Source organism: Oryza brachyantha, chromosome 6 (genome assembly GCF_000231095.2).
Source record: "Oryza brachyantha chromosome 6, ObraRS2, whole genome shotgun sequence".
In the NCBI taxonomy this organism is placed as follows: domain Eukaryota; kingdom Viridiplantae; phylum Streptophyta; class Magnoliopsida; order Poales; family Poaceae; genus Oryza; species Oryza brachyantha.
The window spans coordinates 12,495,993-12,568,081 of record NC_023168.2 but is presented as its reverse complement, the minus strand read 5'-3'; the positions used below and the strand labels follow the sequence as shown (position 1 = coordinate 12,568,081).

General features: G+C 38.1%; 4 protein-coding genes, 1 non-coding gene and 1 pseudogene across 6 annotated transcripts; 4 read left to right on the top strand and 2 right to left on the bottom strand.

Moving 5' to 3' along the window:
- Nucleotides 1-19,157: 19,157 nt before the first annotated feature.
- LOC107304499 (receptor-like protein kinase HERK 1) lies at nucleotides 19,158-23,143 on the top strand. 2 transcript variants are annotated; one of them, XM_015838794.2, is made up of 2 exons: nucleotides 19,158-19,441; nucleotides 20,405-23,143. In XM_015838794.2, the coding sequence occupies exons 1-2, from the start codon at nucleotides 19,406-19,408 to the stop codon at nucleotides 22,931-22,933; spliced, it is 2,565 nt and encodes an 854-aa protein (XP_015694280.1). In that variant the 5' UTR covers nucleotides 19,158-19,405; the 3' UTR covers nucleotides 22,934-23,143. The 2 variants fall into 2 exon arrangements, with proteins under 2 accessions (XP_015694280.1, XP_040380969.1); XM_040525035.1 differs by lacking the exon at nucleotides 19,158-19,441 and adding an exon at nucleotides 19,989-20,060.
- A 1,746-nt stretch (nucleotides 23,144-24,889) lies between these two features.
- LOC102707410 (cyclin-dependent kinase F-1) lies at nucleotides 24,890-28,304 on the bottom strand. The gene is made up of 2 exons (XM_006656878.3): nucleotides 27,753-28,304; nucleotides 24,890-26,024 (listed from the first exon to the last, which is right to left on the bottom strand). The coding sequence occupies exons 1-2, from the start codon at nucleotides 28,239-28,241 to the stop codon at nucleotides 25,086-25,088; spliced, it is 1,428 nt and encodes a 475-aa protein (XP_006656941.3). The 5' UTR covers nucleotides 28,242-28,304; the 3' UTR covers nucleotides 24,890-25,085.
- A 2,837-nt stretch (nucleotides 28,305-31,141) lies between these two features.
- TRNAS-CGA lies at nucleotides 31,142-31,223 on the bottom strand. Its single transcript has one exon. It is a non-coding gene; the product is annotated as a tRNA-Ser (tRNA).
- Nucleotides 31,224-31,528: 305 nt separating this feature from the next.
- LOC102707689 lies at nucleotides 31,529-38,206 on the top strand (annotated as a pseudogene).
- Nucleotides 38,207-44,494: 6,288 nt separating this feature from the next.
- On the top strand, nucleotides 44,495-48,153 carry LOC102709746 (auxin-responsive protein IAA21). Its single transcript, XM_006655989.2, has 5 exons — nucleotides 44,495-44,959; nucleotides 45,760-46,004; nucleotides 46,687-46,828; nucleotides 47,464-47,525; nucleotides 47,788-48,153. The coding sequence occupies exons 1-5, from the start codon at nucleotides 44,655-44,657 to the stop codon at nucleotides 47,823-47,825; spliced, it is 792 nt and encodes a 263-aa protein (XP_006656052.2). The 5' UTR covers nucleotides 44,495-44,654; the 3' UTR covers nucleotides 47,826-48,153.
- A 14,394-nt stretch (nucleotides 48,154-62,547) lies between these two features.
- LOC102710027 (probable xyloglucan endotransglucosylase/hydrolase protein 26) lies at nucleotides 62,548-64,951 on the top strand. Its single transcript, XM_006655990.3, has 4 exons — nucleotides 62,548-62,725; nucleotides 63,763-63,863; nucleotides 63,948-64,141; nucleotides 64,231-64,951. Exons 1-4 carry the CDS (start codon nucleotides 62,548-62,550, stop codon nucleotides 64,670-64,672), a joined length of 915 nt encoding a protein of 304 aa, XP_006656053.2. The 3' UTR covers nucleotides 64,673-64,951.
- Nucleotides 64,952-72,089: the final 7,138 nt, after the last annotated feature.

The window sequence follows — 72,089 nt, the reverse complement described above, 5'->3', positions numbered from 1 at the left end:
TAGTCCACGAACCAAACACACCCTAAGTCTGTCCGGCTGAGGCGAACTGGACGAGTTGATTCTAACACGGGACCATTACTGTATAAGTTTTATATGTGAAAGTTTTTTCAGTTTATACTGTTTAAAAATATTAAAACATAGTGTTGGATGTATCATAACCTAGTACTATGACCGCATTCGGCATGGGTTGTGTTGGGGTAAGTTATCCGTCATGAAAAATATAATAATAGAATAGTACATGATTAATTAATTATTAATTATAAAAAATAAAAAATATATTAATATGGTATTTTAAAACAACTTTTGAAATTTTTGCAAAAAACTGACCATTTAGCAGTTCGAAAAGCATACGCGCGAAAAACAAGGTAATCTGAATAGCTAAGAGGTGCAGCGGAACACGGCCTATGTATCTAAACATCTAACACTATGTTTTAATATTTTAATATAGAATGAGTAATAGTTAAGACTCAATTAATCATTAATATGTATTAATGATTATCGTGTTTCATGTGTGGCTAATAATTCTAGTTTATATGTCCTACCCACAATAAAATTGCTATTCTACCATTTTCAAAAAAATGGTTTCGCTATAATATCCCTTCTAATTTTGGCTTCGCTAAAATACAATTCTCAAACTGCTGCAACACACTTAAATGCTATTTGCCTCGTTTCTTTTTTTAAAAAAATCAATCTGATACTGTTTTTATGATGAAATGTCATTTGCGCCCCTAGCCCATTGACTTTAAAAATAATTGATTTACCTTGCAAATTTAAATATGGAGAAAACTCATAACCCTAACATAAACTTTATAATTGTGAGTGCTTTGTTGAAATGTTAATTAAGTTAACTACTCAAATATTATTGAAGCACTTAGAATTATGCTTGAGTTCCACATATAATTTTATTTCATTTTTATATGTATTTTAGTTTGTAATAAATATATGATTTTACTCACTACCTTATTTGATATTATATGCTTCAAAAATATTTCCCTAATTGACCACACCATTTGATCTGCTAAGCTAGCTTATTGCTACTCTCAGGGATAATTTGGTTAACTCAGTAGAGCATCTAAAGAAAACATTTTCTTTTACATCAAATGGACAAAAATGGTATTTCTACCTGTTGTGCTAGTTTGATAATGGTATGGTACCCAAACCAAAACCAATAGTGATGTCAAAATAGCAATTTTCTCGTTTAAGACGAGCGTTCGACAATGCTCTCTATTGCTAATCTTGTTTATTTTTTTAGTTTAATGATCATATTTATTTATACTACCGTATTAAATATTAATATTAACTAGCATATCATTCCCATGTTGCAACGGAGTTTTATTAAAAATATCATTAGCATATTATTAAAATAGTGTCAATAAAAGTGGTTTTGATATATAAATCTTAGTTATTTTTTCTTCCAAAAAATCGGAGGAGGTTGTAATGGGATAGCTGAAAAATTCATCAGAACTCACCAATACTACTGGTGCTCACCAAGCTTTTTATCGAAGTATAGATAGTAAAATGTTTTTTCTATTAGTATTATAATTGGTCCTATTGCGGTAATACTAGTAGAGTAGTATAACACTACCCATGCCAATATGCCTAGTTGCCTACCAAGAATATACCGTGTGGGCTGTTGGAAAAGCCGGTTCCCCAAACGGAACTTACAGTGGTGGAGTATGTTGGATGGCAGACGCAGGACAGACAGTGGGAGGGAGGTTCGGTTGGGTACCCACCTACTGTCAACCTCACGATGCACATGGGGATCTGATCTGTGCCCGGCCCCCGGGCCGGCTAGTCGCATTCCTTCCCACGCTAAGGGGTGGTTAGACTGAGAAAATTTTTGAAATAGGTATCATATCAAATATTTGACCGAATATTGGAATGGGTTTTCGAATATGAATAGAAAAACAAATTTTATGGCTAGCCTGGAAACCGCGAGACAAATCTTTTAAGCTTAATTAATCTATCATTAGCACATGTTGGTTACTGTAGCACTTATAACTAATCATGCACTAATTAGGCTCAAAAGATTTATCTCAACATTTCTTTCGTAACTGTACAATTAGTTTGTTGGTTCATCTATATTTAATGTTTTATTTAGGTGTCCAAAAATTCAATATGATGTTTTTGGAAAAAAATTTTGGGAACTAAACGAGGCCTAATTCAACCACTTCCTCGATCACTCCCATGTACTAATACAGTATTAATCTCGTATATCTTCGCACCACACTGTCAAGTTAGCGAGCTAAATTATGACCTTACAACATAACACACCGTTGTGCTGTGTAAACCATTACCTTAGCCAGTATTTAGGCCCTATTTAGCTTACGAAAAAGAAAATTTGTGACTGTCACGTTAGATGTTTGATCGGATATTGAAGAGAGGGTTTTCGGACACGAGAATAAAAAAACAAATTCATATCTCGTCTAGAAACCGTGAGACGAATATGTTTGGCATAATTAATCAATCATTAGTACATGTGGTTACTGTACCACTTATGACGAATCATGTATTAATTAGGCTTGAAAAATTCATATCACGATTTCTCACCTACCTGTGTAATTAGTTTTTATCTATGTTTAATGCTCTATTTAAATGTTTAGAGATTTGATGTGATATTTTTAAAACTAAATAGACCTTATTTATCTCATTAAAAAGATTGGCCGACATGCATCCATTAGATGTGACTAAAGCTATGTTCAGTGGTTTTAGTAACCAGATTCTCTCGTTTTTCACGCGCACGCTTTTCAAACTACTTAAAAAAGTATGTTTTATTTAAAAAAATATAGAAAAGTTGCTTTAAAATATCATATTAATTTATTTGTATTTTTAATAATTAATTAAACATATACTAATCTATTACTATATTTTCTGCGCCAAATAACCTACCCAAAATCTTTCAACCGAACGTGGCCTAAAGCCTTTTTCGTAATTATCGACTAGCTAAATGAATCTATTTAAGGATACACACGATTGAAATAAAAATTATAAAGTATAAATATATATAGACACACACCGGCAAATCATAGGGTTAGACATTCATATATATATTTTTTACCGGCAATACATGGAGTAATATATGGATACCATTTCCCTTTGTCATGTGCCATGACTGCCATCACGTCTATTGATGTCACTGGGGCATGCATGTCGTTATGAACTGATTTTAGCGTCAACATCCTCCTATGTCACGTCTGTTCCTCTCAACGACAATATGTCTCCGCACCACGCTGTAATAAGCTAGTCGGTGACCCTCGGCCACTGACAAATTATCTTCATTTTAAAATATATAAATATAAGTATTTTCATGTTGTTTTTTATATATTAAAAAGATGTCAGAAGATTCTCTTTTAGTTAATTCAGTGTTCAATTTTTGAATTTTATAATGATCAGATTTTCTTTCTAATCATTTAATTGGATGTGGAATCAATGAAATGATTGGAATAATAGAAACTGGTACAAATATGGTTATATGATGGTACAAAATTTAAATCCTAATAATATTTATATTTTAGAAGAGGAGAGTTGTTTTCACGCTGTTCTAACCTTTACGCCTCTGCAAATATTACTGCAATAGCTTTGTCAGCCTCAATTGACATCTCACCTTACAAAAGACTCCTAAGCTATTATGTTCCCCAAATATCCTTCAAAGCATATAATTCTCTCATTATCTCCATTCCTACATGAATAGAAGTACGCGCCAACATAACAAAAGTAACATTTTCCTTGGACTGTTTTGGAAGAGCACGTACTTAAGCACAACACTATTTTCAGACCAATCTGCCCTGATCTACTTTAAAAATTTTCACTTTACTCTTTGTTTCTCTTTATACATGACATAGAAAATAAATAATTAGGCTTTTATACTCCTACTCTCTATTAATAAAAAAAATTAAGGCTGAAAACTAAAAAGTGACAAAAGCATCCAAATTAATTCTAAAATTGAATTTTGTTGTGGCCTATAAGCTGAAAGGGTTGTCAATGACAAATATATATATATATATATATATATATAACACTACATTATGCCTGATGTTTTTTTTAAAAAAACTATGCAAACATAAGTAGGAGGCATATAAAAATAGTTCAATTTTTTTAACTACATAGGTTATGGTGTTACCTATGGTTTCTAAAACCTAACCTAAAAGGCTGAAACATGTTTTGTATAAGTACTAGAAGATATACGTAATACGTTATTACGTAAAAATGAGCGGTTTATAATAATCATGGGGTAGAATAAGCTGGCAAACACTTTACGAGTTAAGTTCTATAGCAAAACAGGGCGTGGTTGTCTGCCTGTTACATCGCTGTCTCAAAGCTTGCTGCTGCTTATGATCTCCAACAGCAAGCAGGACCAGACTTTTAACTTTTTCGTCGCTCTTTTATCAGAAGAGTTTAACCACTTTTATAATACTTGTTAGAGAAATATAGCAAATTATTCTATTGTCACCCGTAGCGGTAAAAAAAGGTTAAATTTCCTGCAGGCCTGTGGACGGTGCTCTACAAAGCAGCCGAGAAAAGTGTATAGTACGTAACGCACGACAGTATTCATGCTTACATGTTCAATCCATTTCCATCCTCACCTAATTATGGAACAGTGCCCTTTCTCCCTTTTAACGATTTCCTCCCGGAAGGTAGAACAGAAGGGCACCTTCTGTCCTTACTAAGTTGGGTAGGATCACTGGCAAATTTTACAACGATCAATTAGGGCATAAGCAATTAATGGTGGTTACTCCTGCCTCATGTTAAAATGCCGTACCATGCAAAAAGGCATAGGTGGGGTGATGATAGATTCGTAGGTGTATAATTCTATTCACCATGGTTCAAATATTAGTGTCTATAAATATTACGTATGCAGAAGTGAGTTTTTAATATGAATTTAGTGATGACATGAATATGTTAATATGTTAGTATCTGTATTTTTAGCATGTGCTAAGGTCATTCTCAGTGGTTCATTTCATTTCAGAGTTTTCAAATGTGATACATCAGCGCTCTAGTTTTGTTCTGCGAAATAAAAGGACATCTCTCTTTTATTTCATGGTTTTATAGACTTAAACTATTAAATTTCTGCGTGAGAATATGATCAAATGTGTCATACAAATTGCTGTATGAGAGGAAAATAGAAGGTGGACCCCGCACGGGATCTGGATGAAAGAAAGGTTTGGTCTCAATGGACTTTCATTTAGCTTTCATTTACTTGGAAAGAACGTCACGAGCTTTTCACTGGAATAAAAGGGTTATTTTCTCTTTCCTAATTAAATTTTTATCATATCATCAAAAAATCTGATATGACACCTAATTAATGTGAAATGAAAGAGCCACTAAGAATGACCTAAGAGGACATATGTACGGGTGTGTGATTGCAGTAGTGTGTATCTACCTCTGTTGTGTAATCATAAACAAAAAGTTATGGCATGCAAAACTAGGCCACGAAGGCCGCGTTCTTTCACCTCTCTTCCTAACCTAGATTTTTTCGCGTGCACACTTCCCGAACTGCTAAATAATGTATTTTTTGCAAAAGCTTTCTATAAGAATGTTGTTTTAAAAAATCATATTAATTTATTTTATATATTTTATATAATTAATAATTAATTAATCAAGTACTAATTTATTTCTATGTTTTCCGTGCCGGATAAGAAAACTTACGTCAAACGTGGCCGAAACCACCTCCATATTGCAAGTCACTCTACCATTTTTTTGTCGCATAATTATTGTTGTGTCTACCTTTTAATTTTTTTCAGTTAAAACTTTTTACATTTTGGATCCTCTGAAAAATAACTCCACATATATACATTTAAACTCCACATATATACTTCTCCACTATCCTTGTGAACTTGAAGAAATCGACAAATCCACCCCCAAACTCCGTCTCTCTGTTGGCGCGATGTACCCCATGATAACTGTGCTCCTCCACGACGACAGTCGACCTTAGCCAATGATGCCGTCGATCACCAAGCGCTAGTACCTTATCCTTTTCTAAGCCACCGGGTCTCAACCTAGACCATCGTCTATTCTTAAGCTATCATTTTACCAGGAAGAGCATGCACAACTTTCGTACGTAGGACTTGAAACCGATCGATAAGGGCGTGGCTCCAACCGCGCTAGCAACGAGATACAACCTGGGGGTATAGATGGCCATATGGGCCAGGCCTTACTGAAAGCATGAGCACGGCCCGGCCCAGTACAATTCGTGCCCGTGTCGGCCCGACCCGAGGGGGGTGCCGTGCTTGGGCCGTAACCCCAGCACGTTGGGCCAGCACGAGCACGGCCCGATTTGGCCCACTTCAACGGTCGGATGGGCTGGCGGCAGCTGGCCTGGGAGGGGAGGAGGCCCGTTGGATCAGCCCGTTGGAGAGGGGGAGAGGCCATCCGCCGCCATATAAAAGGGGGGCACCGAATCGGCAGCCCTAACCCTGGCCTCGTCCCCCGTCTCGCCTCTCCTCTCATCTCGCCTCTCCTTGGCTTTGTCTTCCCGTCGCGGCGTCGTCGCCACCGTCTAGCGGCTTTAGCCCTCACATCCTCCCGCTCCCTCGTCATCTCTGGCCGGCTCCGGCAGCTCGACTCCTTTTGTGACCCGTCGGCCGTTGCCGCCGAACCTCGACACGACACCGCCACGCACGGCTTCGTCAGTCGGCACTCAGCTGGAGTGAGCAAAGCCGTCGATTCGGCTCTTGTACCCTCCCCCCAATCTCGGCAACTCCGGTGCTCCGACAGCACAGGTGAGCTCTCCCTCTCCCCTTCTCGCTGCTCTCGGGTCTCAGCCTCCTAACCCTAACCCTAACCTAATTTTCTAATTTCTTCTAGATCGTTGGCCGGTGCTCCTCGGTGTGCCTAGCGAGTGCGATGCGCGCCGTCGAGGAACCGGAGGGCCGACCTCGACATGTCGGACAGTGGTGACCCGATGACCATCAACGATGAGCTAAGGTTGTTGGGGTAACAAGGGGACAACGAGGACGACGTCGAGGTGTTCGATAGCAGTGCTGATGGGGGTGTTGGCGCTGGTGGCGCCACCGGTGCCGATGAAGCAGATGGCGTCGACGAAGCCGCCGTGTCATCAGCCACTGGCCGCAAGCGAACCAGAATGTGTCGATCCGAGGTGTGGAACGACTTCGAAGAGATCAAGCGAATTGAGCAATTTATGGAGGTAAAGTATGCTAAGTGTCATATTTATAAAACTGTTTTGTCTGCTAAATCAACTGGGGGTACTGGTCATCTTAGAAGACATGCTAAAGCTTGCAAACTTAAGGCTGGTCGTAAGAACATGCATCAATCTCTTATGCAATATAACCCTGATGGCACTGTTTGTCATTGGGAGTATGATCCTGATGTTGCTCGTACTGAAATGTGTAGGCTAGTTGCACGTATTGATCTACCCCTTTCTTTTGGTGCATATGTTGCTTTTCAAGACTATATTTGAATTGCACATAATCCTAGATTTATTGTTGTTTCTAGGCAAACAACCACTAGAGATTTTGTTAAGCTTTTCAATACTTGTCGTGCTAAGCTTATGAATGTATTGCAAACTAGTGTCTCCTTTACTACTATAACTTCTGATATTTGGTCTGGGAATGCTAAGAAGGACTATATTAGTGTGGTTGCTCACTTTGTTAACTCTAATTGGTGCTTAGAGAAAAGGCTTCTTGCTCTTAGGCTCATTTATGAGTCTCACACTGGCCAAAACATTGCTGAATGTGCTCTTCTTATTCTAGATGAGTATGGTTTAAAGGATAAGGTGTTCTCTGTTACCATAGATAATGCATCATCTAATACTACTGCTACGAATAAGCTAACACCTAGCATTAATGGTTATATTGGTAACATGTTTATGCATCAGCGATGTGCTTGCCATATTATAAACTTGATTGTCAAGTCTAGTTTGAAAAGGTTGAAGCCTTATCTTGAGGCTTTTAGGACTGCCATCTCTTTCTTGAACTCTTCTAACTTGAGGATTGCTAGATTTAAAAGTATTGCATTGCTATGGGGGTTCGGCCTCGTAAGTTTGGTCTTGACATGGATGTTACATGGAATTCTACCTATCTCATGCTTAAAGCATTTGGTCCCTTATAGGAGCTCATTTGGTGTGTTCATTGACAGTCACTACCCAAGAGCTCCTAATGAGAATTTACTTCTAACTGATTCACATGGGTATGTTGCTGAAAAGATTCTAAAATTTCTTGAGGTTTTTTATGATGCTACTATAGTTATTTCTGGTGTTTATTATGCTACATCTCCACTTATGATTCATCAACTTCTTTCAATAGCACGACATTAGCATGCATATGAGAATGATGATTTACTTAGACATTCTGTTGTTTCTATGAAGACTAAATTTCTTAAGTATTGGAGAAACATACCTACATTGTATGCCTTGTATTTATCCTAGATCCTAGAGGTAAAATGAAAGGTTTTCATAATGTTCTCAGGGTTTTATGTTCACTAACTGGTACTGATTACTCTGCATACTCAACTCAAATTAGAGCTGAACTCAATACTATGTTTGAAAAGTACAATGATAAGTTTGGTTCAGTTAGATTGCAAAGACCCCCTGTTGCACCATCTGGTCCTGGTAAGAGAAGGACCAACTGGGGTATGGTCTTTGAGGAAAATTCTTCAGGTGTTGGTTCTGCAACTCTTGGTGTTGGACTTGTGTCTCCATCACCCTCTGTATCTACAAGTGGTTCTGCTACTGCTTTGCTGCAGGCAGCAAGTGCTGGTTCACATATTGGTGTCACTGAGCTGTCGTCGTACCTTGACAGTGACACAGTCAATCAGTACAACGATGATGATTTTGACATATTGAATTGGTGGCAGGACCACAAGCTTACATATCCGGTTCTTGCTCTCTTAGGTAAAGATATACTAACAGTGCATGCTTCAACAATTTCTTCTGAGTCTACTTTTAGTCTTCCTGGCAGGATTTTGGAGGATCGACAACGATGCTTGACCTCAGACATGGTGGAGATGATCTTTTATATGAAGGATTGGGAGCTAGCTAATGAAAAGCAACAACACACCGTCGAGGACAAGGAACTTGAAGTTTCTTTTAGTGAATTATTTCTGATAATGAGACTGAATGAGCTTGTAATAATGATATGTAATAACTTAAATATTTTAACTATTGTATGGACAATTATAAACTTGAGCTGGACTGCACTCTTTTTTCCTATCTAGGGTTTTCTCACGAGGTGTGAGTTTTTACCTAGATAGGTTTTTAATGAGGCAGCCATTGCACGAACAGCTCTATTTGATATATTTTGTGGTTGTTTGCATGTGACTTGTGACTGTGAATTGTGAGTTTGTGACTGCCTGAATGGTTGAGTGCATGTGCCACTGCTTGATAAGTGATAATTTTGTTATTTGCTTGAGTTGAGACTGTCTGCTTTGGCTGATAGCCTGATAAACTGATAATTTTATTATTTGGTTGACTGCCTATCTGTCTAAGTTGAATTCTGATTATTTTGACTTCTGAAGTATTGACTAGTTTCTGGTTTGAGTCTGAATTCTGGTTTCTATAATTTCTGTGATTGTGTCTGTTAAATCTGGTTTGTGTGACTGAAATACTGAATGGGTGAATGTTGATTGTATTGCTGATTTATGTATGTAACCGGGCCGGTACGGCACGGCGGACCAAACATGCTGGCACAACACGCTTAAACCCTTTATGTGTCGTGTCTAGGCTTGCTGCTAAGCACGGCATGCGACACAGCACGGCACGGTTGACAAGTCATGCCTATCGTGCCCGTGCCGTGCTTTGACGTACTCGTACCATGTCGTGCCGTGCGGCCCATATGGCCATCTATACCTGTGGGGTGAGGCCACTCGTCACGTCCAAGTGTTTTAGTTAGGCATTGGCCTTCGGGAGTTCGGGTACGTAAGCTAAGCTGGCTGGGGAACGGGACGAGGAGGAGGACACGCCGGAGATTTCGCCGATGAGGACGGCAGTGGTTGGGGTTGGGTGACGAAACCGCGTGTTGTTTCCCCCGCTGCGCTCCACTGGTATGGCTAGCGGGTCGGCCGGGGTGCTGCTTTTTTTTATGGGTTCTGGCCGGTTTCCAGCTGGTCCGTGTTGGCACACTCGGCAGTGTATGTATATCCCTGACAAAGCTTGCTCTTAATTGGTCTCTGGATGGTAGCCCCAATAACAACACTGCTGGCTCTGCTACTACTATCTGGCTTTTGAGGTTTTGTTCCTTTCTTTACTCCTCCAGCTGTACGGCTCTCACCATGCATGATCCGGGTTCTCTCTTCTTTGATTTCCTTTAATTTGATGGTGATTCAAGTGATGGGGGACCCCCTGGGAGTGGGAGTGGGAGTAGGTAGGGCTACGCAAATCTTGGTTTACGTACTTCGGTGGTGTTCTTTTTGATTGCTATATAACGATGTAAACGTTGACATTTGCTATTATAATTTTTTTTGAAAAAATATTTTAAAAATATGAGACGATGAACTTCTTTATAGAATACTTTTATAAATAAATATATCATTTAGTAGTCTGAGAAGGGTACGCCAAAAAACTAGGAAAAAGTCTTGAGAAAAATCAGTGAAAATAACGTAACCTACTGCCTTCGTGGTACATGTATTGTAACTTGATTTTGAATGGCTTCCATCAACATCCAACTTAAGTCATCAGTTTCTTCCCAGATACTCCATGTCTCAAGATAAATCCACTCTCAAGAGAAATTTAGTAGTGGTAAGGATAAATGACCAAAGTGCTTCTTATTAACATGAAAATGGTATTAGTGGATGGTTACTTAGATAAGTGATTGGCGGGATAACATTCCTTGATCTGTGAACCGATCAAGTGTAGTTAAACTTATTTTAGAATAGAGAAGGTATATATATGTTTTAAATTATCAACGTATAATGTGTGCGAGGGAAACACCAAAATGTGGTGGACTACACACTTTTTTTTGCAAACAAACAAGAATTTATTTACAGTGATCTAAAAGTCAAAGCTAAAAAAACCACAATAAAAAAAATCAAAATTAACTTTAAATTTAAATTTAAGGTAGAAAAATTAAATTTTGACTTAAAAAAAGTAAATGCCAAAAGGCGAGGGTAGAATGTTCATGGTTCTTACGGCTACACACACGGATATGGACGTGCTTTTGGATTTAAGCAAGGTTGTACTAATAGGACTCTGCTTCTTCAGCATGTGTTAAAAGAAGCGCACTCATGGATACACTAGTGTGGCAGTGGGTGTACATATATTTTTTTCCGTAACTTAAAAAATATATGCTAGAATACAAGTAAAAAGGTTTCACTTGTATACCCTCAATACATTGCTAGGCTAATAATTACTGCTAAATTAATATGTGTTGTTAGGTTCATTGTTAGTCAAAGCGGTAGTCGTACGTATGTTCCAAAAAGATACAACAAGAAACATAATGCCATGCCACTGAATTCCTATAGTACTTAAAAAAAACATCAAGTCTCATATTAATCGTTAAAGTAAAAAAAATAAAAGGTTTAAATGCGTCTACATCTACCGCCAGCTGATCGCCAAACAGCTTGATGCGATAATTGAGAGAGAGATCAGAATCACTAGAGACCAATTAAATGATATTCTTCGAGAAATATTATCAAGAAGAGATGAGCCTCAATTTCTTTGCAACCTTGGGGAAAGGACATGACGGTTTAATAAGGAGACAAGTGCACCAATCACACCTGTGTAGGCAGAGAGAGAGAGAGCCCCAGTGGCCCATCCTCTAGACAACAAGACTCAAGAGCTTTTGGATTGGCTGCACACATTAGAGCAAGTTCAATAGTATAACCAACGGTTGGCTACAATTTATCTATAGCTAATTTAATAGTCAATTCATATAATAGTCATATAGTACACAATTAGTATCCGGCCCCACCTATCATACACACATGTGTCTTGAAGTTCGTGCTGTAGCTGGCTATAAATTTGTAGCTCGCTACTCTTCTCTCTCCTCTTTTATCATCTTAAAATATGCTTATAATTAGCTTATAGTCTGTTATTATACTTGCTCTTATAGATCATGTTCAGTTGTCCTCTTGACAAAGACTTAACCCTAAATAAAGTGAAAGGGCATAAATACAATGCAATGACATGGAAATTTTTCTTCTTCTTCCAACTTATATCTTGATTTAGACTCACCATTAGTACTAGAAGAACCTTGGTTTTACATACAGACATAGTCCCAAATTACATGAACTAATGCCACCAAACTTCTTGGCCACCATGTCACAAGGAATAAAAAGAGGAGCCTTTCAGGGATTAGGTCAAAGCTAACATGCAAATCCTTCCCCTCCATAAAAATTAGACATCAATGATGGACAAATGTGGGGCCATATTACCATGTGCCTTCAGTTTGCTGGTGGAGGATTTTCAGTTTTTCTTCCTTCTGGCATACTTATTGCTCTAACTGTCCTCCACCAAACTATCACAGCCTCAAGAAAAGATTGACACTTATCTCTATAACTCAAACTAGATCTCTAAGTACTATTACTCTTATAGCACTCAGAATAGACCATTTGGGGGGAAAAAATATAATACTTGGATTTTATTTTCTAACAGCTGTAATAGAGTAATGCTAACATGCAATAGTTTTGTGACTATTGCAAGCAAAGTTTCAGTGCAATTTGCGTGGTACATAGAAATAAAGCTTTAGACTGTTAGGCTCAAGAATTTGTCTGATAAAATTTAATTTTGGTAAAACCAAATATCCAAATAATTTCTAAATGTTTGTAGCCAAGTGCAATTGAACAAAGGTGAAGTAGGATTCCAGCTGCTCCATAGCTCTACACCGGACTCCACTCTAAAAGTTAGATTTAGAAGTTGGATCAGTACTGCAAAACAACGTCTAAGATGCTTGATGTCATCAGAGATAGGATTGTTGTGTTCTTCTAAAAAGGTCTTGGGAGCAAGGATTGACCATATATAGCAAAGTTTGGAACAGTACCAGCACAAATATATAACTGTTATAAAAGGGCTCTCTCTACTGTTTTACACTTTATGATCGATACAGCAAAAAAACGCCTCTAAAAACCTACAAAAAGAATATATGTATGCACTCAATAAAAATATCAATTTCTTGACCAGAATAATGTAAAGAAAAAACACTCATACGACAATTTTAAAATGTCGACACAACACCGCATCTGGAGATAGGGAAAATAATTTAAAAGCAGAAATAAAAATGTCTGCGTAATGTATTTGTATTTTTGTGAGCACACGGTGACATGTGGTATTTTCGTCCGGCCGGTTGTCCCTGCGAAATGGGCATCGTAATGCGCGTAATTTGGCCCTAATCAACGGCGCTAATGAGACACATGCATGGTTGAGCTCACTTTTGAATAACCGGGAACAATACTTGCACCGTCTCTAAATATATCACATCGTTAACTTTTTTATACATATTTGACTATTTGACTTATTAAAAATATTACATAATTATCAATTATTTTTATATTATTTTATTTATTTTAAATATACTTTTATGCATATATATATAGCTTTATATATTTAAAAAAGTGAATAAAATAAATAGTCAAACATGTTTAAAAATCAATGCATCAAGGGACGGAGAAAGGGCGTATATACCTCCACTCACATGTAAGTATTTTTTATTATTTAGGAGAAATTAAGATTGAGATGAAAAATATATATTCTGAATAATTAATAGGGAATGAACGAGGGTGGGAGATAGGCAAGAATAGAATGGTAAAAGTTCAAAAAAAGCGATTGCGGGTACGACTTGAATAGCGAAAAAAATGTTTATTATTAGAATTTATATTTTAGAGATAATTATATTTTGTAATATAGGTAGGCCTTTTTTATTATTTAATTACTTGACAGCTCGACCTCACCAATCCAAGATAAACATGAAAACTATACTATTGAAACCCATGTTACACGGTTCCAACTACCCAAAACGGCCATACCGACTATCGCACACAAACAACAACGTTGATTAAAAAAAGTGCACCACAAAAGGACAAATAATGGTGCAAAAGTTTTCTGGTGCATTCTGATCTTGTTAATTATTTCATCGTTGCAACTGAACTCCGATTCATTTATTAGAGTTTATAAGAGGAAATATTTAAACATAAATACACGGGATGTATTAACTACGACCTTAGAAGACTTTATTTTCTCTGTGTAGCTAAAACCACTACACACGATTTATTCATTCTCTGTTTTCACTAATGTATATCAAAGTAAAATAAAATGGATAATAATAAAGTTTCTATGGGACGGGAGCTAGAGAGATGTTCAGTTGCAACAAAATATTATTGAATGAACATAACACACCTCATACATCACTCTCGCATCATCATATACGCCTTTTCAATATTAGCGTGCTGTCACACACGGTCACATGCATACACACATATCAACTACTAAAATGTTGCTTGGTTAATTGCCATAATTTATCAACTTAAGTTAGATAGATTTAACTGAGCTATGCATCTGTTTAGTTTATATCATACATATGACAAGATTCTTTCAGTATTATAAACGTCTTATATGTCATTGACTTATAAAAAAATATGATAAGTTATACGGTTCTAGCTAGCTAAACTACGGTTTCAATTTTGTTGGTCATAAGTATGTTAACTTAGAAAGGTATGGTATTCTAATAATTAGAATATCTCATCCAAACCGCCTATCAGACTATCCTCATTTGCTTGTTAGTATATCAGCTACGATCAAAATCTGAATCTTACAACTTAGATTTAGTGTTAATTATGAGCTTTTTTCATCGTTACTTTCACATTGATTATTAAAATACTCAAACACACATAATAATTTTATTTATAAATTACTTTATGTTGCATTGTTCATTTGTTTTGCTTTATCAGACATGAAACAAACGACAGCACAAATCTACATATTGAACACTAACGGGACGGATGCACTGCAGCGTTAGAGCAACTTGAACAGTTTCTCATCTTAACTTGTCATCTCTGCTTTTTTGGCAAATTGTAAAAAAATGCCTCTAACAGTTTGCCATCCGGATTTTCAAATTTTAGCAATTTGCCATATCCTCTCATTTGCGCGTATATATAGGAGTTCGAATTTCACTTGGCATCTAGAAAGTACGACGCTGGGTTTTTCTCGCGCCTCTGCTTGGAAAAGTCTAACTTTTGTTTTAGGTGGAGTCCCGGTGTCGCGGTCCCGTCGCCCGGAGGCGACGGCCACCCAGTGCCTGAGCCCCATTCCCGGCCGCCGCTGGCCGCTGCGCCCTGCCGCATGCTCGCCTGGCGTCCAGCGTCGTGGCCCCACGCCAGCTCACCCGTCGCCCGGCGCCGCACGCCCGCGGCCGTCGCCCACGCCGTGACGCCCCTTCCATTACACATCAAACGAGTCAGATCGTTCTCGTTTTCCTTGGTCTTGTGATCAAAATAAAAAACGTGTTTAATCTCAGTAGCTACTTGTAGACTCCGGATAAAATATGCTTACGACTTGCTGCCGCTGTTTTGTTTTCGCTGGCCCTGGGCGTGATGCGATGAGAGCGACGGCAATCTGATGCGATCTCCCTTAACTATCAATGGTTTTGAAGACTAATTGTGTTTTTGGCAAGTTCAATATCCTAAACTCTTGGAGATAAAACAAAAATCCATTTGCCATATTTTTTGCAAACTTGCTAAAACCCAGGATTTGGGAAACAAAATTTAGGGAGCTATTGGAGTTACTCTTAGATAGCTATATTTAGCCATTGGTTAGCCTTCTTGGTGAAATTCATTTTGAATGTTGTAGGGTCATTTGTGGCTTTTTAAAAAAAGCTAATCGGTATATTTGTAAAAAAATATGGATAAAATTTTATATATGTGTGATTAATGATCAAAAGCAAAATTGGATAAAATTTTATTTATGTGTTATTAACGATTAAAAACAAATACTGAAAATCTAAACTACGGTGAAAAATCACAAAACCAACTCTAGATTTAAGATTAAAATTAAAATTTGCTTATAAGAAAGGCAGAAGTGAAAAAAATAGACATTAAATTGTTGGGACTGTTGTCATGCTTCTAGGTTTACTCGGAAAAATAGCGTTTAGGTCATTTTCCTTAAATATTTTTTTGTGCATTAAACCAAGGTAAAAGAAGGATTGGAAACTATTAAAAAAATACAGCAATATAATTTGGCCAATTAATGGGCGGGAGAAAATATGAGACGTGTGGAGCACAATATCGGTAGCTAGTAGGGTCGCAACGTGGATAGGAGTGCGTACGTGTAAAATTAAAATGTATAAATAAAACCATGTTGTATATAAATAAATAGTATATCTCTAGGTAAAAATGGAGTACTTTATCAACCTATTATGATGGTCCCTTGGAACCTGGAAGCTCCCAATAAATTAAAATGGCTCGCTCCACTTTTCGAGAGGTACGTAGAAAATGGTGTAGGGTAGCTGCAATAGCAGGTATAAACTAGCTATAAGTATATTTTAAAGAGATAAGAGCATTTCTAACAGCTCATTCATCTCATCCTCCATCCTAGAAATAGAGGATGAAGAGTAAAAGTTGAGCTCCAGCAGAGCATCTATCTCATCATCTATTTTTGGATATCATCCATATTAGGAGAGAGAAACTCTATATTTGGATGTTCTCTCCAATCCTCCAAATAGATATAGAGGATGTCATATATAGATGATCTACTGGAGTACAATGGGATATAAAGGATGAAAGCGTTTTAAATGATCATCCAAATGAAGATATGGATTATCAAATTTAGATGAGCTGTTAGGTATGCTCTAAGAGGGAAGAGAGAAGAGAGGTGGACTACTAATTTGTAGCCAGTTATACGTGGACTCTAAGACAAAGTGTGTATATGACATATGAAACCATGTACTAATGTTTTGTGGATAACTATCGTATTATCATATGAATTGACTATTAGATTGATTATAGATGAATTGGAGCTAGTAATTGGCTATAATATTGAACTTGCTCTAATTTGTCGTGAGATGCGCTCAGATAATCCGCGATTCGAATTGAGCTTATTGGTCGACAATATAAGCACATCTATCACTTAATATAGTACAAGTTACAAAATAGTTATAGTCATATCGTTGCTTTGATTAACTTGTAGTGTGTGTATAGATATATATAAAATGTGATGAGTGTTTTGACGGATTGAAAATAAATTAAATTTGGAGTGATATGCTAGTTAATTTATGTCTTATATTATAAAGAGAGAGAAAAATAGTTATGTTTTATATTTTGGAGCGCATGAAGTACCGTTAAAAAACCATGTGATATTGTGATAAAGTAGCATTTTTAGTTTTTTTTTTACAGCGGTTATATCGAGTTTGGTAAAGTTTTACGATTTAAGGGCAACCATTTAAACTCAGCTAAGAGAGGTGGAGGGTGTTTTTTCCCATCCATTTTGATAATTAAGGGTGAAGAATAATCGATTTTGTAATTCAGAGTAAAGAATATATTTTGGGACTGTTTAAGGGCTTAAAATACATCCTCTTTTTTTCATTTACGTTTATACTTATATGTTAAAATTTAAATTTAAAACATAAATTTTGAGTTAATTTTAGGTTTAGTGGTGTTTAATGGTACGGTTTAAGGTTGAAAATTTAAATTTTAGTTTATAAGCATAAGTAGAAGTAAAAAAATAGAGTGAGTAACTCCATTTAATTATTTTGTCGTTTCAGACAAATGATTGGGCCTATTCCCTTCCTACCTTGATTGTCGGAAATGACATATAATTACATATGGAGGGAGTAATAAGATTATTTTTTCAAGAAAACACGTTAAATTAAGTAGAAAATGATCGTGAATGGTCGAGAGGAGCAAGTAGGCTGCTTATATAATAGATAAGTAACTAGGTGTATATGGAGAGTTCGAGAGAAATGCATTGAGAGGAAAAAGAATCTTGTTTTTTTGGCGCATTTTTCTGAACGGTTAAACGGTTATTTTTTAAAAAAAATTGCAGAAAATTTGCTTCGTAAAACCATATTAATATATTTTACAAGTTTAAAATAATCATGACTCAATTAACCATATGCTAATTACTCACTTGGTTTTATGTATTTTCTTGTTTTCATTTCTCTTAAACTCACCCTAAGTTGGTGTACTCAAATTTTGAACTGCATGAGTTGTTATGTTTTGGAATCGGGAGAATATAATCACCTAGTCTTTTTATCGAACATCATATAAAGAATAAGTGATTAGTCCCTCCGTTTAGGGATAATAACGATTGCAAATGGCACCATTATTTTATTTTTCTTTATGAAACAATCAAGAAACACTCGGAAAATTCCGAATTTATGAATTATTTATTTAGTTGTAACTTCAACACCGTGTTGATGGTTTTTTCTAAATAAACTAAAATTCAAAAACAGAAATGAACAAGAAAAAAATTATCAAGATTAGTTTTTTAAAACAGTATCGGTACAGCAAGGAAATTTCCACACCATCTACATCCTTATCTGCATTTCGTACTCTAAGAAATTCACCTACATAAATTCAAAGGGATGCCAGTAAACATATACGTCGATCAATGAATAAATACAAATAAAATATGAAAGTGATATTTTCTTTATCAACCACTGAACCTAGAGTTGTTTTTATGGGCTAATTCTTGTAACATGATCTTAGACTAGTTTGATTGTCTAATTTTGTTTGTACGGATTCTGGCGGTACTATGAACAGTCGAGGATAAAGCCACGTGCCATTTAGGATGAGTTTTTACCGATAAAAGATAAAATATTATCTGATTTTTATAGCTATTTAATAGTATAAACGATGAAATAACTAATTTAAATTAAAAAATCTACTTAAAAATAAATTGGTCTGTTAGGCTAACCCCAACCAAACGGCTTGTATAGTTGTATCCGATAGCCAAGGAAAAATAGAGACTAGACATAAAGTTAGGGAAGTGAATGAGCCAAGGCCAATTGATTCTTTCACAACACTATTTAATTTTGTAAAAAAATTTAGTTCAAAACTATACATACCTTGATTTTCAATCCGTTTTAAACCGGACCTTTAAATATACCCATTACCACCCCTACATCCTACAGCGTGTGGCACCGTCCCTGACCTGCACCGCTGCAGTGCACCTTCTCCCTCTCCTTCTCCATCGTGTTTAGCTGTTATTATTCCTCTCTCTCTCTCTATCTCAAGGTGGTAGCCAACCTCTCTCCCTCCTCCTTAACTCCTCGTCTCTCGCTCTCCCTCTGCCCCGTTTGCTTGCTTCCCAAAGCTAGAGCTTTGAGCCTAGAGCTCGTCCAAGAAGAAGAAGAGGAAAAAAAAGCTAGTACCTTTTCTTCCTTCCCGTCGGTTCTTAGTGCCGTCTAGCTGCTGTCTGAGATCCCTGCGGCGTGGGCGGCCGCCTAGACGTTGCTCTTCTCCGACGCCGGCGCGGCGGGCGGCGGGGAGGGAGGATTCGACAGGTGTTGGCGGGATCTCGGTGGGAATGCCCGCCGCGCGGCGCTCCGGTGGACGGACGGAGGTGCCTCTCTCTCTCTTGGCCTCCGGTCTCCTCCTCAGCTTCTTCTCCAGATTTTTTTTTTGAGGTCTTCTTGATTTGTTTGTGCCTCTGCTATTTTTCCCCCGTTTTTTTACATTCTGGATGATAAACTCGATTTTTTCCCTTATTTTTTTTGGTTGCATTCTGAATTTCTGATTCTGGCGATGACTCTAGAAATTGTTTCAGCCAAACCAAACCAAACCAATTTGTGGGATACAACAATGCAAGCTTTATAGAGTAGCTGAATTTTTTTTGTAGTTATCTTTTCTTTCAGGAATATTATTACTATAAGAAATAAATAAATTGAAAAAAATAATCTGTAGCACACTGGCCAGCTTTCTTGCCACCTCCTAGCCATGTGCGTGTGGTGGTGGTCCATGCTCTCACCGTTTCCATTCCACCGTCGACTTCGCCTCCAAATCCGGCGCCGCCGTCCACAAAGCTCCCTCCTTTGGCCGGCTGAGGAGGCTGTCCTCGTCCACACTGCCTCATTGGCGTTGGGGTTAGGAGATCGATCGATCGATCTGCGTCTGCGTGTGTGTAGCCGACAGAGTAAGGACAGAAGCTTTCTTGGATTGCTAGCTCTTTTGCTGCTGTGAGGGTGAGCTCTCAAATCAGAATCTTCCTATCTGTGATTGGGATTGGGATCGGTGGACTCTGCAGTCCATGTCAAGATCTCGATGCTGCAGCCATGTTGAGTGCTCAGGATTAGTTCTTTCTTGATGCCAGTTCGTCCATCCGAATCTTTCGGTTTCAATGCTCTTGATTGATTTGCCTGACTTCCTAAACATTTCCAGATCCCGCTTGTTCTTTTTTTTTTCTGTCTAGATTGATTTTAAACTTTCTTGCCATCTCTTACCTTAGTTGGAATACATTGGATTGTTGCTTGCAATTGTACATGTATGACATCTAAAACAATAGTGGTGGTGTTGTTCTATCGTTCAGGTCAACATGATGGGAGCTCTTTCGGGAAGGAGGCGGCTGCAGGCAGCAACCATGGTGGCTTTGTGTTTCTGGTCATCCATTTGCGTTTGCAGAGCGCAATTCAAGCCTGCGGACAGCTACCTGGTGGACTGTGGATCCTCCAAGAGCACCACTCTCGGGTTGAGGACCTTTGCTGCTGATGGGGCTGCCCCGGTGAAGGTGGACACACCCCTGGAAATCCTTGCCGGCACGTCGGCGAATGGGGTTGCCTCATTCGACAACTCGGCGCTTTACCAGACCGCCCGCATCTTCACGAGCCCATCATCATACACTTTCCCTATCCAGAAGCAGGGCCGGCATTTTGTTCGTCTCTACTTCTTCCCCTTTGTCTACCAGAGCTATGATCTTTCCACGGCCAAGTTCACTGTGTCAACCCAAGATGTGCTCTTGCTTAGTGACTTCCAGCAGCCTGACAAGACTGCACCATTGTTCAAGGAATACTCTTTGAACATTACCCAAGACAAGCTCATCATTTCCTTCAAGCCATCGAATGGATTGGCATTCATCAATGCGATTGAAGTGGTTTCTGTCCCAGATAATCTCATAGTTGATAGTGCGCCGATGGTCAACCCTATGCAGCAGTACAGTGGTTTGTCTACGCAACCATTGGAAACGGTGTACCGTGTCAACATGGGTGGACCGAAGGTCACTGCGGACAATGATACCCTCTCGAGGACCTGGGTGAGTGATAAAAAGTACTTATTGAACCCATCTGTGACAAGAGAGGTTAATGGGGGGAAAATCAATTATATGGGAGGTGGAGCAACAAAGCTGACTGCTCCTGATATTGTTTATAGTACAGCTACAGAATTGGCAGCTTCAAATACAACCAACGCACTTTTCAATATGACATGGCAGTTTGATGTGGATTCAGGTTTCAGCTATTTGATAAGATTTCACTTCTGTGATATAGTCAGCAAGGCACTTAACCAACTCTACTTTAATGCATATGTTGGGGGCTTCTATGCACAGCATGATATTGATCTCTCAATGCAATCGATGAATCAATTGGCTACAGCTATCTATTTGGATGTGGTTCTTTCATCTAATGATGCAACTAACAAGCTAAGCATCAGCATTGGTCCATCCACTTTGAACAATGCGTTACCTGATGGGATTCTGAATGGTCTTGAGGTCATGAAGATGAGCACTGGCTCAGGTTCTGCTTTTACTGTTGGATCATCTGGTTCAAACAAGAATTTAGGTGTGATTATTGGGTCAGTCCTTGCAGGTGTTGGTATTCTCATAATTGTCCTTGTTATAGTACTGTTTTGCCGGAGGAAAAAGACTCTGGAGAAGCAGCACTCAAAGACTTGGATGCCTTTCTCTATCAATGGACTCACTTCTCTTAGTACAGGAAGTAGAACTTCTTATGGTACTACTCTCACATCAGGTCTGAATGGAAGCTATGGATACCGATTTGCCTTCAGTGTGCTCCAAGAAGCAACAAACAATTTTGATGAGAACTGGGTCATTGGAGTTGGAGGCTTTGGGAAGGTCTACAAAGGTGTGCTGAGGGATGATACCAAGGTTGCGGTGAAGCGAGGGAACCCGAAGTCTCAGCAAGGTCTGAACGAGTTCCGCACGGAAATTGAGCTCCTTTCACGGCTACGCCACCGCCATCTGGTGTCCCTGATTGGGTATTGTGATGAAAGGAATGAGATGATCTTGGTCTATGAATATATGGAAAAAGGGACTCTGAAAAGCCACCTGTATGGTTCAGATAACCCTTCACTCAACTGGAAGCAACGGTTGGAGATTTGCATTGGAGCAGCAAGAGGACTCCATTACCTTCATACTGGTTCTGCAAAGGCCATTATCCACCGTGATGTCAAATCTGCAAACATCTTGCTCGATGAGAATCTCCTGGCAAAGGTTGCTGACTTTGGGCTATCAAAGACCGGGCCTGAGTTGGACCAAACTCATGTCAGCACTGCAGTGAAGGGTAGCTTTGGGTATCTTGATCCTGAATATTTCCGAAGGCAGCAGCTGACTGAGAAGTCCGATGTCTACTCCTTCGGTGTTGTTTTGCTCGAGGTGCTTTGCGCAAGGCCAGTGATTGACCCTACACTTCCAAGGGAGATGGTGAATTTGGCTGAGTGGGGAATGAAATGGCAGAAGAGAGGAGAGCTGCATCAGATTGTTGATCAGCGAGTTTCTGGTTCAATCAGGCCAGATTCTCTAAGGAAGTTTGGTGAAACAGTGGAGAAGTGCCTGGCGGACTATGGTGTGGAGCGGCCATCCATGGGAGATGTCCTGTGGAACTTGGAGTACGTTCTTCAGCTCCAAGATGCAGATTCAACAGTATCAGATGTAAACAGCATGAACAGGATTGTCGAACTCCCGTCGCAAGTTCAGAATGTCGGCGCCCTCGAGAGCATCAGTGTGACAATGGCAGAAGCTGGAGCTTCCAATGAGCCTGATCATGACCTCTCCGACGTTTCGATGAGCAGGGTGTTCTCTCAGCTAATCAAAGCTGAGGGAAGGTGAAGTCGACATCGGGTAATCTGTAGTGTATTTGTAGAAGTGAGGAAGCCCTGAAAAGTCATTTCTTGTTTACTTCAGAGATCATATGTAATTGTTCTTTTTTTTTTCTTTCTCATGCTCCATATTCTACTAAACGATGTTTTCAAATTGCTATGGCCTTAGCCATGGTGAGCCAACACTTTTAGCCGATAGAGCTTTTCTTGTTTGGAATCTGTTCTGCTATAGCAGCCTGTACTGTCCTGGCAAAATGCTGGATGTGTGGAGTAGTTTCTGATCACACCATTCTTGGTTCTGTCTGTGCAAATTTGCGATACTCGTGTGTTTTGGCTGCAATGTTCATGTAGTATATTGCCTAGGAGAGTGATGGACATATTTACAATCGCATTATGATTAATCATTGGTTATTGCTGAACTAGTACACAGTTTCAATCACACACATCTGCTTAATAGGAGTATTTGTCTGTTTTTGGATTACAGGATATTTGGAGGAATACAGTTGTGTATTTTTTTTCCCTCCCTACCTGCCGTTTGGATCGCATAACATGTTACAGGAACTGATACCAATTATGTATCGTATGAACGTCAGTTGTTGATATAGGGTTAGACCAAGGTCCATTCTCATCATTATTTATAATAACTTTAAAAATACCAAAGCCCTTTTGTGCTGCAGAGACTGGCACCCTAGTCTTTTCGTTTATGCTTATATTTATAAGTCAAAATTTAAATTTTTAACCTTAAATTTAGTTAATTTTAGGGTTTTCTTTAGCGAAGTTTATTTTTCAGCCTTAACTTTTAGATCGCTAAGAATAAGTATATAAAAGTTTTATTCATAAATTGTTTCGTTTATAAATATGTTGTTTGATTTTTTTAATGGAAAAGCCAAATAATCACCTGGAACTATTCGCAGTTTGATTGTATCAATTTGATATAAGTGACTGAATTCACTTTGATGGACCCAACCTGCTGTCCGCACACCACGGGTTACTATCTTGTTTGGACCTTGAAATGTGGCCCAAACTATGCCCAATTTTGCGAATTTCTAAGAGAACTAAGGAATTTTGAAGAAAGATTGAAGCCGTAATTTGAATCTGAACTTCTGGGGATATCATTCAAAATTTGATCCAAACCCTCAAAATTTCATATTTGATAAACCATGGGACAAGAAGCGAGGCTACCAATTGCTCGAAATTCAGTAGGTTTCTTTGAATTTCAGAAATATTTACCTAGAAAGAGAAGAAATAAGGAATAATGTTGTAAATTGAGAACGATTCTAGTAAAATTGTAGGAAAGCGTGGAAAATGCAGAATAAAAGCATACTAAATCAGGAAAAAAAATGATGGAAGACTGGAAAATTATGGCAATATGTAGGCAAGTGTGGGAAAAGATGTTGAATATAAACTTTTTGTATAACTTTGGTTCCACATAGAACTACCATACTATACTATTTGTAGTAATGTTTTCTATATGTACTTCTCATTTCAAATATGAAATATTGCAAATCCATTTCAAATCCCTAGCAAAATACTCCTTGTTAATAGGATCCAAGATTTCCAAGTACAAGCACATCATGAATATGAGTACTAAGTCTGTGTTCTTTCGTTAGATAAAGCTTAAAAGATTATCTGATTTTTATAGCTATTTATGATATGAACAGTGTAATTAATTACTATAAAATTTAAAATCTATTTTAGAAATAAGAGATTATCAACTTACATATATATACTTTCCACAAAAATACATTGTTTAACGGTTTAAGAAACTGCTCGCAAAAGATAAAGAATAATCTGCACTGTTTCAATGAAAAAAACGCAGAGGAGCAGTCTAAAATGAAAAACATACACACCAAGAATTGGCATACCCTGATGATAAGATTTGTCATGCACTTGTTCTTGTCGTTGGCATTTATGGATGTGGAAAAGTTAATTGTGGATCTGATGAAGTGATGTCCAGTCACCCTGAATTACAATTAAGTGGTGCAGAATGCAATTTATTCATGTATTACCAGGAAAGCTGGTGCTATTGTACAGAACATAATGAACATATTGTAGTTTCGAATAGTAAAGAGAGTATCAAAGTGCCGTACAATATGCTGCGACAGATATTCGTCTGCCAGCATGGATAGGAAGATACAATTACCACCATCAACTATTCTTGATCACGAGAAGCGTATACTGAAACCCTTGTCAGTCTTGGTGACATCCATGCTGCCAAATTCATCGAAGTCTGAATCTGAATCTCCACCATTGAAATTACCCCATTCTTCTGTGCTGTCATCATCTTCGTCCTTTGATGCTGGTACTTGTAATCCTTCTATAGGTGAAGGTAACGGTTCTTCAGCGAAGTATGGATGATTCAGCAATTCAGCAGCACTGGCTCTCTTAGTTGGGTCGTAGCAAAGCAGTCTCTTTATGATACTAACTTCAGAAGCAGATCTATCAGGCAGGCAAGCTTCAAGGCCCGTTGGCTTCTCAACCTTGTTGAAGAAAATCTTGTTGTAATCTGGCAAATTTGAACAGCCTGGAAAGGTTTCTTCTGTGATATTGCCCAGAACACTGATGATTCTACCAATCTGATCGATATCAGATGTGCCTGGGAACATAGGCTCTGAACTAAACAGCTCAGCCAAAATACATCCTAGTGACCAGAGGTCAATCTCCTGCCCATAGTTTGTTGACCCATATAGGAGCTCCGGAGCTCTAAACCAACGTGTGCCAACACAAGAAGTGAAAGCACCGGACTCTTGTTCCAACATACCGTCTTCAGCGTCATATGAATAGGAGGCTCTAAATGGATCGTCATCAATGTCTGCTGTGCTGCATGTGGCAAGACAGGAAGTATTCCCATCCTGCAAGCTCATTTTGTCAACATCTCCATGCGTGGATTTGGCACGGAGTTGATCCATCTCATGTAAGTAATCAGATGCAGTGAGTCTCTCTGGCTCCTGGCCAGTTTGGATTTCTGCTTCATGAGATGGGTGTTCCTCTTTTGCTCCGTGTAGCACTGCTCGTTGTTGTGAAACCCAAGGCTCCACTCCTGAACTTTGCTCATATGGATGCATACCTTGGTATGTTCCTGTCTCCTGTAGTATTCTGGCCTGCAAACAGAGAACAAAAGAACTATGTCAAAATCTAACCAGCTGAAGCATTTGACATTTTATATGACATTTCACAAGAAAACAAAGAAGTAGAAACTATATCATTGACCAATAATCACATATTTGCTTCATGTGTCCATGCTTCGATGAAACTCTCCCTTGGGAAATATTGATGCTAGTGAAGTAAAAAACATTTCTGTAGTATGTAAAAAAAACTCTCCCTTGGGAATTAAAGCCATTATGGCCCATCTTACTAAAACAAAGACTAAAAGTAACTTGAATAGCAATGTAAAAAATGATTAACAAAACATGATGCCAATTTACAGATTATAAACAATCTAGGTATATAAACAGTTGCATTTCATTTGGGGTTGCTGACTACTTGAGAACACATGTTTGAACAGTATTCACTATGCTCTGGTTTCCTTGTGATTTAGTTATGAATAGGCTGAATTGCTGAACTCTCATGAATCAAGATAGTAGCCACTAGCCAGTAAGGAACGCATCAACATCCCACCATAATATACAACGTGTCAAACAGAGAACAAACATTCATAGTAACACACGTAGTTACATGAAATATATGGGCAATCTGAAATGACCATTTAATAGAAAAAAGCATGCATAATGCAAAAACGGGAAAGATGCTGGTTATGCAATCTTCAATGGCTGGAGCAGCGCATACAAATCATTATAGATTATAAAAGAAAAGGCAGGTAGGTTCCATAGGGAAATGCCAAACTCAACTTATATTGTCCTGTCAAGTCTCATTGATTGAAAATGTCGGTAAAGGGTACAAATCGCCCAACAAATGCATTAGACCACAATCGGTTAGTGAATTGAATCATGTCTAATTGTTAACTTACAAACACATAAAACTCTGGCATAATAATGTTGTAAAAAATGACTTTAGGTTTGGATCCATAAGTTTCTAAAAACACAAAACTGGCATGTTGCAGAAGATTGTTAATTAATTTTTGTTGTCATTGAATCACTGAAACGAAAAGGTTACCAGCTTTTAAGCTAAACTGCAGCATTTGAGTCAATATAGTTCTCATATTGAAGAGAGGGATTCCTTGTCCAGTGAAAAGATTATTTAAAAACCAAAATAGCAATGCTAGTCATTTAACTAGATATCCTTGAACCACATGATGGATCATTTTATTGATCAGAAGATGTGCATATAAAAAGGAAAGGTGATCAAAGTTAATGTAATAATGGCACAACCCAAGCTCTTTAAATATCAGTTATTTTCCTCTACACACAAGCAAGAATATCTTGCTCGTATATATTGAAGTAAAGTTAATCACAGGCTATGGTTCCCTGCATCCTCTAATTTCTATAGCACAAATACAACAAAAAGGGAAAAAAAATTGATGTCCATCCACACAGACCCAGCACAAAGTTCATCTTTGAAACAATGCAGATATGTTGCTAATGAAGTAACAGTTGGAACTAGTCATTGGAAGATAACCTTCCCAGGTGAAGCCCACGGATTAGTGATTGCTGATGTTTAAGCACCACCTCCTATCCCAATATAACCATAGACAACCCAATATTTTTGTACCAACTGAGGTAAGATAACTAGTGATGCAGTGAGATCATACCATAATCAAACGAAACATAAACTACACATCGAAGTGTCAATTCCATACAATTCGCTATGCCTAAAACCATAATACGGTACAGTGCGGCGCGGAATTGAGCCGAGGTGTCGAGAAATTTAACCTGACCAAGGTCCGCGACCTTGAGCACCCCATCCTCGGAGATGAGCAGGTTGCCGGGCTTGAGGTCGCGGTGCACGACGCCCGCGCGGTGGCACGCGGCGACGCCCTCGAGCACCTGCAGCATCCAACGCTTGAGCTGCGCGGCGGGGATGCCGCCGCCGCCCCTCCCGGCGCGGACGACGGCGGCGAGGTCGAGGGGGAGCCACTCGAGGACGAGGACGTCGTCGTCGTGGTCGCCCCCGGGGAAGTGGTCGAGGAGCGCGACGACGTGGCGGGAGGGCGCGGCGGCGAGGAGGGCGTCGGCCTCGCGGCGGGCGCTGAGGGCGTCGTGGACCTCCTTGAGCGCGACGGGGGCGCCGTCGGAGCGGCGGCGGCCGCGGTAGACGTCGGCGTAGGCGCCGGAGCCGGCGCGGCCGAGGACCTCGTAGCGGGAGGTGACGTCGGGGCGGCCGTGGATGCTCCAGCTCCCGCCGCCGCCGCCGATCGCCATGGGAGTGTAATTTGGGGATCTTTTCTTTGGTGATCGATTTCAGGAGAGGTGGCTGTTGGTTTGGTCCAGTCACCCTCGCTCATTAGTCTACGAGCTGGATAATCACGCCACATTTTGAATCTCTCTGTAAAAGTTTTAACCATTCATGTTACTATAAAATTTAAATAAGTTAGATAGAGTTTGATTGCAAACAAAATAACTGCTTAGAATATAAAGGAAATATATTTTTCGTATATGATTGGTGAATAATTGTTGTTTCTTTAACATGACTTACAAGCAGTATGTATTCATTTGTCTTAAGAGCACGTACAAAGATAAACAAAATTTTTGAAATCAGACGTAGGTATTAGGGCACGTACGAAGATAAACAAAAATTTTGAAATCAGATGTGGATATTAGGGCACGGACAAAGATGCTCATTTGTTGACTTCTCAATTATCATGCAAGCAAATTTGATGACATGTAGAAAAGAGATGGAAAAAGAGAGAAAAGTTGTTGTCAATTTATCATACATGTCAATAGTTTAGAGTTGACTCTTAACATTTATTAAAGAAAACTTTGTTAGATGAGGGTGTATAAAAAGAACGAATTTGCTATTGGTCAGGTAACTAAAAATCTCCAATCCATCAGTTGATCTCTGTCTATTGGACTTGCTTTAGGATGCGTGCGTTCTGCTGAACAAATGACGTTGGATGCATGTCTGACCATGGGAGATGAATTGACTGATAAGTCTTAAAAAATCAATCACCTGATGAGTGGCGTATCCTAAAAAGAAACTAGCGTAATAAAAAATATTTTATTGTATTAATAAAGAAACCACACCTGACTCTGTCTTTGTACGTATCATTATAAAATAGACTCTTGTTACTGACATGCTTGAGATAGAGCAAACAATGGGCTCTACTATTTAACATGCCTTAGTGCCAATCTAATTTCTCTCTTATTATATATTGTTCTATTTTTTATTAAAACTTTCCTTTTTATGTGATTGATCTTGTGAGGTAATTTTTTAAAATCTACTTATATACTGGTTCATCCAAATTCCAAACAACTTGGCATATTCTAAACAACCTAGCACTAAATTATCGTATATATATTTTCCAAACTGCTAAGTTGTACAATTTTTTAAAAATATTATCCATGTATTTTTATTTTTTAATGTTTAATTATTAATATATTACTTTAATGAGGCAAATGTTGGCTGTTTCTACCGATGGGAAGAAATCAAGGAATGTGATGCTCCTACAAACTATAAAAGCTCATGGACTGAACATTATTTTAGTTATAGAAAATAAAAATATTAAATATTACTTATTAAATTGATGAAATGGTCACGATCTTTCTATTTCATCTTACAAAAACAGAGATTGCCCATGTAACATCCATAAGAAAAAAAAATTCATCCATCTAAGCCACATTCGCACTTATATTGATGGTAAATTTGTGTGGGATGCCATTTGGCTTGGCATACCCAAAAACAAATGGCTAGACAGTGTGTATACAAATGATTTATCATCAAAATGAAATGTAATCGATAGCTTTTAGAAAATAAAATGTCTCATAATAGTTTCTCAATGAAATGGGACTTCTGGACTGAACCCAATCTATATATCCTATATAGTTGGAACCAAAAGCTAGTGAGCCAATTGTCTAGAAATAATAATAGTTTTTTTTTATCATCTCATGCTTTGATCTCAAACACTCATATGTCATGTGCATTTACAACCTACTTAACTAATGTACTTAATTGCTATAGCACGTAACATGCATTAAGCCCATTATATAAAAATAATAGTCTTTGGATCTCTCTCGTGTTCGTTCATAATCATTTGCAATTCTCCATGTGCTACATAACTTAAAATATTATTCTTTTATACATTATGAGTCTGTTTTAGGAAACTTATGATTCTAATAAGTAGTGAGAAACCAACTTATTACGATCTAGAAAAACTGATTTTTCCAGATTTTGGCTTCTAGGTTATTTTTTGGATTCTACACCTACAGATTCTTTGGAAAAGATTTTGAAAATTTTATAAGAAGTTGTATCTGTTATAAGTTTCCCTAAACCGTGCCTATGAGTACACAAATTTTTAAAATGTTTCATTGAAGTTTTCTTCTATATTTTCTTTAGCAACTAATGGCTCCTACGCAGTGGTGGCAATGAGTCTAATTTTTTTGTCTATATAATTTAAGGATTAGAAAAGTTTTATAGATTTTTGACGCTAAAGTTATAAAGAGAGTAGTATGTTGTAGCAAGACACATTAACATTTTTACCCATTACCGCCTCTACTTCATCACTACTTGACTCAGGATCTTTCCTCAAAAAAAGGAAAAAAAAACCTCAGGATCGGCAAGTAAACCGAACATCTATAAAACCGCATGGATTAATCAATTTAAATATTTATTAGATTAATCAAGCGGTCGCCATATTATTTTTATGTCTGAAAAGGAAAATCAAGATTCAGCCGTTCAGATAATGCTTCTCCGTGTGTCAGTTTGGCAGAGGTCAAGATAGAGGCGGTACTCTCTCTATATATTTTTTTATTTAATACAATCTTTTGTTCTATATTTAACCATTTATTTTATTTAAAAATTTATATAATATTATTTTTAAAAAAATTTAGATATGATTATATTTTTATATTTATACAAATATTTTGAGTAGGATGAATGACAAAAAACAACGGCTAATAACAAAAAAGGATGGAGTATAATTTATTAGACACTGAAATAAAATATTATTAATCTACACCGAACATAAAAAATAAAAAAAAACAATCTATTAAACACTAAAGTAAAATCTCTCGGAATGCTTTCTCATCTAAACCGAACATAAGAAGGTACAGTATATTCAGATAAGTATATTCGGAAATCTGGAAAATTAAAAAAGAAAAAAATGCGTCGACAGCAGGATTCGAACCTGCGCGGGCAGAGCCCAGTAGATTTCGAGTCTACCTCCTTAACCACTCGGACATATCGACCACATCGCGTCTTCTTTTACTCCATTATGATACAAATCTTTGTGATTACCTCTAATCGCCCATAATTCCGCAAACCTCCCCCCTCCTCGCCAATCCAAAAGCCCTAGAGTTGCCCTAAGCCCGCGTCTCCACGGCGGCCGCCCGGTCGGTCGCGGCGGGCGACGGCGACGCCGCCGTCATCGCGGTGTGTGACAAGCTCTGCGGCTGGATTGCCCAGAACAATGTCAAGCTTCACTGGCGCCCCCCCCCCCCCCCCCCCCCCCCCCCCCCCCCCCCCCGAGTGGGACGACGACGACCTCGACAAGGTCGGCGCGGCTTTGGCATGGACGACCGCCGCCTCGCGGAGGCGCGCCCCGACAACTGGGAGGAGCTCCGCGCCGAATACAGCCGCGTCTTCCGTCTGGCGGAGGTCGTGTCCACGGCCGAGGAGCGGGACGGGGGATGCTTCTTCAGCGCCGGTGGCCGAGGAGGCGCCGAGGTGCCGGATCCGGGAGCGGCTGATGTCGAGGTAGCGGGAAGAGGAGGAGGAGGAGCTGCTGGCTGTAGAGGATCCTGAGGACGAGACGGTCTCGAGGGATGAGGTTGTCTTCATCGCTATGGTGAAACCGCTCTTCATACAGTAAGACGCAACGCGTCAGAGTCGCGGAGAGGAAGTGGAGGGAAGAGGTTGCACGGCAGCTTGAGGAGCTCCTCGAGAGGAGGATGGAGGAGCGGAAGATTGAGACGAGGTAGATTGTCGTGGAGGAGATTAGGAAGGAGGAGCACATTGATAAGGTTAGAAATGAAGAGTCTGAAATTGTACATATTGAAACAGATGATGAAGAGAATACGGCAGAAGAGTATCAGTCATGGAAGAATCGAGAGATTGCGAGAATTAAGAGGGATATGGAGGAAATGGAGGCGAGGCCGAGAGAGAGGAGAAGCGCAGCTAATGGGAGAGGAGGAATCCGAAACTGCTCAAAAAGCCAAAGCAGAAGCGGATTCATGCAGAAATATCACCACAAGGGTGGTTTCTTCCAGGAGAAATCTGATGATTGAGTTCGAGCAATTGGTTCAGATGATATATACAATCGTGATTTCTCTGCACCCACTGGAGAAGACAAGATGGACAAAAGCATCTTACCAAAGGTCATGCAAGTTAAGGACTTTGGGTTCAAGGGTAGAATTAAATGGACAGATCTTGTTCTCGAGGACACTACAGATTTGAATGACCTGTATGTACACTTTGCTTGTTAATCATTTACTACTCTTTGGTAGTATTTTTTAATCATGGCATATGGTCAGCCTTCTGATGCTTCTGTTGCTCATTAGGACTTAGAACAGGTGGGGCTAAGTAAAACTGTAAAGATCTGTTGTGCCCATCCTTAGCAGTATGCATACTTTTTTTTTTCTAGCGGAAGTGTTTAAAATGATAAAGGTTGGCCAGGATACATGTACATGCAGCTTCATACTGTTTCTTTTTTTCCTAGTGGAGGTGTTTAAAATGATAACAGGTGGCTAGGGTACATACACTTCTAGTTTGCCACAAAAGCACTTTCCCACTTCAACTTGTAGGATTATCATTGGACATGAAAATATATATAAAATGTATACATTTGTACATGATTACCTTAGGCATTCTCAAGCAATCCTGTTAGCATTTTCAAGTATAATTTTTACTTGTTCATACTTCATTGTCCTGTTTCTTGTCAACAGAAAAAAAATCTTATAGATACCTGCCAATTAAATTTAGCTTTATGTGCAAATAATGCACGTTGAAATCTTCCTCATGTTAATTTTCTAATAACTTTCTGGTGGAGCACAAACGGGCCCTTGCAAGCCAAGTATAATGTTCATGAATGCACTTATCGCCAAATCAAAGTGAAGCAAAGGATAAATGTCCTAAAGGAATGGGATGCAGAAGGAAATGAATCATCTTTTTGGTAGTGGTGGAATTGTTATCATCTGTATCTGTTACTGGCATATCTCAAATTAGTGGTTTAATGATACGCCCATATGATACTTTGCCACAAAAGGATATTCCTTGTATTTCCTCACCAGCTGTGAATAACACTCTGAATAATTCATGCTAATATGTACTTAACCATGGAATGCTATTAGCTGTGTACGTTGGATGTTAAACCTTCTTGTATATGATGCTGATTTTTTACATGAGACTTAAACACAGCCTAACCCAACTTATACGGCATGCTTATTGCTTGCTTTGACCTTTTCTATTGGTGCTTTCTCTCTTTCATTGCAAAATTGCAGTAATATTTGAATTTACATTCCAATATAGTTGTTTGAAGGACTTACTGTACCCTTAAGAGCACACATCTAATGCCTGTCACTTGTGCTACATTTGGTGTTTAATTAGAGAACTGTTCAGAATGATTATCCAGAATCTATTATTTCTTAGACTGCAAAATCTGTATCCATATATGTATGCTTGAGCCTCTAGTCCCTTTTATTGAAATGATATTTGAATTTACATCTCAATAGAGTTGTTTGAAGGACCTACTGTACCCTTAAGAACATGTATATATTGTTTCTTAGAAATTGTCACTCATTGTGCTACATACGGTTTCAGAATGATTGTCCTGAATCTATTTGTTTCTTAGACTGCAGAATCTATATCTATATATGTATGCTTCAACCTCTAGTCATTTAGAACATATAGAATGCTTTTGTGTTGTTCATTTAACATTTTTCAATTAATAGGGCTTCTGACTTACCCTCAGGAATGACCTGGTTGGGAATTGCGCTAAGCAGACAGGTTAAATATCTCCAAGCTTCACTGGAAAATATACCTGTCATGTACGGACGCACATATGCCAGGCGCAGACGCGCCCACGACGTGCGCCGCGCGGCTGAGCGCGCTGAGCAGGCGCTGCATGGGTTAGCCTCTAGTGGCTAAAGATAGAAACTTAGATTAGTAAGTTGTTTTTGTAATTCCTAGAATCAAGGAGAGCCTTCTCCATTTCGGTTGGGCCGTTGGCCATATATGCTGGTAATCGCTTGACAATCAATTAAGCAAGAATGTTATCCCTAATCTCTCTCTCTGTAAGCCTGCGGTTGAGGGGAATAATCTCACCGGAGAAGACGGCTACGAGCTACGTAGCCGTGGTCCGGCCAGTCGGGGGTTCGACGACCTTGACAAACCGTCTCTCCTTCCGCGCTAGTGAGTGAATATTTTATTGCTCTGCACTATTTCCTTCCTTTTGTATTTGATGTTCACTGTTTTCTTTTATATATCTTTGCGATTGTCTCTAGTTGCAATGATCCTGGTTGACTCCCACATCTCATTTGTGTCGTGTGTCAGTGCCATCAAGGTTCATGTCTAAGCTGCATACTTTTTAGCTGCTGACCTTTTGATAAGTAAGCACTAAAGTGCCCAACTCCCTCGATTAAATCAGTAACTTCCTCTGCATTGCTTGTTAAGCTTATAAGATAGTTATTGTTGGTATACAAGTTATCGTGCAAAGTTAAATGCTGGGAAGTAAGTGTGGAAAGGACTATTAGTAAGTGGTTATGTACCTTGCGGTATACAATGCTAGTATCGTGTTAGTTTGATATTGTCTTTGTTTTGGTCTCCTATACATCTATATGCTTTGTATGTAGTCTTACTGGTTTACCATGTTAATGTATCAGCTTTCTCTCTCAGTGGTATCATGGTATCAGAGCCACTCTAAGAGTTGTAGCTGTGATGCTATGTTACCATTGAAGGAAATAACCGATATATTTCATTGTGGACCAACAAGTCAACATGCAAAATATATAGGACATAGGAGTCCTAACAAACACTGTATTAGGCTAATCATACATAGGCAAACAATTGCATACGCGGGTGCTATGAAGCCTAAACCTTAGGCTACTCAAGATCCTCTTAGACCAGGATTTGTCCTGTATTGCTTCTGTTTGGTCTCTTACATACTTGTGTATGGTATATATAGGCTTGCTAGCTAAAAATGAATATGTTGGTTCTCTCAACCCTTTCATGGTATCAGAGCTATATCAGCCTCAAAGCTATGGCTCTGATACTATATAGTATAATGTAGGCTGGTATGTCTATACATAGAGTATACTAGAAAATCGGCGCTCCTATTGGTGCCCTTGTATTATTGCTTGTGCATATTGTAAGTGTTATTTAGAAGTTAAAATTTCATGAATTTATGTAGAATTAGTTCAATTTCTTTAACTTTCTAAAATCATTAATTTTTCTCTCTTTTTTCTTTTGGTACTTTTTAGGGTTCCTTTGTTGTGTAAAATCATAATTGAATTATTAAATAGGTGGTGGTTTTTTCAAAGGTGTTCTAGTTATTGTTTGCAAATATATATAATTTAGGGTATGCTTTGTTCCAAGCTGTTCGTAGTGTTCCTAATTTTCTTTGGCAATGTTGCCAATTTGGTTTGTTGCCAAATTCTTTTAGCAAGATTGCCCAAACTTAAATTTGTAATGATATAAAGGGGTTGCCAGCAGTGCTATGATTTTTGGCTCCAATTCAAATGGATGCTAAATTATTTTGGCATTGCCAATTGTTTAGCATGGTTGAGTTTACTCCCTCCGCCAAAAAAATTTCCTATATTCCAATACACATTTTGTAAGGAGATAAAATGACTAAAATGGCCCTTATTAATAGATTAATAGAAACATATTAATGAGTATGTATGCATGAGATATCGAAGGGATAAAACTTCTCAATATGTGTATCAAGGGTAGGTAAGAATATAAAAATTGGTTTATTTTGGGGCTAAATTTGAATCCTAGTAGTTTGTCTATTTTGGGACGGAGGGAGTTTGTCCTTGCTTGAATAAAATGTATACACTTGATGGCTACTTGAGCACAGCCTAACCTAGTTATATGTGGGCTCCATTAATTTATGCTTCACATTTGCTATTTTATTCAAAGTTATTTCGGTCCCCATTGGTCTTCCTAGATTCCATTTGAGAGGCCATCACTTCCTTGGTAGTGATCAGCAAATATTCTGAATAAAATGGAATCTAGAAAGCCTGCAACACAGCAACAGTGCACCCTGAAGCTCCATTTTATTTCTTTACTTGTGTTTTTCTTCTGTTCTGTTTTTAAATTTCTCCATGGAGACGTGTCTGGAATTTGGCAGATGGTTCGGCCACAATGTTTTGGCGTCATTCCTTTCTTCTTATGAAATTACGGGATTTATTTGGAAAGTAAGATAAGCCATGTGGCCCAATCAACGCTGGCTAAGAGACCCAGTATTAGAATATTAGATAGGTAATACAAATAAAAATAAACCTTTTACATGGTTAATCTTGGATAAACTATTGTAGTTCTGTGCCTGCTCATGATTGATTAGGCATTATACACTAGGTTCATGAAAAAAGCAAGTACTCTGCCTGCTCATGATTGAGTAGACACTGACATTTAGGAGCCAATCAGCCAAACCTACTTCTTATCTCCTTACAATGCAAAGGAATGCTGAAACGCAAAACACACTTCATTGCTTGTCGATGTTGTTGCATTGTGAGAAACAATTTATCCTGCTGATGCTTTTCACAATTCACACAAGTTTTGTTCAGGCTGAGAAATAAATTTATGCTGCTGATTTTTTGCACTATTCATACTATGTGGGGAGAGTGTTTGGGTAGACTTTCAACTCCCAAAAAATTTACAAAGTGACGGGGTCAAAGCTGCTTCGCCTCTACAATTGTTTTCAGCTCAGCTCTAGGCCCTGCTCCATTCCGTATCTTTCTGCATCACTTTTTGTTTGGTTCAGCTCTATCCCCAACTAAAATATTTTTTGTTCTTTTTTAGGGGCGAATGGACATGGTCACTATGAAAGGTAAACATTTTGTGCCAATTAGATGAGCCATATGTGAAATCTGGATTATCAATACTCATGACCTATTAAACTTAACTTTGTGTGGTGTACTGAACATATTTTCCATATATTGATCTGGGGAACGTATGAGTAAATGAGTCCCATTATGAATAATATCCCTTTTTTTTGTTAAGAGACTTGTTGCTAGGAGACTTAATTCCCATTCTTTCATAGATTCATCAACAGTTTTGAGCTATAACTTATAATTTATTATCAGTGTTATCAGTGTTGTCATAATTTATTGGAGATTGTCTTTATTCCAAAATATAATTTTGTCTTGTTGCTACTTTGGTACTACTCCACGCCAAGCCATTTTTCCTGTTTCTCTTTATTTTTGTTCTGTACATGGATGCAGTGTTCATTCTTATTCTAGACTGACAGTAACAAGTTTTGGTTCCATCATGTATGAAGTGACTGTAAATGTCATCAGACTTGCTATACATAGTCTGAACTGTATTAACTCCATCCATGTAGTAAGAACTTTATTATCTTCATTCACTATTAGTTCTTGTAAGGTCATTTCATGTTGAATCCATATTGTTTGATGTTTACATCAGGTATATTTGTAAATTCGTGGATTTTTTATCACCAAAACAACTTTACATGTTCTAAGCACAGTGTATTATTGTCAAAGTTTACACTGCAGTCATGCTACACATGAAATACAATAGTACTATATGATGTAAAATATTGTTGTTTACAGTAGTCAAGAAGATATTTTGTTTGGACATGTCACACTGGTATCTGCATTAGCTGGATATTTCAACGGATGTTCTTTTTTCCCCTAATGGACATATCATATTCCACTCTGTTTTCTGCTGTCAAGAATACTGCACCAGGTTGCTTTTATCACCCTGTTAGTCCGTGTTTGTAAATTGTATTACAACCAACGGTCCAGCTTGTTTCGTACGGGAGGCAATGCTGGCTAGAGCTTGCAATGTTCTGAACACCTGATGATGTATATATGCATTTCCAGCTATTTTCAAATTTGCATATCACGTGTAGGAGTTGTAAATTGTGCTTGTTTGATGAGCATTCCCATTGTGATGCTCTTAGATTCTAATGGTGCTTCAACTCCCATCACTTTATATCGTGCATAAACTCTCCAAGTCAATTGATCGTTTAAATTTCTCCCATATCTAGTTTTTCAGTGTATTCTGTACTACATATGTTTCTAACTTGGCGGGACTATGGGTATCCTTGCCATCTTGCCAAAGGTACTTTTACCTCTATAATCCTATAAGTGAAACATGATGATCATACACCAAAGGGGACCTAGAGAATGAAACGAAATGTATTGCTGCATCAACAAGGCAGAAAAGGAGGATGTGTTGATGAAAAAGTGATCTGTATTTCTTCTCTTGTAAGAGAGGATATTTTGGCAAAAAATAATTATCCGTAGGATGTCCTGGAAATAGAGTTGTAGGGGAGTAGAAAACCTAGTGACAATGATAAACTGGCTTAAAAAAAATCAGAAGTAGATCTGAAACATTTTTTTTTTAGAAAATACTGGGGCTGGATGCAGCAGCAAGCATACTGTAAAGTTTCATACTTCATGTTTGTCTTGCCAAAGAAGATATGTCCAATTGATACTTTTTTTCTGGTTCCGAGGGGATTTCTTATCTGATTAATAGAGATGCATAAAGACAACCGAATGAGTTGCTTCATGCTCCATCACCATTGTACCTTTTGTTTTTTTTCTTTAAGGTATCTCTTTGCTTTTGCTTATGTTTATAAGCCAAAATTTGAATCCCAAAAATATATTTCTAACATAGCACTAAGTAGTTCTATCAATCACATTTCATCGATCTAAATGTCTTTCCTTTTTGCTCCTACATACATTTCTACTTCAATTCCATATTTATTGAGAGCCATCATATTATTTTCTCGTAAACTTAATCGCTACTAAACGCTTATGCCGTGGAATGGAGCGAGTAGTCGCTAACATGCAAAGTGTACAAAACATGTGGCGCCTGATTTGCCGTACATACATGGTCAACGTTAATAGTACACTCGACATGGCAGCCAGTGCCAATCTGTGCTGTGTTAGGATGACAAATGCAGGTAAGCACCATGTATTATATTGCTACTTACATTAATATGCACCGCACCGCACCGCACCGCAAGATTAAGAAGAGAGATAACATGGTTAGGGTTTGATTCATGCCCTCCTCCGTGAGGACATTCTTAAGCCCTAATCATGGCTGTTGTCGGAAGCACTAAGAGCCTTTTTCTCGACAGGTTTGCAATATTTTAACACCCCCCTTGAGGTTCTTAATTTGACCCTAAACTGCAGCTATTGATACTACTACCTTGATCCTCCGTCTCTCTAGTCACGAGATGATGATAATGTTATTTTGGACTTGTGAACTCAATAAACTGCAGCTATTGAAGTCTTTTCTATCTATGCTACAATAAAACACAAGTAGTTGTGGTGAGTTTACCACTATCATTATCTTTATTAAATCACCATCTCTATTAAGTGGACCATTATATCGAATGGTCTAACCGTTCTTTGTGCTCATTTTTCTAAGCATGGTATTTTTGTTTTTTTTAATGAAATATTTTTTTATATTTTTAAACACAGTAACACACACATGTGATTTTGTTTCAACAAATTAAAAAAAAAATCAACAAACTTAACTTTGCTATTGTCAATTACTAATTGCAACACACATATATTTAGCTAGTAGTAAAAAATTAATTAATGCAAGTATGAAATCGTGAAAGTATTTAATATGATAAACTTAACTATACAAACTTTTTATGTGAAAAGACCTACATTTTAAGCAATAATTATTTTGAAATTAAATCCTTTGTAGGGCATTGCTAAATTAACTTAGCATGGATCTAAAACATCATTCTTCTGTGAGTCGAGATATTGTGAGTGAAGATAGCAAGTGTTTTAGACATGTCTATGGTGTCCCATGTGGAACTTCGACAACAATTTCTATTTTGTAGTATTAATAAAGCCTATTAAATTTTAATGTTATCAAAATACTTTTCGCATAACATGTATAGTGTTTATATTATTACATCTAATTTTTAATATATGTGCTTTAACTTTTAGATGTAATGTTTAATCATTTGTTCTATTTAAATATTTAGAGTAAATAAAAAGTGTATGTTGGGTTTAAAGTTCTCTTAGGCCGTGTTCGTTTGGCTACATATATAACTCATATTCTGTCTTTTTCCGCACGCACGTTTTTCGAACTGCTAAACGGTATATTTTTGTGAAAATTTTTTTATTGAAAAGTTGTATTAAAAAATCATATTAATCTATTTTTTAATTTTTTATAATTAATAATTAATTAATCATGTACTAATCCATTAATGTGTTTTCCGTGCGGGTAACTAGCCTTACTACCGAACGCGGTCGCAGTGGTAAAATAAGTTGCAACAAAAAAAATTGATACTTTCAAAAAATAATACGATGAGTGGTCAAAATTTTTATGTCCAAAAAATTAAAGTGTGATACATTTTAAAACAGAAGGAATACAATATTTGATAAGATAATGAGAAATATAATTTTAAAACCTTGTCTATATATATCACGGTGCCCGTCAACTTGGAGCACTTATTTTTCATTAACCCCTGAACTTGATATGCTGAAACATCTTCCGTGTTGTGTATATCGGGTAGCTAGCTAGTTTGGGTAATGTCACAAAGTTTTAATATAGAATTTCTTTTTTGGTCTTTACCGTTATTTGCTACGATTGACCTATAAAAAAAAAGACAAAAAGCACACAAGCACTCCGGGGTTTCCTCCAGAATTTAGAAGTGGTATTGTCTTCTTGGATGTCGGGTTCGATTACATTATATTAATTTCTCATTGAACTTTTGTTTTCCTTTCTTGTCATTCTCCATTGGTTGGCGAAGACGCTGAGTTTGACTAAACAGGACAGGTAAAACGAGAAAATTCATTGGCATATGATTAATTAATTATTATTTATTATAGGCTTAAAATATAGGTTAATCTGATTTTTTAAATAACTTTCATATAAATTTTTTTTACATAAAAACACACCCGAAAACATACGCACCAACGAGAGAAAAAGAGTAGCCTCGTTGACGTTTGCGAACGCGCCCACTGTCAGGGACACGCACGCAGGTGAACGTACGCACGTACGGTCCCTAGCTAGCAGCTAAATTGTAACCTAACGTGCAGCGACACATCCACCCACACGTGCGCGTGGAGCCTAGCCTAGCTCACCTGATCAGCGCGCGAGCTCCAATCAACGAGCTGATCGATCCGCCATGGATGGACCAGCTATTAGCCACGCCCCAAAGCCGGCCGGCCGGGCAGCTCGGCCGTCGCCATCGCCGTCGGCAGCGCAGCGCAGCGGCCTGGCAACCGCCGGACCGCCGGGCTCCAGCGTTCGTCGTCTTTCCGGTGGCGTCTCCACGTCGGTAACGCCCGCGGTTTCTGTAGTACGTACGGCCAGTTGTCCGGCTTAGCTGGCTATCAGATCCTAATCCCGGCCGATAGTTCTCTTCTACTGCCTCCGTCCCACGATAACCCTATTTTTCGTTTTTCGTGTCCAACGTTTGACCATTCATTTTATTTTAAAAAATTATGTAAAAACTTAAAAAAATTAGTCACCTGTAAAGTACTATTCATATTTTATCATCTAGTAATAATAAAAATATTAATCGCAAAAAATTTTAAATAAGACGAATGGTCAAACGTTAGAAACGAAAAAACGAAAAATAAGTTTATTATGGGGCGGAGGTAGTATCTCTTTCAGTGATTTTCCAGTTTGATTCAGCTAGTTGTTCTTTAAACTGGTATTATATTATATTAATTACGGTACTTATTGTTTGGCTTTTTCTTTGAAAAGTCAAACAACATATTTACAAAATATAAATAATATATTATTTACGGTACTTATTGTTTTTAGTGATATAAAAAAAGACTAAAAATAAACTTTGATAAAAAACTCTAAAATCAACTTCTAATTTAAGGTTAAAATTTAAATTTTGATTTATAAACATAAGTAAAAGTGAAAAGATGAAGGTATCTACCCCTTGTCTATATCGAGAAATGTATATAGGTCGATGGATGTGATATTAATTGTATCAATAGGATATTTGCAAGTGCGGTATTGGATGATGACATTGTATATCTACATGTCCCGTAATAGAGCGTTAACAAGATATCAAGGAGGAGAAAACCAATGGCTTGCAATACTCGTAAGATGAAAGCTAGTATCTTTATATTTCACCGGTCTTAAAAAGATTTTATTTTATGTATCATACCACCCGTATCAACAAATACTAACAACATAAATTTATGTTAAAAAGATTAGAACATTATTCACTCTAGTAGTTTTTGATGAATCTATTCCTGCACTTAACCAAACTTTATTTATGTATTTATCCTCAAATTTAGAAACTCCAATACATTGATTACTTTTTTTGTGAGATACATAAAAATGAAAAAAGTAAAATTTTTAAGGAGTAGAATAATCGGTAACGCTGGTGGCAGAGAGGATGCGGTCTAACACTCTATCAAGAGAATAGGATCTACGTATACTTTGTAACCTAGACATGGATCATACTCTTGTTGAAGCAGAGCCTCAAGCCAAAAAAAAGGGAAAAAAAAAGGAGCAACTAGAGATGAGTGATTGGACGTCCAATGCGACACTGTTTTTTCATCGGTTAGTTCCTGAAAATATCAAAATAAAAAAGGCATGCAGCATTATTTATTCGTTCCAAATCGACGTGATAAAAGAGCCAAATTAAAGCAGCTAGTGCATGCTTCAATTTAGGAGAGCACAACGACCAAAAATAAAAAATAAAAAAGCATACACAAAAAAAAATATTGTTCCCAGTCCACAGCGGCACATCACAACAGATTATTCATTTAACACGCAATTTGTACCTTTCAATTAGTTTCTTTTAATTTTGCAGAAAATAATAGGGTTTGATTTTTCTAATGTTTATGGTGCAAAAATGGTCTAATTAAGTTGATAGCATAAAAATCTCCGTGGAAAGGAAAAACGTAAAGATGGCTGAACATATGGATGCATTTAACAACCATATATGTTGACACAGCAATACTATCATGGAACATCGGCAATACCATTTCAGAACCAGAGCCTCCGGCATTTCTGCCCAAAAGTTTTCAATGTGGACGGGACTCCATCCACCTAAAAATATACCCATTATATTCGTACCATCTTACACCAATCAACACTTGTTCCTCTCAATGCTTCCTTCATTAATAAATAATATTTATGTGTTTTTTCATCCTATTTATTCATCTATCTAAAAAACTTAAAAATAACTCTAATTTATAGTAGTACTCCCCCTCTTATATTGTGAGATTTTCTAACCTCGCTTAGATTCATGCAATAATTAATGTATATGGTTAGTATATGTACTCCTATGAAAAAAAATTAGTGGTGGAGATTGGTGATGAATGTGCCACTCACCATACCATCAACTCTCTTCTATTTTTTAAAAAAGAAATGATTATGGGACCTGCGTGTCAACCATTTTCGTTAATTCTCTGCCTTTTTGAGAAAAGGATGATGTGATCATTATGCGATATACCAGTAATAAATATATGCAACAATCAAGAGATGATGATGATGATAATAATAATAATAATAATAATAATAATAATAATAATAATAATTTGTTAATGATAAGTTTCATTAATAAAATCTCGTGCAACGCATGGGTATATACTCTCTGTAGGTTCTATAATTCCTTTTATTTTGGGTAAGAGCGTGGTCAAATTTTCAAAACTTTATAACAGAGTAACTTTTAAAATTTGTAGTTTAAAGTTACGAGGACAACATGTATATGTGAGTTATAAAATGTAATTTAATAAAAAGCAAACATTTATTTATTTATTATATGTATTTTAATAGAAAGTCATGGTCGGAGATTAGAAGAACATGTTGCTGTCTAAAACGATAAAAAATATCAAATAATCCATTAGTATTCAATACAAATTTAGAAACACGGAAGACCTTGGCTCCTATCACCACACTTTTACAAATGAGAAATAATTTACGAGTAAAATTTGTATACATGTGTCTATAGCAACTCAAAAACAAAAGTCGTAAAACAAATCATCAAATCAAGTCGAAATTAAGTTTTAAATTGACGTTTTAGCTTAGAAACAGTTACAATCCTACAACGATGGGAACCCTTACGTGCCGGATCGAAGGGAATACTAATTTGAACATTTTTTCACGTTCCAACCTATGTTAACCCCTCCCCGAAAAGGGTCACCCAGTTCTTACATGGCCCTACCTCCCAAAGGAAAAGACAAAATCACCTAAAAATTTGGGGAAAAAGACAAAACAAAAGCACAAAACTAATCCACACCTAAAACCCTCGCAATTACACACTAACACGAGGACCTCCTCGCAAAAACGCCCCCATTAAATCCCCCATCCCCGCCCGTCGTCTTCTTCCTCCTCCTCCCCACACTCGCATCGCGTCGCATCGCAAGCGCGACCGACCAACCAGCCAGCCAGCCAAGCAAACCAAGCCAAGAAACACCAAGGAGCCTCGAGCCTTCCAAAACAAGCCAAAGATTTATTTCCCGAGCGCGCGGGATGCTGTGAACCTGCCCATGGCACCGCCACAGGAGCGCGACTACATCGGGCTGTCGCCGGCGGCGGCGGCGGCGCTGGCCACGGAGCTGCGCCTGGGCCTTCCCGGAACTGCGGAGGAGGCTGGCAGCGAGGGAGGCGGGGCGGAGGCTCCGCTGACGCTCGAGCTGCTGCCCAAGGGCGGGGCGAAGCGCGGGTTCGCGGACGCCATCGTCGGGGGTCCCGCCGGCCAGCGGCGGGAGGCGGCCGGGGGCAAGGCGGCGGCGGCGGAGGCCGACGAAGAGGAGGAGGAGGAGAAGAAGAAGGCGCAGGCGCCGGCGGCGAAGTAGGTGGACTCGGGACTCGGGTTGCTGTGCGTGTGGGTTCGTCAGTTTGGTGCGTTGGTGGTTTAAGCTCTCAAAATAGGTTTTTTTCCTCTTTTATTGGAATTTTTTTCTTTTATTATCGTTGGTGATTGGAGTTGATCATTACCTTTTTTTTGTGCTGATTCATGCGATTTCTTGTCAGGGTTTTATGAACTTGTGTGAAGGCAATTTTGGAGCTCTTTCGCTGGGTTTTGACTGGGTGATTTCATCATGGACTTTCGAAAATTAGGTGATTTATCCGACAAAAAAATACAGTTGATTTTTGATGGGCTTCATTGAATTTCTTTTGTAGAAACCGTATGATTTCTGCCATGCTTCTTGTAGTTAGTTTATCCTGATTTTCCTGATTATTTGGAGTTTGGGTGTTCATGTTTGCCCAAGCTTGTCAGTAAAAAAAATCTATATTTAACCAAAACACCAATTTTGGGGAGGAAAAAAAAAGATACATGTCTTTGTTTTGAGAAAGCTGGAGAAGCTTTTCCTTTCTTCATCTTGTGGGGGTCACTGTTTCTACTGTCAAAAGTGCGCACTTTTTGCGTGCCTGTTCTGCATTTGCATGATGCCAATTTGCCAATGGGCTAAAAATCACTGCAACAACGCAGAAGCGAATTCTCCACTTCACATGGGTTTTATTCTCCCTGTTCGGCATACCATACCTACCTGCTCGCGGTTCAATTCTTGCTGCGAATTCCGGTCATTCGTGCATAATTTCCAAGTGTACATGGTTATCAGTGTCACAGTGTGTGCAATCATGCAACAGGGCGCAAGTGGTAGGATGGCCACCAATCCGCAGCTACAGGAAGAACACCATGGCGATGACCCAGCCTGCTCTGAAAGGCAAAGATGACGGGGAGGTGAAGCAGCAGCCTCCTGCCTCTGGGTGCCTCTATGTCAAGGTTAGCATGGATGGTGCTCCTTACCTCAGGAAGGTGGACCTCAAGATGTACAAGAACTACAAGGAGCTCTCGCTGGCCCTGGAGAAGATGTTCAGCTGCTTTACCGTCGGTGAGCTCTCAGTTTTGCGCCTTGTTTTTCTTTTTATTGTTGGTGTTGTGAGGTAGTTCTTGCTTGGACTGGTCATTTTTTACCATATCGAGGTAGATCTAGTTTCTTTGGACTTGGAGACCGGACAATTCTTCATGCCATGTATTAATTAAATGTGGATTTGTCACATTTGGCATTCTATACATGCTGTAGTCATGTAGTGTAACTGTTGATTCAATGTATAAAGAACTAGGACCAGATGTGTTTCTTAAATATTAATCGTTTGCTGGATTGCTTCTGATCCAATCATTTGCAACATGACATGTAGTTTCATCCTTGGAACCATTGTTCTGTTATTATCCTCCATGGCAAGTAACGTTGTTAGGCAAGTGAAGCTTTTGGTTTTAGATTGCTGTGCCTTCCTATTCTAGAACTAAAACTATAGTTTACGTGTACGATATTATGTCACACTGTTTGTGCTTAACTACAGCCTGCTACAAACGCCCATGCTTTTGCTTGTAAGTCCAAGAAATATGTAAAAGAAAAGGCACTAACAGAGTTATCGTTTTATTCATTCATTCTAGTTACTGCATAATTTAGATTTTTTTCCTCATAAGATTTTTCTCTGTCAACGCCTTTTGTGTTCATTTCTGTTGGAAATGTTCCTGAACAGGGTTTAGTTTAATAATTTTTGCTCCTGCAGGTCATAATGAATCAAATGCGAAGTCAGGAAAAGACGGATTATCTGATTGCCGCCTGATGGATCTTAAAAATGGGACAGAACTAGTGCTCACTTATGAGGACAAGGATGAAGATTGGATGCTTGTTGGTGATGTTCCATGGAAGTGAGTAATTCAGTTATACGGCAAAATTTGTTTCCTACAGTCTTAAGGAATGATGATGCTTTTAATCTGTATCTGCAAACACCAAATTAGCAAAGTTTTAGTGACTTCTATATTTCTATCTTTATATGCAATTATGTGTTGCTTGGTTGATAGATTTACTTTGGTAGGCTGCAAAGTTTACTACTCCCTTCATCCTAAAATATAGCTAAAGGTAGCTATATATTGGGATGGAGGGAGTATATTGCTTGCTACCTGTATATGGTCTATAGAAAAAGCATGAATCTATGGTCCCGATAGGTCATATCCCATTTACGATGAATACTTTTATTTTCATTAGATCATCATTTTTATATGAAAAATATGGGAGGAGCATGTGGGTTACGGTAACAAATGCCAAATTGCAATCCATGTGTCATATTCACCTATAATGGTAGTGGGTCCTGTATTTCTTCTCCTTACTTGAATAGCCATGATAGTTTAGTTTATTTTTCCTGAAATTTCATGGTCCGCGCTTCATTGCACTTCCTGGCCCACTGATTTTTCAGACATTCCAATGAGTTCTTGACTTGAGACCAGAACATGCTGCCCTTGAAAAGCCACTTGACGGGTAAATATTTTTATTTGTTGTATTGCAGAATGTTCACAGACAGCTGTAGGAGGCTGAGGATTATGAAGGGGTCAGATGCAGTGGGCCTTGGTAAGTACAGATCCCATGTGCTATAATATTGAAGATTGTAATAATAATAATAATCAGAAGTGCCAGTTTGCATGAACTTGGTTTGTTCTGTTCCCTTTACTGTGGGACTGGGATATCTGGTTATCCTATTTTTCTCATAGGTCTGGTAGAGAATCTCTGAATATGGGGAAACACTGTTTCCTGTGTTAACCATGGGCTATATGGCATTTCAGTTTTTGTGCTTATTTCGTATTGGTAATAATATAATTACCCTTGTTTTCAGCTCCAAGAGCCACTGACAAGAGCAAAAGTCGGAACTGAGCCAAAGATGAACCCAACCCAATATGAATATCTAATCCATGCAATCATCACTACTTGTAAGGCCCCATCCTCTGAACTACAAGGGTAATGGTCTAAGTTGTGAGAAGGGGTTTATGTATACCTATGTGTCACCACCCATTTTGTTTCCTTTTTGTCTTTTTTTTTTTGACCAGTTATGTTAGGTTTGAAGCATAAGTTGTGTAAGTTCTTGTAAGTTTGTCTACTTTCACCTTTTGTTGTAGTTTCTGCTGTAAATTGTTGTGCTGTATGATGCAAACTTTTTTTTTTTGGTATTCTGCTTGGTGCTTGCAAGTTGCAATTGTCAGTGTTGAGTCGGTATCTGTTGCTTGTCCTGATGACTAAAAGTTGGCAATGCAAGTTTTATGTCTAGTTTGTAAGAAACTTCATTTCATCTGATGGTCTATGAACTTTGCTCCTCTCTGGTGCTCGAAGGGCCAGGCTACTGTGCTTCAGCACCATCACATTGCATAGATGATCATTCGCAATTTCGCATCAGTAATGATTCATCATCTTTCTGTTTAATGCATCCAATTCCATCAGCTGGTGATAATTCTAGCTGTTAGGAGATCACATCAGGTTGTCATGGTCTTCTCCTTTCTGTCCAAACTCCCAAGGGTAGTGCACTATCTTGGCACTGTACATTTCAAAAACCCTACCACAGGTTAGTAGCTGGTCCAGGTTCCTGAGTTTCCTTTTGGTGTCTGGTCCTTTCCATCCCCTATGCAGCATGCACTGCAAGTCTGCAAGATGGTGCAAACCCTGTTCCTTCCAATAGTGGCCTTCAATCAGTGCTTTGGTTAGTGGGGGCCTTCCCATTCCATCCATCGGTTATCCTTTTCCTGGTGCCATCATACTGTCCATGGAAAGGAGGAGGAAGAGGCTTCCTTGCAATCATTCACCAAGCATCAACTAGAGAAGATGAAATAATATTTATGTTAGAATAAAACCTTGAAATGCTGGATGGTGGCTATGTTGCCGCGAATTTAGGCTTTCTTTTGTTCCATCTTGTTGTTGCAGTTTTTTGTGTGTAAATAAACAAACTGTGGTATGCCCTTAAGTTCATCAAGCTACACGCTGATTCAGATTCTTAGTTGTTTTAGCAGTGGCTTGGTTAGTGGGGCATATGCATGTGGTTATTTGGTGCACTTGAATGGAAGGAATATAGTTTGTTCCATCTCCACAATGTGCTGCTTGATATATGGGCAGGTGTCCTGTCATTCTGGAACAACAGGAGATTCTTATGTGCCTATGCCTCCTGTCTTCTTTGCTTCTGCCTGCCTGTGCTCTTTTGCTCATGCTTCTTGCATGACACCGTTATCCTTTGCTTGATATAGTTACTGGTGAGGGAAGAAATAGTCAGAGGAGAATCTTAGCAATGCATTGCTGACCTAACCATGTTTTATTGCAATGGCTAGGATATTATTAATGCTATCTGTAAATCCTTATTATGCTTATGTGTAGCAGTGGATCCACTGCTTGGCGATGATTTTTAAAAAGTAATATAATTTAATTGTAAAATTGCAAAGATATATGGAGTGTAAGAAAAATGGTAAAATAGGGTCTTGTTAAACTTTTAGTGGTTAATAGGGCCTTAATCGAAAACATGACGAATATAGGGCCCTATCAAACACCTCCAATTCAATAGGGCCTACTCTTACGGCAGCCACGGACCTATCAAATAATTCTAGTTAGACAGGGCCTCCTTCTCCACTCTTATTAAACGTTGGCAGTTCAACAAGGGTTTTATCCACAAGCCCCCGGTAAATAGGGTTGTATAGGTCTTCCATCGAAAAGGTAGATATCAACATGGCTCATGTTGACACGGCACAATTTGATAGGGTATTATTTTTGCAATTCTCGGCATATGGACTTTTCTTTTTACAAATTTCCATTAAAATACTACTGTTTTTTAAAAAAAATCCATGACAACCATCTGGCTAGCCAGCTGTATTGATGAAAACACCATGATCTTTTGGTGTCATAGTAGATAATATTAAAAACAATATATTTTTTTACAAGTTACTATGTTTCTTGGGTTCCATTACTGTTACTATTGTTTTTGGTTAGTGTTGATTGGTGAAACAAGGGTAACTAATTCTGCTGTGAATAAATCTGATTCCTCAACAGCTGCATGTGGATGGATGCATGCTCGGCAAATTGGGTTTTGTGTCGCCTTTTTGGCAGAGGTGATCCTGCTCCTGTTCTGCCTTGTGTAGCAGACCGTCGCTTTTTGTTCGTTGCTCCGTTGCTCTCCACTCGTCCATGTGTTTGGAGTAACCCAAGGCCAGTATCAATGCATAGCTTTATGGTATAGGTATTAAGACGGTAACTAAGTAACCGAGTTAGATAAGTCTTATGAGAATGAAACTCCTCTCTCACATCACGAAACTCTCTTATTTAATGACTCTGCAATGCAGAGTCAACAATATAGCTTATTTAATGTGCATAACACCCCTATGAAATATGCGTTGAGACTTATTTAATGACCCTACCAAGTTAACAATATTGCTGATATGACATCTTATTTATTATGTATGACACCATCATAAAACATGCGTTGAGACTGACCTAAACAAGTTGTCATTGTGTGTTCCCTGATTTCTGTATGAATTATTATATTCTTTTTCTTGAGAAGCATGATGAATTATTGTATGGGTCGTTGCTAATCTTTTTCAGTGTTTGGTTCTTTGAGCGCGGTTGGATTATGAATGAAATAATGTCTTGGAAATATTAGCAATTTTATGTTGGAATTAATCTAGAAATAAATAGCATACCACATGATGATATAAACCATTGAAAACAAATGGCTCTCAACGAAAGAGATGAACCAAACAGACACACGCACCAGTGAGAAAAAAAAAAGGAACGAGCATGTCTATCTCATTTGTATATAGAAGCAAAGTAACTAAAATTTTAATTAAGAAAATGAAGAAGATGTATGGTGCAGCCATAGAGCCAGAACCAACATTGTCGTTGATGCTTCCATTTCTAGATTTAGTATGGTTGCTCCAGTTGTATGTGCTGACATTGCTGTCGTTAGGAGAAACCATGATGACAGGGATGTACTTGAAGTAGTCGTTCGTTCTCATGAATCTATGAGTAATACTATGCGCTTCTTAAAAAACTTGATTTGCCTTCTCTCGATGTAAGATCAGAAAATATTATAATATAAAATGGAGAGAATATAACTGTAAATCAAGGACTCAAGGATGTAGGGGAGAGAATATAATTATAGATCAAGAACTCAGTTATGTAGGGTGAGAGATCCTAGAATGTCATCGTTAGGAGCGCAAAACCTGAAATTTGTTTTCTCAGGTGGTCTCCACGGGTAAAGCTGCATCTGTCTTTATTCTTTTACGCAGATAGTGGGATGAGCGCGGATTAACACGTGTCGGAGGCAGTTAATGCGATTAACTCAAATGGACACATGCAGTTGACCAAATCTATTTTACTGAACAAACTAAATCTGTTTTTATATATTTAATCGCGCAACACTCACCTAGCATCTCAAACATGAAACACTCCTCCAATATCATTAGAGAATATCTGTAAAGTGGTTGCTCCATCCATCCATCGCTCGCTCTTAAACCAAACACTACCAGAAACATATATAGATTACAGCATCCATCAAACTAAACACAAAATTACAGCATTAATTTTATTTTAGTTTAGGATTACTGTAATATATATAGATTACATAAATAATCCAACACAAATAATTAGATTAATATAATAACTTATTATAATTTAGAGTCAAGATTACTATAATCTAACTATTTATGTTTTTTGTAGATTATTGGTGATTCAAGACGTACTGCCCTAGGATACTTTTAAGTAATTAACAACCTTACCATCTTTTTATGTACTTTATATTATAATAATATAATTAAGCTTAATAATCAAGATTACAATAATTCTTATCAGAAACAAACCTAGCCTTACACGATCAAAAGCAGCATTAACAATTTGCGTGCAGCGTGCGTGAGCTGCAGTAATCGCAGCCGCAGACCGGTTTTGTGCTTGACATAGGCCTATTCGGTTTAAACATAAAATTTTACGGGAATTTTAAAGGAATCAACTTGTTCCCCGTAAGATTCTATAGTTAAATATGCAGACATACACGTACGTAATACATCTACCAATCAAAATATACGTATAATTTAGTTCTAGCCACCTCCTTAAACTCTTAAACATAAGTGATTTCAGGGAGGGAGGTAGCATAATCCACCAAATAAATAATAATTATGTGGAAACAAAAAGCGTCGAGTCTTTTATTATCAGAAGCTGCATCAGCAACAGCATATATGATGATGAGCAAATTTTCAGTGGCAATTACAGTGGCAGTAGTGCTTTCCTCCCATGATCTTGCAGGCGCCTCCGCTGCAGCGGTTCTGGCACCACGCGTTGCACTGCCCGTCCAGGTTGGGCGGGCACCCCACCTCCTCCGCCCACGCGTGGAAGTCCCGGCAGCATCTCGGTATTACGGTTGCATCTGCCCAAAACAAATATGCAGGAAATGTGTGTTATTTAGTGCCATAGAATTAACTATATATATAGCTCGAGACAAAAGGCAAAAAAAAAAAACACTCATTATTATTATAATTAAGTCCTGGTGTACATATTGCCGATTTTTGTTATGCACTGTGGACTGAACAATTTGAAATTATGGTCGTGGATTTACGCTGTATCTCTGATATAAGTTCCTCGGAAAATGTGTGGCGAATAGGAGACAACATGTATAAGGCAGGGTTCATGGTTTAATTGGAAGTTCGATCAATCACTACATTTTGACATTTCGAGCCAATTGGATAGGAGATATCGACGACCCCGTATGGTTTCTAGGATTTTTCTTTTTTTTAAATTTCAACTAAAAATTGAGCAAATTCCAAACTAATTAACTGGCCTGAATTTTTTTTTCCTAAAGAGATTGAAGTTAACGTAGTAAGAATTGAAACTTACTCTCATCACTGGGTACCGCCGCCTCGACGAGATTCCCAGATGCTACCAAGAACGCTATATGAGAAGAAATGCAACCGGTGATCAAACATGTATAATAAAAGTCAACGGTATCAAAATATTTAGAGACGGATCGCGGGAGCAGCCTTCATAGTTGGATTGGTTTTACTTATACCTGCGGAGGCTGCAAGCGCGAATAGGACAAGAAGGGCGATCGCTGCAGAGGTGCCAACGCGAGCCATGGTCGTTGTTGATCTTTCTTCTCTCGATCTCTCTGCACGTAAATTCTACTTGGCTTTGCTCTCTGCGCTTAATTATCTTGTTTGTTCTGCAGGTTTGCACGGTACGAACGCAGATTTAAAGCCCTGGTATCTCCTCTATATTTGGAATTCTCAGATACGTATATGCTATGTAATTTCAGGTATGTGGAATATGGAATTCCCAGGTACGCATTCTATGTAAATTTCTGTTCTATGGAATATTTACCTAAGCAGTTGACGTTTTGAGATTATTTGTTACCATGTACTCCTATAAGCTCATGATCCTATTTCCGTGCTTATATATAAGTGTATATGTATGTCTTAACATTTTTGTTCGCATGAAGCGAAGACAAGACTACTGCTTTTAATTTCTTTTCAAGTAAATACCAATTTTCAATTTTCTTAATTTCAAATTTTATTTGAAAATATCAATTTTCAATTCTATGTTTCGGGTCATTTGGCATGTAGTGTAATAAAAGGAATGTAAGCAAAATATTATTAGTTAACATAGTTGGATGGAATAGTTAACGATAGTGGCATATAAGGCAGAAAAATTAAGTGAATAATATAGAGAAAAGTTTAATTTTTTTCATGGCATAGAAGGATGGCATATAAGGAATTCTCTCGTAAATCTATAGCTCACTGCTCTCCTTTCTTAGCTAACTTATAGCCTGCTATTATACTCGCTCTAAGCCTCACATCGCCATCATTTTCCGTGTCCACTTTAGCATTTCATTCCGTGCACATTTGCACTTATTTTACTCATCCTAATTCCCCACACCACTCTTATATATCGACGTATATCGGTGGTACTACATAGTGCTCTAGAATAAAAAGAATGACGATAAAGATAAATTTTATGGTTATGAAAGAAAGTTCCCATGAGTACCTAATTTTATATTAGCAAATATAGTAACTCTGATATAAAAAGACCAATAAAATTAGAAAGCTGCAGAACAAGACGGTGTCCCACAGTTGCTACGTTCATATATCACAGTTCGTACTGTAGTAGCAAAATCTCTGATAAATAGTTAGTTCATACATCTATCTGTGTCAACTCTGATTAGCTAAAAGTGCCAGCTGATTATTTAATACAAAATGTAATTGTCAATCACTGCTTTCAAATATAGAATTAATAAATCTATTTTACACCCCGAAGTATTAGGATAGGACTATTAAACTCAAAAATACAAAACAGGGCATTCTATATCCCCTGATGTATATATAAAAATCGTTTTAAATAACCCCTAGAATAATTTTATATGCGGGGATTTGTTCTACGCACGGTGGCGTTGCTTCGGTTTTGACAATGTGGACTATTGAGGGGACAATGATATGCTGATTAAATGATAAAGTTGGTTAAGTAATTTTCTCATAAGAAGAACGAGTGTTTGAGGATGATGTAATTAGTGCTAATATGTACTTTTAGTATTTTGGTCAGTGAATGAAAATAATCTTTCTGGTCATACCATAGAACCAATATGTAATTTTCGCCTTATGAGCCGTGAATGAAAATAAATCATTAGGGAATGCCATGCAACTAATATCGGTACCATGTCACAGTCTAAATTGCAAAAACACGTACCTACTAATCTACTATAACACACTACGAGTTAGTTGACATGGTTTTCATACTTCATGATAGAGTATCTAGTTTCACACTTCAATATATGGGTTAATTAGACCAACACACATATTTCCAGGTATATGTAGACTTTTTCGTCAAATAAAAGGGCGTAGGGAAAACTAAATAAGGGCATAAGTTTAATATATTTAATATATTTGACCAGCTCTTGCAAAAACCCAATGACACCATCTATCCAAACCGACATCATTGTTGCAACCCTATTGATAATCGAATGTGCATTAGCCTATATCTTCTCTTTCCCAACTAAATCCGGTTTACTTGTAACTTTGGGGGAAGATGATTGGAAGTTGAGAGGGGGGCAATCATTAATGAGATTAGGATGGGAATTTGATTTTTAGTCCCAATCCTTTATTTGGTAAGAGAGTTTAAGTTGGGGCTAAATTTTAAGCAGCAATGAACGACTCAGATTTATTTAAATAGTGTAAAAGGAGGAATTTTTTTCATAACTCCCACCCCTCCCAAGGTATTAAAATACAGGGTGTTTCCTCATCAATCCTCTATATATTGTATCCCTTTAAAACTTTCATATCTTGTATCCACACAACAAAGTTAATAATTGAATCCCTCTCAACTCTGATTGCCTTCTAAAAACTCGCTCCAACCAAAGGCACCCTAATTTTCTATTCCCAACCAAACTATTGAAACATCTCAACGGATGTGCCACTGACTCACTCATAAATAAGCCCATGTATATCATTTGTCCGGTATTTAAACTTAGCATCTAACAAATTATCGGTGGTCGGAATTTTAGAATTTTAACTAAATCTCGTTATAAATGATTTTACTGGAAGGAGTAGTCCATAAATCACTCGTGCGAATTTCATAAGCCAGTTGCATCCATGAAAGAACATTGGACTGGATGGTTCAATCAACTGGACTATCAAGCACAAGTTTACATTTCTAGATATGATCCTTTGAGGGTCTGAGATTAAAAAGATATAATTAATGACCTGTCGGATATTTTGTAATTCGGGTATATGCTTATCGTTCACTTATGCCGATTATAAATTGCAAGGACATGTAGCAATATAGTTTCCGGTAAAAGATGACTAGGAAATAATATTGAGCAGAAGTTCTATATATACTAGCTACGGCTTAAAAAATTAAGGTTTAGAATTTAAAATTTGGATGCAACTTATAAGATGAGGGAAAATGATAGAAGTCGTTCGTATGTCTGGTGGTGCATGTAATCAGAATAATCTCCCACACCATATCTTATATCAAAACCGATTACATGCATCATGCATGCATATATTAATTGCTCATATATAAGTAGGAATAGTCCCCAACTGAGCCTATCTAACTGACGACTCCACTAATTCAAAACTGGAGTGATGATATTAATTGTGCGTAGAACTAACCTAATGAACCTCTCTAAGTATGAAGTAGAACCTAGCTAGTTAATGGAGGCTAGATATGATGAGAAAGAGATGTATGGTAGCTAGCTAGCAGAAGCAGTGGCAGTAGGGGTGGTCGCCGTGGGGCTAGTGGCGAAGCTCCATATATCCAGGGTTCCAGGAACCCCTCCTAAAAATTTTTAACTAAAGTTTATGATTTTTTACCATGTATTCATTCTTCCGATCTAAATTCAGATGCCCGTGACTTCCTTCTCTATTTTGCTCTGGCTTTGCCCTGCGCGGGACTTGCACTCGCCGCCCGCGGCACTGCGACTGGCACCACCCGTTGCATCCGTCGCTCTGCCCCGCCGCGCACCCCGTGTAGTCGCCCCACGCCTCGCAGCAACGGGGCGCCTCCGCCGCTGCACACAACACAAACACGTACAAATTACTCCATATATATCTCATATGCATGCTTGCTTATACGTACCTATTACCGAGTACTTGAATTTGTTGGATTGATTTTGCGTACCTGCTGAGGCAGCAAGCGCGAGTAGGACGAGAAGGGCGATCGATCACTGCACAGGTGCCAACGCGAGCCATGGTCGTCGTCCTTGATCTTTAATTTCTTCTCCACGAAACTTCTCTTCTTCTTGACTAATTTTCTGTTGCTGCTCTCTGCGTTGTTTGTTTTTCTTCGGATTTCCAAGGTACGGACGTAAATTTATAGCCATAGTATTTCCTCGGTATTTGGAATTCCCAGGTACGTATCCTATCTAATTTCTGTTGTATATGGAATATGGAATTCCCAGCTACATATCCTATGTAAAGTTCTGTCGTATGGAAATTTGTACCTAATTAATTAAAGCAGTGCACATTTTGAGATTATGCGTTACATGCCATGTATAGAAATGGTTATGGGTGCATTGTTTCAAAATGAAATATCTGCTCATGCATATGACAGTTGCCGATCGCCGTCCCTATATATGCTTTTGTGTTTTTGTTCGCATGAAGCCAGAAAATCATTGTCTTTCCTTGCTAGTAATCAACCATTTACTTGATATAGACATATGTATAGAATTAAATCCACAATATTTGGATGGAATGAATTCTGCTGTGACAGCAAAATCTCTCTCGTTTTGTATTTAACCATCCATCTTACCGTTCACTTCTATAGCGTCAAGTCTTTAGTCTTTACTTAATTAGTACATATAATTTTATAATTCTGTACGTGTCTGTTTAGCCAACACGCATATAAGGTCACCTACAAAAGTGTTCATTAGCTGTCTCTCGTCATCACCATGAAAGAAAATTAATATGATAACATGGAGAACAGAGAGAGGAACAAAGAGAAACATTGTTGCTCCGTGCGCATGACAACGGTTTAGAGTTATCTCTTATCATTTATTGAAGAAACTTTTGTTATATGGATGTGGATAAAAAGGAAAGGTAGATAAAAAAATTATTTTTAATTGATTAAGAAACCACACCTAAATTTACATTTGTAGTTGCCTTCATCTGTAGAGATCACATATATTAGTTAAGGAGAAAATTGCTATTACGCCATCTTCAATATATGCATTCCCCCTATACCATTCTAGAATTTGCATTCGCTAAAATGCCACTCTCAAACTAATCAGCTTGCTAAATTAATATTTGGTCTCCTTGCTACATATAAAAATGTGTGTATATATATTTGCATCAATATTATGACCCAAATGCCCCTGGTTGAGCACACTACAATAGGTGAGTTTGCTCCCAATTTTTCTAGAATAGAGAATTAAATGAAATTATTTGATTTAAATCTGCAAACCAGTTATCCCTATGGGATACTTTAGAACATGTTTACAGCCTAATAATTTTAAATATGAGAGTTTGATTTAAAATTTAGAACTAGTTATGACTATGAGACACTTTAGAACATGTTTTGAAATAATCAATACAATATTGAGGGGGAACAAAATCAGCAGCTACGCTATGGAATCACTAAAATTAGCAATGGAAGAATTTTAATAGTTCATATGGAGTAAAAATTTGCATCTCACTCACTAATATGGATAGTTCATCCAACAAGGTTACAACATGATGCAAAAAAGAATCAGTGAGTACAGCATGAGATCATTAAGAAAACCAGTGATAGCATTTAAATAGTTCACATGGAGCTATCAGTGTTGGAGCCGGCGTCACAGTGGAGGGTGGACGGTGAGGGCCGTGCTGAGGCTGGGGCGACTTGGGGAAGAAGCAACAGCGGCGGGGACGAATCCGCGGCGTCGAGGCCGAGCCCGCGCCGGCGGTGGCGGGGACAAATCCGCGGCGGCGGGGCTGAGCCCGTGCCGGCGGCGGCGTCGAGATCTGGTTCCCTCGGTCGCGCGAGATCTGGCGGCGGCGCGATGGGCAGGAGGCGGCGGTGGCGTGCTTCGGTGGCCGGGGCAGCGGATGGATTCGCCGGCGCCAGTCTTGGGTGGAGAGAGCCGGCGTCGACCTTGGCTGCAGGCGACGGGGACTGAGAGTGGATGGATTGAGAGTGCTGTGACCTGTGGAGTAGTAGCTAGGGAGGGCCGGGGTTGTTTGGTCTGTATTTTAACAATAATATGTATAATATGTTTATTTCATACTAAATATAGACACAGAATCTATTTTAGAGGTAACTCTCAGTTTGACAGTGGCATTCCAGCGAATGCAAATTCTATAATGGTATATGGGCGAATGCACATATTGAAGATGGCATAATAATTAAGAGAATATCTAACTTTAGCTTTATATATGTCCTAAATGGCAGATTGACCAGCTTTAGATCTAGGATAATTAGGATTAGGATCCTAGGTAGGATTATTATTTTCATCCTAGTAATATCATATCGTAGTACCAGGATCAAACTTATGGATTTTCTATTATTAAATTCAGTTTAATATTGGTCTCCAATGTCATATCATCTATTCATCCCGAGGAGCCCAGTGGAGCTCCATGCTTATGGGTTAACTTATGCTTCGCTTTAAAGCCATTGGTTGTATCAACCATGTTAGCTTCCAACTAATGGTTTTTATTTTATTTAAAGTGATTTTCTTAGTTGTGCTTAGTGTCAACTTAAGTTAATTTGGATTGGGACACTATATTCATTCTCATTCAATTAAGCCAGGACTTTGTCTTACAATGGTAGTAGTTGTGTTTAGAAGATTTTACTAAACAACAAAAACATGACTAATGGTGGAATATGGGTGCAATGGTTTTTCCAAGTGGTACTCATGGTAATTAAGCACTAGTTTACAGGAAACCCTCGGGAGACATATCCGTACTTACCGTAAGCCAGCATAGGCAATGACTGGACTTGACATATAGCTTATTCCTCTCCTAGGCACCCATGTGGGGATGGAAGTGAAGGAGTTGGGTCGGTCTAGGTTTGGATTGATCTTCTATGGGATCTACCATGGCATAAGGGGTAGTCTTACCAACTAGGGTTAGGGTGTGACAAATACAACCTCAATGTAGTGTGGATGCTTAGACGTGGGTTATTTGAAGGTCTTGTCATAGCCTCTTCGCGGGATATCACGATGACATGCTGACGTGTTGGTACGTACGTGGGGTTGTGTCTTGTAGGTAAGCTGTATATCTCTGATCTGAGTAAAATTGTTTAAACAATCGTGCATGTGGTGATGGGCTATCAATCGAGATTCGCTATAATTAGTTTTACTGTTTTAAATATGATAAAACTTGCTAACGTAGTTGAGCTATTATTGTGTGATTTAGCATGGTATTAGTGGGGCACTGGTATCGTCGGTTTAACATAGTATTAGTGTTGGGTTTGGTGCAATGTGATTAGGGTTGACAACGGGTGGGTTGGGGCCGGGTTGGGCCAGAAAGGCCTTGACCCCGACCGGGGTCCCCGTTAGGGAAGGAGAGGCTCCCAGCTGGTGAGCGGGTTCGCATGCATCAGCCTACGGTGACGGGCGGCGAGACAGTGCTAGCGGACGATGGCGGGGAAGAGAGGACTATAGGAGGTGCGGACTGGAGAGGGAAGGGGGCGGCGGTGGCTGGGAGCCGAGGGGTGGGTGGGAGAGGAGAGAGAAGAGAGGGTGGGGAAAGAAAATAGAGTTAGGTTATATATATGGTATAAGTTTATTGGGCCTATTTGTATTTCGGGGCCACGCGAGGATCCCGCGGTGTTTTTTTTTCGTCGTTCCCCGGCCCCACGAGTGTGGGGCCCCGGTGGATCCCTGGCCCCATCGGGGAATCAACCATCTGTAGATATGATTTAGCACTAAATAATGGTTGGTTTAGTATTGTTATTTAATTAGTATTGAACTGTTATTTTTGCTTTTGCTAAAGTAAATGTTTTTAACTATTGTTTTGTGCAAAAGTGACCCTTAGTTCTTTTTTCTTTGTACACTATATGTATCTATTTTTTATTTGTATTTGTTGGTGGCTTGTTGAGTACGGAGGTTGTACTCATCCTTTCTTTTCCTCCCTTTTCTCGCAAGCTAAAGCTGTGTCCGACAAGAAGCCGTTTGAAGATTATCTGAGTTGTTATGCTCCACTGTTGTCTGTGGGTACTTATGTGTTGTTTCTTTGAAAATGTTACATTAGTTTTTCTATATATACTATATTATTTAGACTCTGTTTATTTTATTTGTTTATTTAATATGATAGAGTTTGTACTAAATTATCATAGTGTGTACTTTGGCTAATACTGGATCGAGATTTAATTTACACTATATTGTTTAGACTTTGTTTATTTTATTTTTTATTTAATATGATGGATTTGTACTAAATTGTCATACTGTGTACTTTGGTTAATACTGAATCGAGATTTAATGCATACTATTGTAATGAAATTGGTGTAAATTTCTGAACGTGATGGCCCTAGAGGCAGTCATAGAGATGATTGTGTCATACACTATGTTTACATATTTATCATGTATTGTTCTTTGAGATATATAACTTATTATTTATTAATGAATATGCTAATACTGAATCGAGATTCAATGCATACTATTGTAATGAAATTGGTGTAAATTTCTGAACGTGATGGCCCTAGAGACAGTCATAGAGATGATTGTGTCATACACTATGTTTACATATTTATCATGTATTGTTCTTTGAGATATATAACTTATTATTTATTAATAAATGTGTGATTCGTTTATAAGACTTTTTTTTGTAAGTTACTATTTTTACAATGGTTCCCTAATTAAATATCACATATGAAACAAATGTGATTAGATAATTAGCACATATATTGATCGATGATCATATCTCATAGATTATGGTATGCAGATAACAAATAGATCATGTGGACATATGTTGGAGAATATGATGCTGTAGAGATCCAACGTGAAACACTGTGAGAGCTATATGTGATGTGTCATCAATGTTCTTATTGAGTATTTATGTATAATACTTAGACTTGAGATTATTAGGGTTCTTAACATGTGTAGTGGATTGCTTAGGGCCTACTAAATACTACATCTAGATAGTTATAAAAGTAGTGTTCGGACATACCATGAAAGATGTGTTATGTGTATAATCAAGATAAAATTTGCCTCTCCATTAGAGAGATATCTTTGGCCCTTAGTATTATAGATTGTGGAAGTCTATGGACATGCCAAAGAGGATTGAGGAGTCAATCATAAGTTAATAATCTATTACATGATCGAGTGAATAATTGAACTATTAAACGGATGACACATATCTAGCCCTGAAATTAATCAATATCATGAGACAAAGAGATTAATACAAATACACACTATATGTTTAGCGAATATGATCTTTACGTTTACTTAGTAGGTTAATACATTATGCTATGGATTCCCACCTTTATTGGATCGAAGTAGGTCTGATCAGAAAACTTTCCCATCTGTTTTAATCAGATCTCACATTGCATATGGCTCATGGCTGCAACTGCAAAGCTCCCGTCCTGGGTTCCAATTCTCCATACATGGATGCCCGTTGACCACCTGTTAAAGTAGCTGTCAATCACACAGCAGTAGCAGTAGTCGTAGACCATGCTGCAATATATTCCCTGATTCTGTCTGTCCAAGAAAGAGAAGGAAGAAAAAAAAAACAAGAAACAAAACCGTGTTCATATCGTTCATGCCAAGCACTAACCCTGCCAAGATAGTAGACGACTAACGCAATCAAACAATGCCATCATTGAAACCGTCAAGCTGGCAAAATCTCTGCAGGGTGACCATCCAGATGCTCAAATCAAAAACATTATTCTGTCTCAGGACTACATGCCTACCAAAAACTCGCCAGTTCAACCTGAAATTATGAAGTATAGTATAGGTCTCAACTGGCTGCATATATATAAATTCCTCTGCGAATTCTTGAAAGTCCAATCCATCCAAACACAAGGAAGAAGAAGAAGAAGAAGAAGAAGAAGAAGAAGAAGAAGAAGAAGAAGAAGAAGAAGAAGAAGAAGAAAGAAGCTAGCTATTGAATATAGCCTGCAGCTAGCGAGGAACGTCTCGTTTCAGGCCGGGGGAGATCAATCGGCGAAGACGATGGCGAAGGCTGTCGTCACCGCCGCCGTCGTCGCCGTCGCCGTGGCGGCGGTGCTGGAGCTCGGGCTCGTCGGAGCAAACTTCCAGGACCAGTGTGACATCACGTGGGAGCCGCAGAACGCCAAGATGACGGAGGGAGGAAACCATCTCACGCTCTCCCTTGTCAGCAACTCCTCTGGTATATATTTATCTTCTGATCAATTTACAATGTCTGATTGTTATTTCGTTCTTTCTCTGGATGAAGATAAAGATTTTTCTAACTTATGTGAAATCTATTTCATGATATAAATGTTAAAATGTTACAAAGTTGAAAATCTATTTTAGAAATATAAGATAATAAATTTCTATAGAAACATTTTACAAAACAATGTAATGTTTGATAGTTCGGAAAACGCGTGTGCAAAAGCTAAGAAAAAATCTACGCAGAAATTTTTTTATGTCAGTGAACCTCCTTTGACAGCCATGGTATTGCTTTTGTTCAGTTCATTAGGCATAATTCATTGCATACATATTGTTTTCCAAAAGTGCATGCCAGTCATTTTTATAAAGTTTTTTTAAGGTGCATGCTAGTCATGTTTATAATGTGCACTAGAATATAAAGTTGATTTTGTAGTTCACTAGAATGTTTGTGCGGTTCCAATTTTCTTTGTTTTAGCCTTGGTTTGATTAGCGGGTAGCCATGTTTCAGCCCAAACGGCCGGACTAGTGAGTTAATTGGATAAAGAAATGGCCCAGTTAGAACAAACCGTCCAATTAGACCAATTGATGAGCAGCAAACGAAAATGGTAAAATGGGGATGCGTGTCAGCGCGTGTACTCTTGTTCGACAGATATAGGTCGCTATGATCCGTTAATCTATCTGTACGTATATGATTGCTTTGTAAAGTTTACTGTAGTGTTTTACATATAACTTCTCCTAAATTACGAACAAAATTCTGAATCTCTGACCATATCACCGATGGCATGAACAAAATGCATTCTGATCATCACATCCGTGTTTGTGCGACAGCTAGCTCGATCACGATCACACTAGCTAAAGAATAAGAGAACAGAACCATTTCATGTAATTAATAAAATCAGAAACGGTACAATAACTAAAATGAGGCATATATATATATATATATATATATATATATATATATATATTAATCTACGGAGTAATAATCTAATCGATCGATCGGACGTGCGTGACATGCTGTGTGGGCACGCAATGCAGGTTGTATGCTCCGGACCAAGAAGCAGTTCATCTACGGCAGCGTGTCCACCCGCATCCAGCTGGTGAAGGGCAACTCGGCCGGCACCGTCACCACCTACTACGTACGTCACATCAAACTGTATCTAATTGGATTATCATATCTGATCGATGCATGTATGTATGAAAAATGGATGGATGGATGGCAGACGTCGTCGATCGGCGAGAAGCACGACGAGATCGACTTCGAGTTCCTGGGCAACGAGACCGGGAAGCCCTACACCCTGCACACCAACGTCTTCGCGGACGGCGTCGGCAGCCGCGAGATGCAGTTCAGGCCATGGTTCGACCCCACCGACGGCTTCCACAACTACACCATCTTCTGGAACCCCTGCATGATCGTGTACGTGTAAACATGAATGATTCTTAAGTTTAATTTGCATGGTGTATGGGTGTTCGTTTTGAATACATACATGTCTGTATATTGTGCAGGTGGTTCGTGGACAGCATCCCGATCAGGGTGTTCCGCAACCACTCGGAGGCCGGCGTGGCGTTCCCGACGCAGCGGCCGATGTACGCCTTCTCCAGCATCTGGGCGGCGGAGGACTGGGCCACGCAGGGCGGCCGCGTCAAGACGGACTGGACCAAGGCCCCCTTCGTCGCCGAGTACCGCGACATCGCCCTCAGCGTCTGCGAATGCTCCGGCTCCGGCTCCGCCGCCGGCGCCGGCGCCGACGCCGCGTCGCCGACGTGCGCGCGGGGATGCGCGACGCCCGACCACTGGTACGCGGCGCCGGAGCTGTGCCAGCTGAGCGAGAAGCAGCTGCGGCAGATGAAGGCGGTGCAGCTGGGCTACACCATCTACGACTACTGCGCCGACGCCCGGGCCAAGGGCCGCCCCGTGCCGCCGGAGTGCGCCTTGAAGCAGTACTGATCGATCGGTTTCTTCCTGCGAGCTACCTGTCGTCGTGTTTGATGAGTTGCTTCTTGGAAAGCCATCCATCTCTCTCTCTCTCTTCTTCTTCTTTTGGCTGCTCGTGTTATTTGCTTCATTGATTTGATCATGTATACATTTTGTTGTTATATACACAACTCGCCAAGGGATATCTGCCTTTGCATGGTTTTTCAATATGTATTAATACAGCATCTATGTATGTATATCTACACTATATACGTATATAAGCACCATTTACGATTTAAATTTACAAATATGAACTAGACGCGTATGGGACCTTATTTAAGGTCTCTGTTAGGGCTTATCAATTCGGTTCATAGGACTGCAAAATGTTGCAATCATATGAGTTGTAAAAGTAAGCTGATGATGAGTTGTCGTCGTATTCGAGTTGATGATGAGTTGCTTCATGGAAAGTCATCCATCTATCTCTCTTCTTCTTTTGGCTGCTCGTGTTATTCGCTTCATTGATTTGATCGTGTGTACATTTCTTTTGTTGTTTCTCTGGTGGGGTATACACAGTTAATTCCGTGGTTTAATTTGTATTCACGAAGGAATACCTGCCTTTGCACGTTGTACAATACGTATTGATTCGAAATCTATGTATGTCTACACTATAGACGTATATAAGAACCATTTACTATTTAAATTTACAATATGAACATAGGAACTGTATGTGTACGGGGCTTACGGCATCTCCAAAAGAGAGGCAAAAATCAAATCCTATATCGAGAGTAGTCCCAAAATAATTTCCACCTAAATCTTTCCTAACTCCAACAATCCTCCAATTAATTGTTACTGATTGGAGTGATTGGGAACAGTAAAAAGAGTAAGGCCATTCCCAACCCAATGACTAGGATGGTGTCCATCACATTAATTAAGTTACCATCTAGGATAAAAGATGATGTGACAAGTGAATAAATGAGGAAAGAGAATGAAACCATGTCTTGCATGAGACATGGTTTCTATATAATATTTAAGATACCATGTGAGATAAGTAGTATTAAATTGAAGTATGGAATAGTGGTGTTTACATTGGAAGAGTAGTGTCTAGTACTAGTTTCTTGATGACATGGAGTTTATAGAAACTACATCTAGTGTTATGGGTTGGGAATACCCTAACTCTAGCTTATTTTTTGGTTTAGAAATTGCTATGCATACGACTTAACTATCCCACTTACGTATAACCCAAATGATCAACGGCTGCAATGTCACTCATTTGATCATTTTTACCTAATCAGTGGTTCAGTGTTTCAGTCGTACGCAGATAGTACAATTAGGTCGTACGTATAGTGGGGTTGTTTTGGTTAGTATTAGGAGCCAGAGGTAAAAATTGAGAGCAGGTATTAGGCACGGTTTAAGATTGATTTTACACTAATTTGAGAAAATTGTTTTGGGGGCAGATATTAGATATTGTTGGAGATGCTCGTATTCAAGGGCTCTATTGGTGTTTTTTTCTAACAAACATGGAGTCACCTAGAACTTTATGGTGTTATCGAGTTGTCAACAAAGTGAAAAACTCGAGCTAGATGAAGGTGATTTCAAGATCAACAATTCAATGTATGGTAGCCGAACTGATTTTAAAAATCAAAATCAGCCTCTAGGCTAATTTAGATCGATATGAAGGTAAGCATTCATCTTGTCGATGGCAATTGGTCCAAATAATCATACTGCTACCATAAAGGCGGATGATTTACCGTGTAAATCAACAAAGATCTATAAATTAGGTTACTAGAGAAAAGATAAAGCAGAAGACATGTCTAAAATGTGAGCCGACAGTCGATGCGGCAGTCATGCAGCGCACCGCCACTTCCCGGGCTGCTAACCCTAGATCTAGCCACCCTAGGGCCGACGGATCCATGTGCGGCTTGTGACGTCCCGTCACCACCCGTGGTGTGGCGTTGAGCTCCATGGTGAGGGGATGAAGAGGAGAGGATAAAGGGTGAGGGGATGAAGAGGAGAGGAGAGTGGCAGCCGAGGGAGGGTTATAGTGGGGATATAGGGTTTTTGGTGAGCACAACTATATACTATGGTGATGCGATTAGATCCGACTAACGGCTGGAAATAGTTGTGCTATTAGCTAGGGCCAAAAGGGCCATATTTCTTTCCTTTCCTGCTTAACGTTTTTCTTTTTTTGTTTTGTTGCACTATTGTGAAGTAATATAGAAAAATAATTATCTCATATCCACCAATACATTTTTTATATATAATGGACTACGCATAAGTTGTCTCCTAGAAGTTTCACGAATTTTGGAATAGATTTACTATTTTCTATATGTTAAATGATTTCTACAACGTTATCAAAATTAATTCAAAATTAAACTACGTGTGCATCAAATATGATACAAAAAATACAAAAAAATATATTAAGGCCCATACGTCTCATTCTAACCCATGTACTGCAAATAGATGAGAAGTTAAATTGTCTTCTGGGCACAATTCAAACTTTTATCTCCAAATTACCACCTAATAGTTACAATAATATCTAAATTTTGTCAGAAAATTTTACAAATTTACATGACTTTTGGTCCATAAGCCTATCATAAAAAAACTTACGTGGTTCTAATAAAATGATACCATACATTATTCACAAATGGATACGTCTGTGAAATAATTTCCTAGAACTCAACCCAATCTTTGAGATTTGAATACTTCGTAATATATTTGGACTCATATGCACCTCAAATTTGGACACAATATTATGTTTAACATAATAATAGAGAATATGAACTTATATTAGCAATTGTTATGCTAAAAATATGTTTTCTATCATCCACTTAACCTAGAGAAAACAAGCCATATGAAAATGGTCTAAGGAATAGTAATTAACATACACCCAAATACAATTAAATGAAAGATCATGATTTTAGAAAAAATAGAAAAAGAACCATTAGATTTGGAGTTATTATGAGCGAGAAATACCAACTAGAAATTTTAATTATATGTTAAAAAGAGAAAGATGAATGATGTGTATTCTTTGTGGGATGAAGGTGCGCCTGCTCATCAGCCAAGCCCACCCCTAAAGGAGGAGGTGAACCGGCTGGGCCAAAAGGGAGGAAAGAGAGAAGATGGGCCAAAGGGAAGAAACAAAATTTTAGCCCATAGAAGAAGAAATAAGAAAAAATGAGAGGGGGAGAAGGTGGGCTACCAGGCCGGGCAGTCCTAAAAGTGAACGGGAGAGAATGAATTTGAGCCAAATATGGCCAACGGAGAAGAGGAGGGTTTATTTTAATTTTTTAGCAAAGTACTTGATATATTATTAAAATTGTTCATATTACTATAAATTTTCAAGTAAATATTATTTACATAATGTATGATATGGAGAATTTAAGAAAAAAAATCCTCCTAGCCACTTTCGGATTTAGTTCCATGTCTTTTAGGGTTTAATAATTTTCTTTTGCTTTTTTAATAAAATTATATTATTCTAATTAAAACATGATTTATGAAGGGATGGATTTATTAGGACGTGATAGTTAATTTTAGAATTTTTTTAGCAAACACTAAAAATGGGTTATTGTTGTAAAATTTAACCCTATAATTTGAATATTAAAGTAAAAGTTATTTAGCCTTTCTAAGGCATGGATAATTTAAGAAAACACCCTTTAAACTGCATTTGAATTTTCTTGCATCACTTTTGGGGATTGGAGATTTTCTTTTGATTTTTTAAATCACAATTTTATAAGTAGGGTGATATATTGTGGATGTGACCTTGGATTAGGGATCAACTTAACCTGGTTTTAGTGGGTTTAGTGGGACCCACTCTAGTATGTGGGGGCCAAGCTTGCTGGTAGGTACAACAAAATACTTCTGCTTTTCATTTTCAACGTATCATGAAATGAATTGTTATAAACTTATGACATTCGTTGGTTAGTTTGTAGTGACAAAATAACATTCATCATGTCATTGAGCAAGTTTATGACGATTTATAGTTGGTCTTAGCGACAAACATCTTTTTTTTTGTCAGAGTTAACCCGCCCCACTATGAACGTTATAAATCATGATCGCATAATAACAAATAGCTCAAATGTCATGAGAAATTCGTCACTGAAGACTATATTTTTTTTTTAGCGATCACATATGCTTCCCCCAAATCCCACGATAGCAGGAGATCAGTTAGGAGTTTAGAAAATTCACAATCATAACTATAACGAAATTTGTCAAGAGTGTGGTTTTTTGAGAAATTAATACATTAATTGCTGTGGTTGACTATCAAAGTATCTATGATTATTTTCAACATTTTCGACCACAGACATATGGTTTACCACTATTCTAAAAATGTATTACTACCTCCACTTTTATGACTATATCAACGTTGACTATTTACTATTTCCACTATTTTACTGCTTTAACTTTATTCATCAATAAACTAGTGGTGGAAATGAGCAGATCGGCTCACAAGAACATCAGCTCTGCTTGCTTAGGAAAATGAGCTGAAACATGAGATCGGCTCAGCATGGCTCAGAATCTTTCCAATTGAAGCACCTCTATTGATATAATTTGTACGCAATCACAAAATGAAGAACAAAGCATCCAAATACAAAACTAGAGTAAGTTTATACTTCGTACCTTCGATTCATTACCATTCATATAATAGATCATATTTAACAACTAGGCCAAGTTCTTCTCTCGCTCCTATCAACTCAGATTCTCTTATTTTTTTGCGCGCATGCTTTCCGAAATGCAAAATAGCATGTCTTTTGTGAAAATTTTCTATAGGAAATTTGCTTTAAAAAATTATATTAATCTATTTTTTTATTTTTTATAACTAATAATAATCATTAATTAATCATTTATTAATATATTACTATGTTTTTTGTTTTTCGTACCAGATAAGTAAACTACAACTGAAGGCGGCCTAACAATTTCATTTGACAATAAGAAAATGTACATAAGTACATGACAACTTGGGTTCACGAGCCTGCTTAGGGTCAGCTAGCTTGTTTTTTTTTTTTGAAAAAAAAATGGGCTGTGAAGGAGGCTTGGGTTCACGATTCGTTTGGCTATCGAGCTGATACGACAATATCTCGTAGATGCCGTTATGATGCAAATAGCTCCGCCACCATCAATCCATCGACATGCTGGAGATCAGCCCTCGATCGAAAAGCGATTCATTTCTTTGTAACACTTTTACATCACGATCTTGTGTAGCAACAATATTCTCCTGGACACACAGTGCAACATTGACATCAAGTTTTGGATTCGGTCCCAGGTACGTACTACAAGTATGACGGCCACCACGGTTTGAGGACAGGATGTCACTGGGAAAAGAGAAGCTGTTATATCTGTGCAGGAGTAAAATGTATTGCTGGAGATTTGGAATTGATGTCACCATCCAATTGTTCAGATTCCAATGCATCTTAGGCCCCGTTCGGCGAATGGGGCGTAAGTTAAACTTACGCCGCATACGGAAAACGAAATAATATATTAGTATATGATTAATTAATTATTAGAAATATATAAAATAGATTAATATGATTTTTTAAAACAACTTTCTTATATAAAATTTTTATAAAAAATACACTGTTTAACAGTTCGGGAAGCGTGCGCGCAGAAAACGAGGAGAGCCTAGTTAACTTAAGGGTATGGCCGAACGCGGCCTTAGTAAGATCAGTAAGGTGACGTTCGGCGCACGGTATGTTAACTGACGCAAAAAACAGGGTAATAGATTAGTGCATGATTAATTACGTATTAACTATAAAAATTTAAAAATAGATTAATTTAAATTTTAAAGTAACTTTTTTATAATTTTTTTATAAAAAATACACAGTTTAGCAGTTTGGGATACATGCACGTGGAGGAATCTGGGTTATTTGTTCCGAAGAGCGAACATGGCCTAAGATATCTTGCAACGCTGCTAGCAAATTCATATTTAAATTTAATACTACTCATATCTCTTATGTCTTAGGTGTTTTGTGCTAACCATGTTACATGCATATAAGGCATGGTGTCCTTTTTTTAATTATTTTCTTACTTGTTTCATTTTCTCTTATCGTATATAAAAACTCATTTAATTTTACGATACTATCTTAGTCGTTAAATTAGGGATGCCATCAGTGCTTTAAGCGAGGCAATTGAGTCGTGTATGTCGTGCATGCATCTAGCAAATTAAATACGGCCTTGCTGGTTCCATAATTAATACTATTGTTTTTAGTCAGAATTCTCGCCAGTGCATGCTTTCACCGATCCCCACGCTGCGTGCGGCACACCGATTTTCAGCTGCTACTTGGCTGCATTTGCATGGAGCTAAACTAATCAACCACAGGAAAGTTTAATTATCTGATAAAGAGTAGTCTAGCTAGGTAGGCAGGACAACAGCCGGTTTTTTAGACTTTGCTTATGCTTATAAGCCAAAATTTGAATTTTTAATATTAAATTCAGAGTTGATCTTCAGATAGTTCCATTATGATTTATTTTTCAACTTTAATTTTTAGATTTCTATGAACACGTATATAAATTTTATTTATAAATTATTTTCTATTTATTGTTATTCGGTTTGTCTTTTTTATCATAGAAACTAAAAAGAAGACACCAAGACAAGACAAGATGCACACACATGCAGGCCAGGATCGGATGATTGCAAAACCAGAGAGAGAGAGAGAGAGGATAAGTTGGGAGCATGTGGCTGCCATGCAAATGTCGCCGGATCCAAGAGTCCCCGTGAACGCCGGGTCGCATGCAAATTAACCCCGTGCGCCCTGCTCTCACCTCTCACACACTCTCTCTCTAGACCTCTATCGAATTTGTCACTTAAAACTTTTGGATCTCGCTTAAACTTTTAGGTGCATCATGGATGCATCTTTTCAGATAATGGTGTGAATCATGCATGCATGTCACCCTTTTGACCTCCGCTCTAGCGTTTTAGAGCTTAAATCTTGATTAAATATTACAAGTGTTGCTGTGATTGATTGAGCTAGCTACGATTGATAAGGAGTAGAAAGACGAACGAGACTCAAACATAATTTACACGTAATACATAGATGATATTCATGGTTTAATAAGATATGACTGAAAGTTAAATCATGACGAAAAAAACCCCTCTAAAATTAAATTCTAGCTTTTGTTAATCAATGTATTTTGTTGACTAAAGGTTTCTCCGTATTTTGATAGATAACATCATTGATATTTTAATATATATTTTATCATTCGTCTTATTGAGAATACTTACGTAGTTATCATTGATTTTATTATAATTAGATTTATTCAGATGAATAGTCAACGTGTCCTAAAATACCAATATCATTATCTATTAAAGTAAGGTTAATTAGATCCATGCTATTATAAAGTTGCATGTTTTGAAATATTCCATTACTATTCAACTAATTTTAAAGATAACATTATGGTTTTAGAACTACTTAAGATACGCCACTATAAATAATTTCTGGACCAAATTGCCCTTTGC

Coding starts and splice junctions, on each gene's coding strand:
- LOC107304499 (XM_015838794.2), top strand. CDS start 19,406: ATGCCCGCCGCGCGGCGCTCCGGTGGACGGACGGAG. Junction 19,442..20,404: donor GCTCCGGTGGACGGACGGAG/GTGCCTCTCTCT, acceptor TCTATCGTTCAG/GTCAACATGATGGGAGCTCT.
- LOC102707410 (XM_006656878.3), bottom strand. CDS start 28,241: ATGGCGATCGGCGGCGGCGGCGGGAGCTGGAGCATCCACGGCCGCCCC. Junction 26,025..27,752: donor AGGTCGCGGACCTTGGTCAG/GTTAAATTTCTC, acceptor CTCTGTTTGCAG/GCCAGAATACTACAGGAGAC.
- LOC102709746 (XM_006655989.2), top strand. CDS start 44,655: ATGGCACCGCCACAGGAGCGCGACTACATCGGGCTGTCGCCGGCGGCG. Junction 44,960..45,759: donor GCGCAGGCGCCGGCGGCGAA/GTAGGTGGACTC, acceptor ATCATGCAACAG/GGCGCAAGTGGTAGGATGGC. Junction 46,005..46,686: donor GTTCAGCTGCTTTACCGTCG/GTGAGCTCTCAG, acceptor TTGCTCCTGCAG/GTCATAATGAATCAAATGCG.
- LOC102710027 (XM_006655990.3), top strand. CDS start 62,548: ATGGCGAAGGCTGTCGTCACCGCCGCCGTCGTCGCCGTCGCCGTGGCG. Junction 62,726..63,762: donor CCTTGTCAGCAACTCCTCTG/GTATATATTTAT, acceptor CACGCAATGCAG/GTTGTATGCTCCGGACCAAG. Junction 64,142..64,230: donor TGGAACCCCTGCATGATCGT/GTACGTGTAAAC, acceptor TATATTGTGCAG/GTGGTTCGTGGACAGCATCC.